The sequence below is a fragment of the Pseudophryne corroboree genome, chromosome 1 (genome assembly GCF_028390025.1).
Source record: "Pseudophryne corroboree isolate aPseCor3 chromosome 1, aPseCor3.hap2, whole genome shotgun sequence".
In the NCBI taxonomy this organism is placed as follows: Eukaryota; Metazoa; Chordata; class Amphibia; order Anura; family Myobatrachidae; genus Pseudophryne; species Pseudophryne corroboree.
In genome coordinates, this window is record NC_086444.1 from 815,065,853 (window position 1) to 815,137,941 (window position 72,089).

The following is a 72,089-nucleotide window of genomic DNA, read 5'->3' on the forward strand; positions in this document are numbered from 1 at the left end:
CTAATTATAAAATTAAAGATCTCCAGTTTAGCGACCATGTTCTAAATAATCATGCCATTAATGATTACTTTAATACTAACAGTCACTTCACTGAAACACTCTGTGCTGCAGTAAACAAAGATAGAATAAAAATATGCTTACCTAGTTGGCTGAAGTGTACGTTTTGTTACTGCTGTGTTAAGCTTTAGCTTCAAAAATCTGCTGGACTTTTTTAACATTATATTTCTGGCAGGGTTTTTAAACTAAAAAAAAATCTACTGCTTTTGGGGCCAGAGCCATATATATATATACATATAAAAATAAAATTAATTACTCTGTTTGTTTGTCTGTCCGGGTATGCATTCGGACACCCCTGCACCAATTGGGATGAAACCAACATGAGGTGGTCCAGTTAAACCCTGGCCAGGTTTTAGATGGATTAGGGTTTTGCATCAGGCAGAAATTTGACCCAGGGAGCTTGTTCTATGCCTTCCACTGGATGAATTTGAAAGAAAACTTCAAGTAGTAACATTAGATCCCCAAAGAAAACATTCTAGGGGGTTGGGGTCCCGTCAGATCTCCCATTGGTGTATGCTGGCTAGAACTTTGACCTGGGGAGCCTGTTCTGGACCTGCCACTGGATAGATTTGGATGAAAACTTCACAGAGTGGCAACATTGGATATTAGGGGGATGGGGTCCCGGTCAGACCTCCTGTTGGTGTACGCTGGGCAGAACTTTGACACAGGGAGACTGTTCTGGGCTTTGACCCAAATGTATGATATGCGAAGTCAGGTACGAGTTAGTTTCTCAGCGCGTTTCATCTTTAGATCAGACTTCCCCCTTGAAGAAGTCTGAACTAAAGACGAAACGCGTTTTATGAGTATTGTATGTTTACTACTTACTATATGCTTGCTGTTTTATATTAAAAAAATATAAATTTTTGCATTAAAAAAACTTTTTAAAAAGTGTAAGTACTTGTGCATTTTGGTATACTTGATATAGGGGGTAATTCAGACCCAATCGCTAGGGTGCATTTTTTGCATCCCTGTGATCAGGTAGTCACCGCCTACAGGGGGACGGGGAATTCGTTGTACAGGGGTGTGATCGCATGTGCATGATAGCTGTGCAAACAGAAGTTTGTGCAGTCTCTGCACAGCTCAGGACTTACTCAGCCTCTGCGATGATCAGGGCCAGAACTGATGTTACAAAGGGTCCCTCCTGCGTTTTTCCAGACACTCCCTGAAAATGGGCAGTTGCCACCCACAAACGCTCTCTTCCTGTCTACCTGTCAATCTTCTTGCGATCGCCTGTGTGATCAGTTTTGTTGCACCATCCCGTCGCTGCCCGGAATTCCCCGTCGCTGCGGTTCATCATGCCTGCGCATTGCGGTGCATACACATGTGCAGTTCAGACCTGGTCACCCGCTGTGCGAAAATGCACAGCAGCGATCAGGTCTGAATTAGCCCCATAGTGTCTCCCCATGCATTCTCACACAATTTGTATAAGTGGGGTTATAAAATCTGTGTATTGCAAGATACTGATTATAATAAATATGCACATTGGTATGTTATGTACTTTTTTTTATCTCCCTGATCTTACAACTTATTATGGGCCTAAAAATGGGGTGGTGTTCAGTTTGCCAGCTGTTGGGATCCTGGCGCACATTATCCGGGCGCCGGAATCCCGACACCCAGCATACCGACAACTTTTCTCCCTCTTGGGGGTCCACGACCCCTTGGAGGGAGAATAAATAGCGTAGCGCGCATAGCGCACCACCGTGCCCGCAGCGTAGCGAGTGCAATGTGGCGAGCGCAACGAGCCCGCAAGATGCTTAATTGCACTCACCCAGCTGTCGGTATGCCGGCGCCGGTATGCTGGCCGCCAGGAGCCCAGCCACCGGCATACCATACTACACACCTAAAAATGGTCTGAAGAAAAAGAGCAAAAGTTAAGCTATTTTCTCTTACGTCCTAGAGGATGCTGGGGTTCCATTTAGTACCATGGGGTATAGACGGGTCCTTTGTGAGTCACTGGCACTTTAAGACTTTAATAGTGTGGGCTGGCTCCTCCCTCTATGCCCCTCCTACCAGACTCAGTTTAGAAAATCTGCCCGGAGGAGCCGGTCACAGCTAGGGGAGCTCCTAGAAGTTCTCTTAGTTTTTTATTTCTAGAGTTTGTTATTTTACAGTAAGGCTGCTGGCAACAGTCTCCCTGCTTCATGGGACTTAGGGGGGGGAGTAGGAACCAACTTAATAAAGACAGGACACTGATGTCCTGAGGGAAGTGATCGCAAGCCCACGAGGCGACCGCCCACTCCCACAGCATGGCCACCACCCCCTAACAGAGCCAGAAGATAGAAGAGTGGTGAGTACAGCGCCGGTGTTCCGATTAGCGGGTCGCCGGCGGGTATGGCGGCAGAAGGGTTGGAGCGCAGTTCTGACAGGCTACACTCCTGGAAGGTTCAGCACCATACACCTGTCAACGCTTGAGGGGTGTCCTGAGCCAGTGCATTAACCCTGCACTGGTCACATTAGTTAACAGGGGCTAATCCCGCTGTTAACACATAAAATCCTCAGGCCAGCATAAAGAATAAGGGCGGGAAGCCGCGCGCCATTACAGGGGGAGGGGCTTCCTCTCAGAGCGGATCCAGCACTAACCAGCGCCATTTTCTCCCTGCAGATCATAAGACAGGACGCTGACAGGGAGCGCTGCCCTCCACAAAACTCCAGCAAAACCTCTGTGGTACCAGCGTGTTATAGACGGTGGGGGGGGGGGGGGGAGTGTGATAACAGTACTAGCTACCCTTTTAAGGTTAACTAGTTAGCGCTGGGCTTTTATCATAATAACAGCCTACAAGGGTGAGGGGTGGCTGGCTCCTTATACTCTGACTCTCTGAAGGTACTCTGGGGAAAACTGTGTCTGACATTTTCCTGTGTGTATGTAAGTGTGCATATCCCACTTTACCATGTGTAAGGACTATGTGTCCTGTGCTGCAGAATGTTTATCTTCTCCTGAGGAGTCTATTCCATATACTCAAGACTACAATATAGTTTCTCAGCCTTCTGAATCCGAACCCGCATGGGTGGATTCTTTAAGGTGGATGATATCCCAGATTTCAACAAGGATGTCACATACTGAAAAAGAAATGCAGTTTTTGAGAAAATCTGTGGAGGATATGAAGTATACAACCCCCACTACTTTGTCTAAAAACCCACCTACATACCCACAAAAATGTACACTTGCCCAGATAATGCAAGCTGATACTGGTACCAACTCTGATACAGGGAACGGTGATGGGGATATGCAGGGGGGATGCAACCCTTGCTATAGGGGTGCAACTAATGATTGAAGCCATTAGGAATGTTTTGCATATTACTGAGAAGGTACCTGAGCAGGCAGAGGAGTCTTATTTTACCTTAAATAAGAAATCCTCGCTGACCTTCCCTGCTTCTAAGGAGTTAAACTCCTTGTTTGAAAAGTCCTGGGAAAACCCAGAGAAACAATTCCAGATCCCTAAAAGAATTCTCACTGCTTTCCCTGAAGAGGAGAGAAAGAAGTGGGAAAACCCACCTATAGTGGACGCTTCTGTATCTAGATTGTCAAAAATGTTGTTTTACCTGTCCCTGGCTCAACCTCCTTAAAGGAGCCAGCTGACCGCAAGATTGAGACTACGCTCAAATCACTATACTCTGCTACAGGAGTGGCTCTGATACCCACTATTGCTTGTCCATGGATTTCTACGCACCTTACTTGAGGAATTAGATTCTATGGATAGGGGTGCTTGTTTTTATGTCACATACAGGATTCTGCAGGTTTCATAGTAGAGGCCATGAAGGATATTGGCCAGCTTAATGCAAGGGCTACATCCATGGCAGTCTCGGCACGCAGAGGACTCTGGCTACGCCAATGGTCTGTGGGTGCAGAATCCAAGAAAAGTGTGGAGAACCTACCCTTCACAGGTCAGGCCCTGTTTGGGGACGCACTGGATGCGTGGATATCCACAGCAACTGCGGGTAATTCAACTTTTCTTCCACCCTGCAGATGCACCGGCTAAGAAATCATATCCTACAACTACAATGAAGTCCTTTCGGACCGCAAATTTAAAAGGTCAAAAGGTTCCCCAACCTTCTTTAGAACAGGTCGGGGAAAATCCAGAAAACCTGCACCAACAGATTCCCAGGAACAGAAACCAGGTTCTGCTTCCTCAAAATCTTCAGCATGACGGTGGACCTCCCAGCCTGGAGATCGGGTAGGTGGGAGCGAGACTAAAAGATTTCAGTCACGTCTGGGCATCATACTGCCTAGACCCCTGGGTAAAAGATATTGTTGCCCAGGAGTACAGACTGGAGTTTCAAGGAACTCCCGCCTCACAGATTCTTCGGATCAGGCTTACCAGTTACCCTGACAGAAAGTACAATCCTGCAGGAAGCCATTCAAAAATTGGTACAAACAAATGTCATAGTTCCAGTTCCACCTCACCTAAAAAACAAGGGTTAGTACTCAAACCTGTTTGTGGTACCAAAACCGAATGGTTCGGTAAGACCAATACTGAACCTAAAGTCATTGAACCCCTACTTGAGGGAATTCAATTTCAAGATGGAGTCTCTGAGAGCGGTGATCTCAGATCTGGAGGAGGGGGAATTCCTAGTATCCCTGGATGTCAAGGATGCGTACCTTCACATTCCGATCTGGCCGCCTCACCAGGCCTATCTAAGGCCACTACAGGACTGTCACTACCAGTTCCAGACATTGCCATTTGGCCTCTACACAGCACCGAGGGTGTTCACCAAGGTCATGGCAGAGATGATGCTCCTCCGCAAGCAGGGAGTGAACATAATTCTATATCTGGACGATCTACTGATAAAGGCATCTTCCAGGGAGAGGCTGTTGCAGAGTATTGCTCTCTCAACTCAAATACTCTGGGATCATGGGTGGATCCTGAACCTTCCAAAGTCACATTTGGAGCCAACAAGGAGACTGCACTTCCTGGGAATGATACTCGACACGGAAGTGCAGAGGGTGTTTCTACCAGTGGAGAAAGCATTGGTGATCCAATCAATGGTCCGGGATATCTTGAAGCCAGCCCGGGTATGGGTTCATCAGTGCATTTGCCTTCTGGGAAAGATTGTAGCCTCCTACAAGGCTTTGCAGTATGGAAGATTCCATGCAAGATTCTTCCAGCTGGATCTCCTGGACAAGTGGTCAGGATCATATCTTCACATGCACCGGTGGATACGCCTGTCGCCGAAAGCCAGAATCTCCCTTCTCTGGTGGCTGCAAGCTTCTCACCTACTCGAGGGCACAGGTTCGGGATTCAGAATTGGATCCTTCTACCCACGGATGCAAGTCTCAGAGGTTGGGGAGCAGTCACTCAGGGGGAAAACTTCCAATGGCCATATACAACGGCCTTTTGCAAGCCTAAGATAGACATGATGGTCTCTCGCCTCAATAAGAAGCTTCGGAGGTACTATTCCAGGCCGAGAGACCCACAAGCAGTGCCGGTGGATGCCCTGGTAACTCCGTGGAGGTTCCAGTCGGTGTATGTGTTCCCTCCACTTCCGCTCATCCCAAGTATTCTCAAGCTCATAAAAAGAACAAGAGTTCAGGCGATCCTCATTGCTCCAGACTGGCCAAGAAGGGCTTGGTACGCGGATCTTCTGGAATTACTGCTGGAGGATCCGAGGGCTCTTCCTCTACATGAGGACCTTCTACATCAGGGGCCGTTCGCTTATCAAGACTTACCACGGCTAGGTTTGTTGGCATGGAGGTTGAACGCCAGATCTTAGCTTGGAAGGGCATTCCGAACGAAGTCATTCCTACTCTGATCCAAGCTAGAAAGGGAGTAACCTCTAAGCATTACCATCGGATTTGGAAAAAGTATGTGTCTTGGTGTGAATCCAAGAAGTTTCCTACGGTGGAGTTTCAACTAGGATGGTTTCTCCTCTTTAAACAGGCAGGTGTGGATGTGGGCCTACACTTAGACTCCATAAAGGTCCAGATTTCAGCCTTGTCCTTTTTCTTCCAGAAACAATTGACTGCTTTCCCTGAGGTTCAGACATTCTTGAAAGGTGTTCTGCACATCCAACCACCCTTTGGGACTCCTACGGCACCTTGGGATCTTAATGTGATGCTGCAGTTCCTGCAGTCAGATTGGTTTGAACCTTCACAGGAGGTGGAGGTCAAGTTTCTTACTTGGAAGGCTGTCACACTGCTGGCATTGGCATCTGCAAGACGTGTGTCAGAATTGGGGGCATTTTCGTACAAGAGCCCCTACTTGATTTTCCATGAGGATAGAGCTGAGCTCAGAATGCGTCAGCAATTTCTTCTCAAAGTTGTGTCGGATTTTCATATCAACCAATTTATTGTGGTGCCAGTGGCTACTGACACCTTGATTCCCTCAAAGTCCTTGGATGTTGTGCGGGCTTTGAAAATCTATTCCTCGTCACAGGAAGTCGGACGCTCTGTTTGTCCTTTATGATTCCAACAACAAGATTGGGTGTCCTGCTTCTAAGCAGACAATTTCTCACTGGATCAGGCTAACTATCCAGCATGCTTATTCTACAGCAGGATTGCCGGTTCCAAAATCTGCTCAGGCCCACTCTACCCGTAAAGTGGGTTCTTCCTGGGCGGCTGCCCGGGGTGTCTCGGCTATTCAGCTTTGCAGAGCAGCTACTTGGTCAGGGTCGAACACGTTTGCTAAGTTCTACAAGTTCGATACTTTGAGAACCTAAAGTTTGTTCAATCTGTTCTGCAGGAACCTCAGCACTCTCCCTCCCATACTGGGAGCTTTGGTACATCCCCATGGTAATAAATGTAACCCCAGCATCCTCTAGGACGTAAGATAAAATAGGATTTTATATACCTACCAGTAAATCCTTTTCTTTCTTTTTATTATCTTACTTAGTTACTAGTTCCAGATTTTTTATGCACATTCACTTTAAACACTTCAAGGTGCTGGTCACTTTAAATGTTTGATACACCACAATCCCACCGTGCATCAATTCTAAATCCCAAAGAGCATTTATATTTATATACTTATATCATTATATCTGTCTTTTTGGGCACTTGTGGAGTGGAGTGCTTTTATACACAGGGTGCTTTTTTTATTTGAGCTCTAGATTACTAATAGCTAGTACACTTTTCTCTGCACGTTAGCGCTAGTCACTTTATAATTTTATTGTAAGAAACAATGATATTCCTTTCTCTCTCTGCCTATGATCCATGCTGCCAAACGAGCACCGGGACATTAAGAGGTACATGCAGAGAAGAAGGATGAAAGACACTGCTATGAACTTGAATTATTTTTACTGTTGGTATGCATATATATATATATATATATGTATTTATTATCATTAAGGATTATTTGAATACTGAAGGTGCTAAGTTCTACTACTTTTGGATTTATACTGTGTATATATATATATATATATATATATATACACACAGTGGTCGAAGTGGAAATTTCTAAGTGGGAGTATGGAAAGTGAAGGCTGTAATTATGCGCGTGCATTTCAGAAAAGGGGGTGGGTGTGACCACTCAAGAGGGGGCGGGTCCTTAAGTGTAATGTACCACACCATATACCCCTTATAACACATTATGCAACACAATAGTAGGACCCCTTATACTATCTAGTACTGGTGCCCCTTACACATTATGCCACGCTTAATGAGCCAAAATTCTTATGGAATAAGACAAAATTCACATTACGCCACAAAGAATGAGCCAAAATTCACAATATGCCACACAGTATGATCCACAATTCACATTATGCAACACAGTGTGAGCCAAAATTCATATTATGCAACACAGTATGATCCAAAATTCTCATTATGCAACACACTATGAGCCAAAATTCACATTATGCCACACAGTCTGATCCAAAATTCACATTATGTAACACGGTATGATTCAAAATTCACATTATGCCACACAGTATGATCCAAAATTCACATTATGCAACACATTATGAGCCAAAATTCAGGGACAGGGAGAGTGACAGCAGGGACAGGAAAAGTGACAGCAGGAACAGTGACAGGGAGAGTGACAGCAGGGACAGTGACAGAGAGAGTGACAGCAGGGACAGAGAGAGCAACAGCAGGGACAGGGAGAGTGCAAGAGTGAGTGACAGCAGGGACAACAGTGACAGAGAGACCTAGGGAAGCAGGGTAACAGTACCTAATGAGCAGCAGAGGGGCCTGTGGTCTGCAGTGGTGCAGAGGCTGTGGTCGGTGGTGGTGAGGAGGAGAAGGTCATGGGCGGTGACGGTGACCAGGAGAAGGCCCTGAGCAGTGGTGATGACCAGGAGATGGCCCTGAGCAGTGGTGATGACCAGGAGAAGGCCCTGGGTGGCAGCGGTGAGGAGAAGGTCCTGGGCAGTGGTGGTGCAGAGGAGGACATGGACGGCAGTGGCGGTGCAAAGGAGGACGTGGGCGGCAGGGGTGTAAAGAAAGTCCAGGGCTGCGGTAGTGTGAAGATGGCCTTCAGGCCCTATGACCGCGGCACTACCATTTGAAATCTGCTGCGGATCAGCAGCCAATCAGGAGTGGCCGCGTAGCTGCACCTGATTGGCTGCCGGTTCCAGAGCTTGAGAGCGTGGAATTTGAAAGGTGGCGGGTGTCTTCAGTGCTCGAAGTGCCGGTAAGCCAAACCGGTGTATACCGGCCCAGTTCGAGCACTGTATATATATATATATATATATATATATATATATATATAATTTTATATAAGAATCAAATCTTACCTTAAATATAATACATGTGAAGGATCAGGTCCCTGCTGCCCTGCACTTCCGGAAATGGAGCGCGATGACATCACGCAGCGTCTGGCCGGCGGTGGGCGGAGCCAATCAACAAGGAGACAGAGTGCTTGAAAAGAGTCAGGTCCTCTTCCCCCTCCACTTCTGGACATGATGACGTCCTGCGACGTTCGGCCGGGAGTGCGCAGGGGGGAAGGGGAGTGGGGGTGGAGCCAGTCACCATAGGAACAAGTGTAAACACTGTAAAGCCAATACCACTTTTACCACACGAAAAAACATAACATAAACAACATAAACTAGGGACTTGTGTGTAGACCTGCAATAAGAATATCATAGAATACAGCATACCATATTCAATTACTAGAGCACCCAGCCTGACTGAATATTTCAGCCAAGCTGCGTTACCTGCTGGAAAACATAGCTAACAGTAACAGACAAACTATATCGCTGTTGTCTACCATCATGTCTCCTTATCTCCAGCATGCTAACCAAGTGAAAAAGGACTTACTAAAGAATCCCATCAAATACTATGCATTTCCTATAAAAAGGATAAAAATGACAAATTTTCATTAAGGCCAGCAGGTGACACCGTGTTCAGTTCAAAAATCCACCTTGCTTCCAACTGTAGCAATTTTCTATTGCGGTCACCTCCCCTAGCCATAGGGGGAATGTGGTCAATCAGCTTGTAGCGTAGAGTTGCCATCGAGTGGCCTACTTCTTTAAAGTGCCTTGCTACAGGCTGTTACACCAATTTACCTTCCAAGGCATGTCTGATGGCTGTTCTATGTTGCGCAGCCCTTTCCTGAAAAGTACATATTGTTTTGCCAACGTATGTGAGCCCACAAGGGCATTTGATGATGTACACTATATATTTTGAGGTGCATGTCAAAACATGTTTAATCGCCATCTTTTTTCCAGACTGAGGATGCAGAAATGAAGATCCTGTTTCCAGGTAACAACGAGTTGTGCACCCTGTGCACTTGTATGAACCTGGGGCTTTATTGAGGAAATGTGATCTTAATTCTCTATGTTGGGTGGTGTCAGACTGAACGAGCCAGTCCTTGAGATTGCAGCCTCTATGGTGGCATTTAAGCAACTTGCTGTTGGTGAGGGCTGGAATGGAGCTATCTGACCTCACAATTGGCCATAAATTTCTTGCAGTGTTTCTTATTACACTGCTGGCAGTCGTGTAAGTCGTGATGAATGGTACAATCTTTTGGCTGGATTTAGTTTTTTTTATTCAAACATTGCTCATGAGATACTGCAAGTGCTTTCGACTTGGCCTTTACGAGATCATCCTTGCGATATTCTCTCTCTAAGAATTTTTATTTCCATCAATCTCTTTTTCGTCTTCTCGGATATTACTTGTAATCCTTCTCGCCCGTAAAAACTGTGAGTAGGGCAGGCCTTTCTTCATGGCCTCTGGATGAAAGCTTTGTGCGTGCAATAAAGTGTTCATGTCTGTCGGTTTGTGGTAAACTGATGTCTCAAGGCACTTCCCTCTTTTGGTTATCAGGACGTCCAAATAATGGATGGTATCGGTGCTTGCTTCAAATGTAAATTTGATGTTGGCATCAATCATGTTAATTGCTTGCATATGTTCCACAAACTCATCTAAATTGCCAGACCAAATCACCAGAAGATCATTAATGTACCGTAGGAATAAAATTATTCCTTTAGCAAATTGCGCATTATCCAGGAATAAACTCCGTTCAATAGCTAGCATGTAGGCGTTCGTGAATGCCGGTGCAACATTGCTCCCCATTGCGCATCCCAGGCTTGCAGATAGTACAAGAAGAAATTCAGAGTCAACATCATCTCCAGCAACAACAGAAAGAATTCAATATCTGGCCCTTTATACTGCACATTACCCTCCAACAGGTGTCTCATCGCCTCAATCCCTTCTTTGTGAGGAATATTAGTATAAAGACTAACTACGTCAAGGCTCAAAAGAACACACTCCTCTGGGAGTTCCGTGCATGTTTGAAGGTTTTACAGTAGCTGTGTTGTGTCCAATAGGACTGTTGATTCCGCTCGTATTACCGGCTGGAGAGAAAAGTCAAGTTATTTTGCTATTACACTTTACAGTTAGCCACGTGCCGAATGGGAGGGCAACCAGGTAGCTGTTTTTTTTAAAAGGAGTGCCGGTCAAAACGTGCAGAGTACATACATATATATATATATATATATACATACATACATACATACATACATATAAAATATACATACATACATGCATACATACATACTGATAATGCTGATTTATATACAGGAATGAAAAGCTATTCCTTATACACACTTTACGTACTTTTTACGCTGTTAGCGTACAGAGTCCCGTACCGTGTACGGACTTTGTGCACAAACGCTGCGCTGACGTTACAAAGGCCCTCATTCCGAGTCGTTCGCTCGGTATTTTTCATCGCATCGCAGTGAAATTCCGCTTAGTGCGCATGCGCAATATTCGCACTGCGACTGCGCCAAGTATCTTTGCTATGAAGAAAGTATTTTTACTCACGGCTTTCTCATCGCTCCGGCGAACGTAATGTGATTGACAGGAAATGGGTGTTACTGGGCGGAAACACGGCGTTTTATGGGCGTGTGGCTGAAAACGCTACCGTTTCCGGAAAAAACGCAGGAGTGGCCGGAGAAACGGGGGAGTGGTTGGGCGAACGCTGGGTGTGTTTGTGACGTCAAACCAGGAACGACAAGCACTGAACTGATCGCACAGGCAGAGTAAGTCTGGAGCTACTCTAAAACTGCTAAGTAGTTTGTGATCGCAATATTGCGAATACATCGGTCGCAATTTTAAGATGATAAGATACACTCCCAGTAGGCGGCGGCTTAGCATGTGTAACTCTGCTAAATTCGCCTTGCGACCGATCAACTCGGAATGAGGGCCAAAGTACACACAGAGCGTACACACCCAATGAATACACTTTAAACCTTATGCAGCAATGCAGTGTGATGCTATTACACTTTAAACCTTAGCAGGAAAGAAAGACACGACACCAGGCTGTAGTTAAACCACTGGGTTCCGACACCACAGCGTATTATTGCTGAAAGGGGGTTACAATATAAACGATACAATACAACAGAATAATGGCTACATTCAATGTTACATACGTGAGTGGATTCGCCGCGCTAACCAGTCTGGTCCTCCGTCATCTGATAGATAACATTGTGAGTCTTGTGTCTGACCAGGCCTGCTGCAGGCTCTCTTTATACAATTCATCCAAAACATAACACAATGGATACTGTAATCTCTTTGTCCATTGGACACAGGGATGGTCATTTACAGTACAGGAGAAGTCATAGGTCGGTTTGAATAGGTGGGCGATGTCTGTTCCAACTGCTCTTGTGGGTGGTCTCCTCTGGATTCCCGCCGCATACATAATGTACAGTAAATACAGTTTATATCTATATTCTGCTCCTGCACATAACTATCCGCAGGAACATGCGATCTTCCTCAAACCAACACCGGAATGTTACCCTTAAAATACCCTTCAGCTGGATACCAAACACCACCTTATAACCTTGTTCTGTCCCCATCTATCCTGTAAAGGTGAATCCCTTTGTTCTGTTACCATTTAAACTGCTGTTACTTTCTGATGTGGTGCAGGGAGACTATGTGTACATTGTGTACTATTTGGATTAAATATGTAATGTGTTTTGATAGCATTCCATGCGTTCACAAACTCTACCGTAAATACTCATACCACGCGCTAATACGCAGGACCACGGCAGCGACCATATGCAAATTGCGAATATGCGCACGCACAGCAGAGCAAGTACGCGCACGGAGGCCATCTGTGTGTAGTTTGTACGTTATGTGTGTACTGCAATATTTTTCGACTTTGACAGTCCACCCTTTGGCAGTCACCAATATCTGCCACTATCTAATCACTAAACAGAAAAATATCTATACAATATCTACAGAAGCTTTGATGATCGGGGGAGAGTTGTAGGTGGGAAATGTATGACCTAGTGGGATAGTAGAAAGCATGTATGTATGAATCCATGTCTGAGGGGCATGTATCATCGTGCCATATATGTTCTAGATAAGCTTCGAGGTATTGCGAAGTATACAGTAAATCCTTCTTATCCCGTATTAAGGGTCTGTAAGTGGGCCAACAAACACTACCGAGCTCTTTTCGGCTTCTTGTTCCAACAAATGGGGTGCACATTTAGTTGATGATACATGGAGGGGGAAACATATGTGAGTGCTAGTATATGTGGATATCACCTGTCGACTATGTGTGCCATTAACTGAAGGTTGCAGAGATGAAGATAAGACATATAAATAAAATACATTCACATAAACATTTTGGGTAGGGCTGATGTCTTTTTCCGGATGGATGTATCTGGGCAGAGGGGGAGACAAAAGAAAAACGGGTGAACGAAACAGGCCATAAAATTCATTTGCAATCCTTATCATAACACTGTCTCTATGGATGGGTCATAAATTAAATCTGCTGCTATAACAGCGCCCTCGCTCCTTAGACTCATCAACTTTGTGCCGTGCTTGCGCCGCGTCAGAATTCGAACACACCTAAATATCAAACCAATAATTATGACGAATCCCAGGATACAAAGGAGAAACTTCCCTACACTCATAATAACATTTTGAGCCCACTCTCCTAAACCTGAGAACCAATTTCGTGGGTTCAACTATGAGACCCAGCCGGTCAGTTCATTACCCACAGTCGCAAAGGTAAGGTTGTGTTTCCTCCTGAACTCCCACTTCAACTGCAAGATATTGTCCATCTTTTGATCGATGATCTCCGTTGGGTCGTCAGTACTGTTCGTAATATACGTACAGCACTTCACCCCATATTGAGTTGCCAGAGTAACACAGTACCCACCTGTCATGGCTGTGATATAATTTAGGACCATCCTGTGCTGAATCAGTTCCTGTTTTTAAGCTTGTAACTCCCTTCCCGTATACCTGAAGGTGTCGTCATACATCTCAGTGATATTATCTATCAAGTTCGCTAGCGCATGGATATACCTATCATTTATAATTCCTCTGGCAGTACGGGTGATGTCTAATGCGAGAAGGAATTGAATCCCGGTGGATTCGTGGATCAAATCAGAGGCTGCGTGCTCTGTCCTATCTATGAGGTGTCTCTTGATGATGTGTTCATAGTGAGTATGAGTATAAGGAGCCTGAGCACTGCTGTGAACGTCTTTCATCTTATCATGGGTTATGGTCATGACCTCTGGCAGTACTCTCCCAATATAACACAATCCCTCTGAGCTTGGGGCAAGCCACTTGTACGCCTTCCTCCCACATATGAAATAGGCATCATTTAGGAGAACGTATGGGACAAAATATGACATCACCATATTACAAACTTTCCAAGTAAAGAAACCTATCCCTAGTTCTCCCATCTGCTCAGTACAAGTATCGGGCTGGATGATATGAGCACAATACCCTGGCAATACTTTTCCAACCCACATGGTCTTGCTTCCACGGGTATACCTATACCGAAAATACCTCCCACTGTTGGCTATTTGGCGTACAAGTTCAGAGTCTATGGGTATCCTATCAGCTCTGTGTGAAAAGGTCATTGTCTGGTTATTCCACGTCACTTCCCAATTTCCCGGTTTTTGGTAATTGGAAATATTGAAACATAATAAGGATCTGTCTACATGATACTGGTGGAGCTTCAAACTAGGGGGCCTAGAAATATTGAATTTCTTGTCCACCGGTCTCCCACCCCATAATTCGAGTACCTCATCTATTGCTAAAGGATATGGTACTAATCCTGACTTGCTCTGACCTTGAGGTACCTGTGAGCACACCCAGCATTCTGTCTGGTTTAAGACCTTACCCACTAGTGAGTGGTAATCACTCAATGGATGATGGTCCATGTCGATATTAAGGTTGGACTGACATCTCTGGATGCACCCATCCTCAACTATATTCTCACAATTCCTACAAATACAATATTCATCAGACAATAACCCCTCACAGTGCCTCCAAGCTCCGTGACTACCAGATGCGCTGATCCTGAGATCCTACAAATTTATACTTGCCATCAGAACCCATTCCAGATCCCCGCTCGACCTCTCTGGGACCCTCACCAAAACAAACTGTCCTTGATCAAAACCAGAATTACTAATAGAACCCTAAACGCAGTCTCTTGTGATCGATCCATTTCGTTTAGGGAAAGGAGGAAAATAAGACGGGGAAAAGACAGGAAAATGCAGGGGGAGGTGAGAAAAAAAAATGATACTACAACCGTTCTAGATATGTGTTCGGATGCCCTTCAACAGTCCTGCCTCTCAACCTTCCCGGAACAGACACTCCAGTGATACGAGGTTCTCTACACTCTGCTCTTTGTCACGAGTTCTCTCCGGGTCAGCGACATTTCTGTAGGGAACATAAATCTTGCATTTCAATGTGTTTAACTGTTGTATATTATCAGTTGTGTGAAGTAAACCATCTGTGGAAAGTGAAAAGAGAAAGGAAATAATAAAAAGAAAATTTTTCAGATTTGCGTTCACCATCAGGCTGTCACGCCATCATGCATATCGGTGTCTATATACAGTCTCCCTTCAACCGTATTCCCATTCTCCACCCTTTGTGCATGACCAGGCACACTGATACTGGTGTCCCTATGTTGGTGAGATATACTGGATTTGGGCAGAACTCTGAAAGACCGAGTAGGCCTGTGGCGTCTGAACTGTAACCCTGTCGGTGAACGTAAGAGATGAAGAGGAAACTTTGAAGACAAATCACATAGAGTTTAGTAACAGATAAATTGGTAGAGGCAAAGAAGATTTTACAAAGTTTGACATCTGGATTGGGCACTAAGGGGAATGATTCTCTACTTGGTCTGCTCCCCCCAAAAAAAATCTATGTGTGTTATATCTCTACTGGGACTATCCCAGCCATCAATCCAGTGTCCTGTCCATTCTAAGTTCATAGGGAACCCGGTATCTTTGAGATAATTTTCTCTACCTGTGATGGACATGCATCTAGAACAGCGAAATGTAACATTAGTAAGTTGCATTTATTCTGTTCTCCCCATTAGCCGAATCTGTGTTTTCTATATGGCTTATGATTCCTTACTATATGTCCCTTGGTCCCGTCTATGTGTTTAATAATGTGGCTTGTATTTTCTGTCCAGGGGATCTATATTGACTATGTGTCCTACTACTCCTACAATCTCTGGCAAAATGCCCTTCCTTCCTACAAGTGTAACATTTTATTGACCATTAGGGATCTGGGGTTTGGACTGATGGGTCTTTTCTGTATGTGCCAGTATACTTACCGTCCTCTACCTCTCCACCTGTTGTTCTCTGCGCATAACACTATTCTTATGGTGTTCAATCGCGCACTCTCTACGACAAGCTACTGTGGCCCCTCTCCAATCAGGCAAAAAATGTTTGTACCCTGTCCCTTACTGTCTGATTGAGTCCGTCCATTAATACAGAAACAGCTACCTCCCTGTAATTCGCATCGTTCCCTGTATCTGGCACCCCAATGTATCTATCCATTATTTGCAGGGCCCCATGGAAATATTCAGATGTCATTTCATTTTCCCTCTGTTTTATGGAGAAAATTCTTCTCTACTTAACAGTTGTGGGGAAATACAACTCTAGTTGCATGTTAATTTGCTCTAAGTTCTCCTGATTTTGTTTTGTCAGTCATAAGACTATCCGACTCTAATCTACAATCAGTGATACATTTTTAGGTGTCAATATTAGGAGGTAGGCACGCTTTCAAAAATATCCGCCAGTGTTTGTTTGTTGGTTCATACGCATTACCCAGATCTCTGAAAAATTTCTGACATCTGGCTAAATGCTTCCGAGGGTCGGGGAATTCTGAAATGATTGATCGCAGCTCATCTCTGGGCCACGGGCAATACATTGCATTATTCCTGGTGAGGATTATTCCCTGACTATCGGTTCCCCCATTGGGGGTTACTATTTCCAAGACAGGGTGTAATCCTACCATTCCGTTCCTAATTTGTTTACTGTGAGGTGTTGTTGTCTCTGTGCAATGAACTGTCTCACACTTACCGGTAGCTGTGACCTCACCAGTTCTTTCATTGGGGAGTATTGTTACTGCTCTACCTGGTTGGACAGGCCCCACCTGTGTTTCCTGCAGCAAGGTGACTGCTTGGAGGAGAGCTGCGATTTGGCTGGATATATTTGTTATTAAAAAAAAAGATATAGATTCAATATATATATTACAAAGTACAGTATACCTATAGTTACAACTCATACAGTAAGCAGTTAAAACATACAGTTACATACAATTACAGTTACAGGCCAGCGATACAATTACCATTTCCTCCAATGCATCTTATGTCTCTCTCTATCTGTAAATAAATACAGGAACTGATCTGCCAGCAAGTCCATCATCCTCTTGTGACCTATAACCTTGAAAAGACTTCAAAAACAGGATACATCTTGCAAAAAATAATTAGGGTTAATACATTGTTTTTACATACTACTATATTTTACGGATATACCATTGACTGTAGCCATCTTCTCCCCCGCAATTTACGATATTTATCAGACATATCCTTAACCTTAAGTTCTGGTATACCTCTGGTTCAAAGCTGCCCACCCTAGGGAATGGTACCCTATCATTGTTAGTCATACATACCCACTCATTGCATAAAACTTCTGTGTGTGAACCATATTTTTCACACATGATAAACCTTGCTGATCCTTTTGGCCACAATTCTGCCTGAACCCTGTCTAAACGTCTCTTACTTGAGCAACTGGCTCCCATATTTGTGGGTCTTTTCTAATAACTTAAAAAACTTCCCACAAACACCAAAATACTCAATATAAGTAGACGGTGGAAGTATCCCCGAGCGCCTTCCACTCGCTCTCGCCCACACTGGCCAGTACAATGATACACTGTTGGTAGCGGATCGCAATGTACCCAATTTAGGGCTCCTATCAGACCTTACAACACCGTAATTTCTTTCGGTGGAAGTTCTGTTTGGAATATTTTCCTGAGAGAGGCAGCGAAAAATTCCTTTTTGGTATCTTTCAACTGGAATTGTTTGTAGGGTGAAAAACAGAGAAATTAGATAACTATCCTTCACCCTTTCCAGTGAAGCCCACCAGGGAGATTTCCCAACGTCATCAAAGAAAAACCCCTTTGTCTATACAATCACGTCTGCGTATGCTCTTCCACAGCGCATATGACACAATGGTATCACGTTGTGCTGTGCAGAACAAACGGACATGCGATGCAATAGCACAGCCTATAGATACTAGTTATCTATATGCCCTACAATTGCTGTAGACCACTTTAGCCTAGACCACTCCAGACCACTTTAGACCACTTCAGTTGTATGGGATCACTTCAGACCACTTCAGTTCCTAATAACGCAGGGTAGTGAACCCTACGCCACCGGGCCTCTACTAACCCAGTGTTACCACTTCAGACCACTTCAGTTCTTGGGTTCAGTATCCACTCACTCCTGCGTTCGCTCACTCAAATACACTTTGTTTTTCTGTACAGAAAATTTGGATTCATTGAAGTTGGCAGCTTTACCCCCAGAGGCAATTTAAAAAAAAAATTATTTATACAAAATTTTGTTTTTATACTAATTTTTTTTCTTTTTTTAGAAACCGGGTAGTTTTGTGCTATTGTAGCGTGGCTACTGTCCCACCTTTAAACTACATGAACTATTGTGTAATTTGTACTTAGCGCCCGTACTCTTACGCAATTTGCGTAAACACGCGATCGTGCGTGTCTTACGCCGCGTGTGCAGTTCCGTACTGTGTCTGAGACACGTGTACAAAAACGTACGTCCGCAATAGCACAAATCATACAATTCTATAAATGTGAGCAATAAAACTACTATTGCCCACTAAACACAATCCACACTTGTTCCGTTTTAACCCTCTTACTACTGGGCCAGAACTGCGTTTTGTGATTTTACTCTTACTTCCTTAAATACTTATTTTATTTTTAACTATATAGCAACAAATGTCTCCGGTTTCACACAGGTCTAAATGAATCTAGCAATGATCAATAATTTAAATGATATGATTCAGATTGGATAGCCATCTTGCAGAACATACATTGATATAAACACACACATAATTATAATATTATATATATGTACCATTCACTGGTCTCCTATGAGACTCATTTACCCATTCAGTGCTTCTAATTTGCATATCAATGCTATGTGCTTTTGGCTGCCTGTAAAAGTGGTTTTTCACTGCTAAGAAAAAGCAGTTACACAGGTTAATTTGCATTTCAATGGCTATCTTATAACAAGCAGAGTTAACTAAATCCTAGAGGTAAAAGAAAAAGAAAACTTTGTTTATATCTGTGTGTAATTCTTACATCAAGTATTCATCTCACTATTAACTTTCACTAGGCCCCATTGAAACTATTTGTAATTGACTATGGCATGGGTTAAATAAATGCATTGGTAACTCATAAATCGTGTTTCATGTGACCAAGGAAAGCTGATTATTCTGAGCAGACTGAAAATCAGCCATTTAGAAAAATGACCTTCCCAAAATGGCCGCTGCTCCTCCCCCTTCCACATCCATGAGGGTTACACAAAATGGTGGACAGGTCATGTGGTTAGTCCAAAATGGAGGACAGACCATGCGGCTTCCTTTGTCACAAAGAAATCACACATCATACAAGCACCAGAAGTTATTTTAGGCCTGAGTTAAAAATAAAACTATATCAAGGCTATGCAGCAACTTTTAAATGTACTTTTAAACCTACTTAACAGATAAACAATCCAATCTGAATCAAACACAATATGACTTATTTGAACCTTGTTTTGCAACAATAGAAATACATTTTAGCATCTTAAATATTATGAGAAACGCATTGTCCCTTGAATTTCATATCAGAGGCTTACTGATACCACAACAATACATTAACGTGGATGTTATTTTCATCAGCTTCGCAATGCGTCCATTGGAGCCGGTCAATTACAGCCGCGTTTGTAATGTACAGTGCATCATTAAGAACGTGATATCCCGGACGAGCACCCAAAAGATAATGCTGATTTATATACAGGAATGAAAAGCTATACCTTATACACACTTTACGTACTTTTTACGCTGTTAGCGTACAGAGTCCCGTACCGTGTATGGACTTTGTGTACAAATGCCGCGCTGATGTTTCAAAGTACACACAGCGCGTACACACCCAATGAATACACTTTAAACCTTATGCAGCAATGCAGTGTGATGCTATTACACTTTAAACTTTAGCAGGGAAAGAAAGACACGACACCAGTCTGTAGTTAAACCACTGGGTTCCGACACCACAGCGTATTATTGCTGAAAGGGGGTTACAATATAAACAATACAATACAACAGAATAATGGCTACATTCATTGTTACATACGTGAGTGGATTCGCCGCGCTACCCAGTCTGGTCCTCTGTCTCTTTATACAATTCATCCAAAACATAACACAATGGATACTGTAATCTCTTTGTCCATTGGACACAGGGATGGTCATTTACAGTACAGCAGAGGTCATAGGTTGGTTTGAATAGGTGGGCGATGTCTGTTCCAACTGCTCTTGTGGGTGGTCTCCTCTGGATTCCCGCCGCACACAATGTACAGTAAATACAGTTTATATCTATATTCTGCTCCTGCACATAACTATCCGCAGGAACATGCGATCTTCCTCAAACCAACACCGGAATGTTACCCTTAAAATACCCTTCAGCTGGATACCAAACACCACCTTATAACCTTGTTCTGTCCCCTCCTATCCTCTAAAGGTGTATCCCTTTTTTCTGTTACCATTTAAACTGCTGTTACTTTCTGATGTGGTGCAGGGAGACTATTTGTACATTGTGCACCATTTGGATTAAATATGTAATGTGTTTTGATAGCCTTCCATGCGTTCACAAACTCTACCGTAAATACTCATACCACGCGCTGATACGCAGGACCGCGGGAGCGACCATATGCAAATTGCGAATATGCGCATGCACAGCAGAGCAAGTACGCGCACGGAGGCCATCTGTGTGTAGTTTGTACGTTATGTGTGTACTGCAATATTTTTCGACTTTGACAATACATACAAGAATTTACAGGAACTGGAGGATTTTTGCCAAGAAGAATGGGTAGCTTTACCATCTCAGAAAATAAAGAGCCTTATCCACAACTACCACAAAAGACTTCAAGCTGTCATTGATGTTAAAGGGGGCAATACACAGTATTAAGAACTGGGGTATGAAAACTTTTGATCAGGGTCAGTAGTTTCTGTTGTCATTATGATTTAAAAAGAGTAAACACAGTTGTTTGACAATAAATGGCTTCACCCAATCACTAACCATAAGTGATAGAAAAGTTTGTGAACTATCATTCATATTCTCTGACAAATGGCCAGAAAATCACAAATTCTGCTAGGGTATGTAAACTTATGAGCACAACTGTATATATATATATATATATATATATATATATGTATATATGTATATATATATATATATATATATATATACACACACAGTGCATCCGGAAAGTATTCACAGCGCTTCACTTTTTACACAATTTGTTATGTTACAGCCTTATTCCATAATGGAATAAATTATTTTTTTCCCCTCAAAATTCTGCACACAATACCCAATAATGGCAGCTTGAATTTTTTTTTTTTTAGATTCTTGCTAATTTATTACAAATAAAAAGCTAAGAAAACACATATACATAAGTATTCACAGCCTTTGCTCAATACTTTGTTGATGCACCTTTGGCAGCAATTACAGCCTCAAGTCTTTTTGTATATGATGCCATAAGCTTGGCACACCTATCTTTCGGCAGTTTCGTCCATTCCTCTATGCAGGATCTCTCAAGCTCTATCAGGTTGGATGGGAAGCGTCGGTGCACAGCCATTTTCAGATCTCTCCAGAGATGTTCAATCAGATTCAAGTCTGGGCTCTGGCTGGGCCACTCAAGGACATTCACAGAGTTGTCCTGAAGCCACTCTTTTGTTATATTGGCTGTGTGCTTAGGGTCATTGTCCTGCTGAAAGATGAACCGTCGTCCCAGTCTGTGGTCAAGAGCGCTCTGGAGGTTTTCATCCAGGATGTCTCTGTACATTGCTGCATTCATCTTTCCTTCAGTCCTGACTAGTCTCCCAGTTCCTGCTGCTGAAAAATATCCCCACAGCATGATGCCACCACCATGCTTCACTGTAGGGATGATATTGCCCAGGTGATGAGCGGTGCCTGGTTTTCTCCAGACATGACGCCTGGCATTCACACTAAAGAGTTCAATCTTTGTCTCATCAGACCAGAGAATTTTGTTTCTCATGGTCTGAGAGTCCTTCAGATGCATTTTGGCAAACTCCAGGCGGGCTGCCATGTGCTTTTTACTAAGGAGTGGCTTCCGTCTGGCCAGGGCCGAAACTAGGATTTTCGTCACCCGGGGCAAGGCGGTAATCTAACGCCCCCCAAGAAAAAAAAATGGAATCAAACAAACCCTGTCAGACTACAATAATTATATTATAGAAAATTCCCTAAGCGTCACATGCCCGCCCCCCAGCATCGTGTTCCACTACATGCCCCTCTGTGTGTTCCCATACATTGCACTATATCACTGCACTACATTCTCATATCCACTGCACTACATCACTATACTACATCCCCTACATGCTGAACTACATCACTACACAACAGCGTGTCCTCTCAATGGTCTGTAGGCAGCAGCTTGTTATAGATTGGTGCTGGGCAGGCAGCCAGGATCATAGCCTGCTTAAAAACACAGCACTAACAATTCGCTTCTATAGCTTGTATGGTGCACCGCACGCTAGTCGCAGCATGGCAAAGAAGAGAGTTTAAGACAGTAGCTGGCATAGGAGAGATCCCAGGTACTGGAGCTCACCCGCACAGTGTTGGAGCCAGCTGTGGGCAGACAGGTGGGTCAGAGACAATGCCCCGGGAGCCGTCTGCTGTCTCACTGGAGCAGTACAGCACTGCTGGTAAAACCCCCCACACAAAACAACCTGTTCCTCTGTAACTCCTCTGCGTCCCCTCAAATCCTGCACCCGGGGTGCATGCTCCCTTAGCCCCCCTAGTTGAGGCCCTGCATCTGGCCACTCAACCATATAGGCCTGATTGGTGGATTGCTGCAGAGGTGGTTGTACTTCTGAAAGGTTCTCCTCTCTCCATAGAGGAATGCTGTAGCTCTGACAGTTTAGACGGTCGGCCAGCTCTAGGAAGAGTCCTGGTGGTTCCGAACTTCTTTCATTTATGGATGATGGAGGCCACTGTGCTCATTGGGACCTTCAAAGCTGCAGATATTTTTCTGTACCATTCCCCAGATTTTTGCCTTCAGACGATCCTGTCTTGGAGGTCTACAGACAATTCCTTTGACTTCATGCTTGGTTTGTGCTCAGACATGCACTGTCAAGTGTGGGACCTTATATAGACAGGTGTGTGCCTTTCTAAATCATGTCCAATCAACTGAATTTACCACAGGTGGTCTCCAATTAAGCTGTAGGAACATCTCAAGGATGATCAGTGGAAACAGGATGCACCCGAGCTCAATTTTGAGCTTCAAGGCAATGGCTGTGAATACTTATGTACATGTGATTTCTTAGTTTTTTTATTTTTAATACATTTGCAAAAATCTCGAAAAAAATAAGATTTTACTCACCGGTAAATCTATTTCTCGTAGTCCGTAGTGGATGCTGGGGACTCCGTAAGGACCATGGGGAATAGCGGGCTCCGTAGGAGACTGGGCACTCTAAAGAAAGATTTAGTACTATCTGGTGTGCACTGGCTCCTCCCTCTGTGCCCCTCCTCCAGACCTCAGTTAAGGAAACTGTGCCCGGAAGAGCTGACATTACAAGGAAAGGATTTTGGAAGCCAGGGTAAGACTCATACCAGCCACACCAATCACACTGTACAACTTGTGATAAACTTACCCAGTTAACAGTATGAACAACAACTGAGCATCACTCAACCGATGCTACATAACCATAAACAGAGCATCAGATAAACCTGATGCAACCATAAAATAACCCTTAGTTAAGCAATAACTATATACAAGTATTGCAGAAGAAGTCCGCACTTGGGACGGGCGCCCAGCATCCACTACGGACTACGAGAAATAGATTTACCGGTGAGTAAAATCTTATTTTCTCTAACGTCCTAGTGGATGCTGGGGACTCCGTAAGGACCATGGGGATTATACCAAAGCTCCCAAACGGGCGGGAGAATGCGGATGACTCTGCAGCACCGAATGGGCAAACACAAGGTCCTCCTCAGCCAGGGTATCAAACTTCTAGAATTTTGCAAATGTGTTTGAACCCGACCAAGAAGCAGCTCGGCAAAGCTGTAATGCCGAGACCCCTCGGGCAGCCGCCCAAGAAGAGCCCACCTTCCTTGTGGAATGGACTTTCACTGATTTTGGATGCGGCAATCCAGCCGCAGAATGAGCCTGCTGAATCGTGTTACAGATCCAGCGAGCAATAGCTTGCTTTGAAGCAGAAGCACCCACTTTGTTGGATGCATACAGGATAAACAGCAAGTCAGTCTTCCTGACCCCAGCCGTTCTGGTTATATAATTCTTCAAAGCCCGGACTACGTCAAGCAACTTGGAATCTTCCAAGTCACAAGTAGCCGCAGGCACCACAATAGGTTGGTTCAAATAAGAAGATGACACCACCTTTTGCAGAAATTGCGGACGAGTCCGCAATTCTGCCCTGTACAGCTGGAAAACCAGATAAGGGCTTTTACATAACAAAGCCGCCAATTCTGACACACGCTTAGCCGAAGCTAAGGCCAACAGCATGACCACTTTCCACGTGAGATACTTTAGCTCAACAGTCTTAAGTGGCTCAAACCAGTGGGATTTCAGGAAACCCAACACCACATTAAGATCCCAAAGTGCCACTGGTGGCACAAAAGGGCGCTGAATATGCAGCACTCCCTTAACAAACGCCTGAACCTCAGGCAGTGAAGCCAGTTCTTTTTGAAAGAAAATGGATAGGGCCGAAATCTGGACCTGTATGGACCCTAATTTTAGGCCCATAGTCACTCCTGACTGTAGGAAGTGCAGGAATTGACCCAGCTGGAATTCTTCTGTAGGGCCTTCCTGGCCTCACACCAAGCACATATTTTCGCCATATACGGTGATAATGCTTTGCTGTCACGTCCTTCCTAGCCTTTATCAGCATAGGAATAACTTCATCCGGAATGCCTTTTTCCGCTAGGATCCGGCGTTCAACCGCCATGCCGTCAAACGCAGCCGCGGTAAGTCTTGGAACAGACAGGGCCCTTATTGCAACAGATCCTGTCTGAGAGGCAGAAGCCATGGGTCCTCTGTGAGCATTTCTTGCAGTTCCGGGTACCAAGTTCTTCATGGTCAATCCGGAACAATGAGTATTGTTCTTACTCCTCTTTTTCTTACAATTCTCAGCACCTTTGGTATGAGAGGAAGAGGAGGAAACACATAGACCGACTGGAACACCCACGGTGTTACTAGTGCATCCACAGCTATCGCCTGAGGGTCCCTTGACCTGGCGCAATACCATTTTAGCTTTTTGTCGAGGCGGGACGTCATCATGTCCACCTGTGGCAGTTCCCATCTATTTGCAATCTGCGTGAAAAAATCTTGGTGAAGTCCCCACTCTCCCGGGTGGAGGTCGTGCCTGCTGAGGAAGTCTGCTTCCCAGTTGTCCACTCCCGGAATGAACACTGCTGACAGTGTGCTTACGTGATTCTCCGCCCAGCGAAGAATTCTGGTGGCTTCTACCATCGCCACCCTGCTCCTTGTGCCGCCTTGGCGGTTTACATAAGCCACTGCGGTGATATTGTCTGACTGGATTAGAACCGGTTGGTCGCGAAGCAGGGTCTCCGCTTGACTTAGGGCGTTGTATATGGTCCTTAGTTCCAGGATATTGATGTGAAGGCAAGTCGCCTGCCTTGACCACAGCCCTTGGAAATTTCTTCCCTGTGTGACTGCCCCCCACCCTCGGAGGCTTGCATCCGTGGTCATCAGGACCCAGTCCTGAATGCCGAATCTGCGACCTTCGAGAAGGTGAGCACTGTGCAGTCACCACAGGAGAGACACCCTTGCTCTGGGGGATAGGGTGATTAACCGATGCATCCGAAGATGTGATCCGGACCACTTGTCCAGTAAGTCCCATTGGAAGGTATGGAACCTGCCGAAGGGAATGGCCTCGTATGATGCCACCCTCCTTCCCAGGACTCGAGTGCAGTGATGCACTGACACCTGTTTTAGTTTTAATAGATTCCTGACCAGTGTCACGAGCTCCTGAGCTCTCTCTATCGGGAGATAAACCTTTTTCTGGTCTGTGTCTAGGATCATGCCTAGAAGAGGCAGATGAGCTGTAAGAACCAACTGCGACTTTGGAATATATAGAATCCAGGCGTGTTGCCGTTTCACTTCCGGAGAAAGCGATACGCTGTTCAGCAACTGCTCTCTTGATCTCTCTTTTATGAGGAGATCGTCCAAGTACGTGATAATAGTGACACCTTGCTTCCGCAGGAGCACCATCATTCTGCCATTACCTTGGTGAATATTCTCAATGCCGTGGAAAGACCAACCGGCCACGTCAGAAATTGGTAATGACAATTCTGTACCGCAATTCTGAGGTACGCCTAATGAGGTGGATAAATGGGGACACGAAGGTATACATCCCTTTTGCCCCGAGACACCATAAAATCTCCCCCCTTTTTTAGGCTTGCAATGACCGCTCTTAACGATTTCATCTTGCCCTTGAACCTTTCCAGGTATATGTTCAGGGATTTTAAATTCAATATGGGTCTGACCGAACCTTCCGGTTTCGGGACTACAACCTGGTGGAATAATAACCCCCTCCTTGTCGAAGGAATGGAACCTTGACCACCACCTGTTGAAAATACAACTTGTGAATTGCAATTGACCCCGTTACCCTCTCGCAGGGGGAAGCCGGCAGGGCCGTCAGTGAGGAGGCATCTTCTCCAAATCCAGCTTGTATCCCGGAGACACAACATCTATTGCCCAGGGATCTAATAGGGAGTGAACCCACTTGTGGCTGAACTTACGAAAGCGTGCCCCCACCGGGCCTAGCTCCGCCTGTGGAGCTCCAGCGACATGCGGTGGATTTTTTGCAGAATTCGGGGAGGTCTTCCCTGGGAACTAGCTGTTCCATTGCTTATTCTACAGGACACGTCAAGCAGAAATCGACATAGCTTTGACTCTAGGACCCAGTATACTCATGTCTCTTTGGGCATGTTTTATATATATATATATATATATATATATACACCTATCTCTTAAGACAGCATCTTCAATATATATATATATATATATATATCTATATATACATATATATATATATATATATATATATATCTATATGCCTACTAGGGTCTCAATCTCTGCTGATAAGGTACCTGTCCACGCTGCCACCGCGCTATAAACCCATGCCGACACAATCGCCGGTCTGAGTAGCGTACTAGAATGTGCACGCTATCTGCAGGATACCTGAGAATAGCTAGTGCTACCTTCTGTGCAAACGTGACACCCTAGGGGAAGATTCCCATCACATCCTTTTTTTTTGTGGGAAGCTGCAGTCTCTTGTCTGGAGATTCCCGCTCTTTTTCCTCATGAGAGGAGGGAAATTTACCTCAGCTTTCTTTGCCTTAACATGTGTACCCTTGTGTCAGGGACAAATGAGTCATCAGTGATATGCAAATCATCTTTTATTACAATAATCATATATTGAATACCTTTCAGCCATTTTGGCTGTAACTTTGCATTATCGTAGTCGACACTGGAGTCAAACTCCGTGTCGATATCAGTGTTTATTATTTTGGATAGTGAGCATTGTGAGACTCTGAAAGTCTCTGTGACATAGGGACAGACCTGGGTAGATTTCCTGTCTGTTCTCTAATCTTTTGTGCAATAAATTCACCTTAGCACTTACACATATCCAAACAGGTGTCGGCGTTGTCGACGGAGACACCCTCTCACACACATATTTGCCCTATCTCCTCCTTAGGGGAGCCTTTTACCTCAGACATGTCGACACACACGTACCGACACACCACACACACAGGGGATGCTCTATTTGAAGACAGTTCCCCCACAAGGCCCTTTGGAGAGACAGAGAGAGAGTATGCCAGCACACACCCCAGCGCTATATGACCCAGGAATCACACAGTAACTTAGTGTTAACCTAGTAGCTGCTGTATATATTGTTTTTGCACCAAATTTATATGCCCCCCCTCTCTTTTTACCCTCTTCTATTGCAGAGGAGAGCCTGGGGAGCTTCTCTCAGCGGATCTGTGGAGAGAAAATGGCGCTGGTGAGTGCTGAGGAAGAAGGCCCCGCCCCCTCGGCGGCGGGCTTCTGTCCAGTTTCTGTGTAAAATAATGGCGGGGGCTCGTACATATATATAGTGCCTGACTGTATATATGTATAATTTTGCCAAAAGGTATCTTAATTGCTGCCCAGGGTGCCCCCCCCCCTGCGCCCTGCACCCTACAGTGACCGGAGTGTGCGGTGTGCTGTGGGAGCAATGGCGCACAGCTGCAGTGCTGTGCGCTACCTTAAGTGAAGACAGGAGTCTTCAGCCGCCGATTTCGATGTCTTCATGCTTCTGCTGCTTCTGTTCTTCTGGCTCTGCGAGGGGGACGGCGGCGCGGCTCCGGGAACGGACGATCAAGGTTAGGTACCTGTGTTCGATCCCTCTGGAGCTAATGGTGTCCAGTAGCCTAAGAAGCGCAACTTAGCTGCAGTGAGTAGGTTTGCTTCTCTCCCCTCAGTCCCTCGTAGCAGAGAGTCTGTTGCCAGCAGAAGCTCTCTGAAAATAAAAAACCTGACAAAATACTTTCTTTTCTAGCAAGCTCAGGAGAGCCCACTAGGAGCACCCAGCTCTGGCCGGGCACAGATTCTAACTGAGGTCTGGAGGAGGGGCACAGAGGGAGGAGCCAGTGCACACCAGATAGTACTAAATCTTTCTTTAGAGTGCCCAGTCTCCTGCGGAGCCCGCTATTCCCCATGGTCCTTACGGAGTCCCCAGCATCCACTAGGACGTTAGAGAAACTTTATTCACGTTGTCATTATGGGGTATTGTGTGTAGAATTTTGAGGGGAAAAAATTATTTATTCCATTTTGGAATAAGGCTGTAACATAACAAAATGTGGAAAAAGTAAAGCGCTGTGAATACTTTCCAGATGCACTGTATATACATTTATATGTGTGTATATATGAGTATATATATTACATATATATGGGTGTATATCTATATATATATAAAATCGGATGTATGTAAATATGTTACAGCATAACTCTAGAATACCTTGGTACACATATGACTTACATCTGGAAAGAAATACTGTGGGGGTGAGACACCCCTAGTACCACAAGGTGTGGGGGTAGGTAGGGGGTGATGTAAAAATCCATAGTTTTCGCACATAACTCTGGAATGCCTGGAGCAATTACACCAAACTTGGTACACATATGACTTACAATCTGGAAAGAAATACTGTGAGGGTAAGACACCCCTAGTACCCCAAGGTGTGGGGCTGGGGAGGGAGTGACATGTAAAAATCCATAGTTTTCGGCATAACTCTGGAATGGCTTGAACAATTTACACAGAGGCACACATGGGTAGGGGCAGAGACACCTACATATAAGGGCAAAGGCACCTATGGGTGGGGGCAGAGGCACACACGGGTAAGGACAGAGGCACCCACATGTAAGGGCAGAGGCACCCACGGGTAGGGGCATAGGCACACATGGGTAGGGACAGAGGCACCCACAGGTAAGGATAGAGGCACACACAGGTAGGGGCAGAAGCTCCCACGGGTAGGGGCAGAGGCACACACGGGTAGGGACAGAGAGTAAAGGCAGAAGCACCCACAGGTAAGGATAGAGGCACACATGGGTAGGGGCAGAGGCACCCATGGGTAGGGGCAGAGGCACACACAGGTAGGGGCAGAGGCACCCACAGGTAAGGATAGAGGCATACACGGGTAGGGGCAGAGGCACAAACGGGTAGGGGCAGAGGCATAAGGGTAAGAGCAGAGGCACCTACGGGTAAGCGCAGATGCACACAATCGTAGGGGAAGAGGCACATAAGGGTGGGGGCAGAGGCATACGTTAGTTTCGAAGCTAAGCAAAGAGACCTAGGGCACTTGACATAAAGTCAGCCTGCAAACCTAACACACGGGTAGGCGCATAGGCATACGTGTAGGAGCAGAGGTACTTACGAGTAAGGGCAGATGTACACACAGGTAGGGGCAGAGGCACACATGGGTGGGGGCTGAGGCATACTTTAGTTTCGAAGCTAAGCAAGGAGACCTAGGGCCCTCGACATAAAGTCAGCCTGCAAACCTAACATATTTAACAAACAGTGGGCGGAGTTTGGCCTGCCGTCCCAGCATTTACAGCACTGAGCAGGGCAGCATCAGAGGCGGGACGGGGCAGAGGAGGCGGATTGTTCTCTTCAGCCAGTAGAGGAACTGTGGGAGGCAGTGGAGTCGGCTGTACCTCAAGGGGGTACATCTCCTCGATTGTCTCCCGCTGCTGCTTTTTTTTGTAATCATTCTTGCAGACAGTGGAGCTGTGTCAGTGACACGGAAGCTGCCTCCTGTATATACAGAGAGCTGGCACTGGTTGCAGCTAGGGGGAGCTCCAGAGCGCAGCTCCGCCCAGGCCCTTCCAGTTAAGCAAGCCAGCCGAGTGTTCCTCAGTCAGGCTGATGATAGCCATTGTAGGCACTGGCAGCACTTGCCTCAAGTGTGTGTGTGTGTGTGTGTGTGTGTGTGTGTGTGTGTGTTTTTAAGGAAAGTTGTGTGTTCAAGTAAAAGAGGCATTTGTGTGAAAGGCATGTGTGTGTGTAAGTGAGAGGCATGTGTGTGAGAAGCATGTGTGAGAGGCATGTGTGTGAGGCATGTGTGTGTGTAAGTGAGAGACATGTGTGTGTGGTGTGTGTGTGTGTGTGTACGTGTACGTGTGTGTGTAAGTGAGAGGCATGTGTGTGAGAGGCATGTGTGTGAGAGGTGTGTGTGTAAGTGAGAGGCATGTGTGTGTGTGAGAGGAATGTGTGTGAGAGGTGTGTGCGTGTAAGTGAGAGGCGTGTGTGCAAGTGAGAAGCATGTATGTGAGAGGCGTGTGTGTGTGGAAGTAAGAAGCATGTGTGTGTGTGTGAGAGGCATGTATGTGTGTGTAAGGGAGAGGCATGTGTGTGTAAGTGAGAGGCATGTGTTTGTGTAAGGGAGAGGCATGTGTGTGTTTAAGTGAGAGGCATGTGTGTGAGAGGCATGTGTGTGTGTGTGTGTGTAAGTGAGAGGCATGTGTGTGTGTGTGTGTGTGTGTGTGTAAGTAAATGAGAGAGAGGCATGTGTGTGAGAGGTGTGTGTGTGTGTAAGTGAGAGGCATGTGTGTGAGAGGCGTGTGTGTGTGTGTAAGTGAGAGGCATGTGTGTGTGAAAGGCATGTGTGTGAGCGGCAATGATTAAAGGAGGCATTTGAGCATTTCTACAGGACTATGTACAGAGCACACACCTGGTCTGGGTACACGCTACCTTACAAATATATGGAGGGGTGTCCGCTTCTGAATGTGTGTGTGTGTGTGTGTGTAAGAGAGAGGTGTGTGTGTAAGTGAGAGGCGTGTGTGTAAGTGAGAGGCATGTGTGTGTTTAAGTGAAAGCGGTGTGTGTGTGTGTGTGTGTGTTTAAGTGAAGGAGGTGTGTGTGTGTGTGTGTAAGTGAAAGAGGCATGTGTAAGTAAGAGGCATGTGTGTGTTTTTAAGTGAAAGAGGCATTATTATTATTATACTTTATTTATATGGCGCCACAAGGGGCCCAATTACAGAGTACATAAACAAATAATCAAACAGGAAAACAGCAACTTACAGTTGATGACAGTATAAAACAGGTACAGGGTAAATAGACATAGTTACATCAGCAGATGACACTGGAATAAGTATCAGGTGGCAGAAGACTGCTGGATTTGGTGCAGTTGAAGATTATTAAAGTAAGAAAGGATAAGCACATGAGGGAAGAGGGCCCTGTCCTTGAGAGCTTACATTCTAAAGTCATGTGTGTGTTTAAGTGAAAGGCATTTGTGTGTTAAAGTGAAAGGGGCGTGTGTATGTTTAAGTAAAAGGGGCGTGTGTATGTTTAAGTGAAAGAGGCGTGTGTGTTTAAGTGAAAGAGGCGTGTGTGTGTTTTTAAGTGACTGAGGTGTTTATGTGTTTTTATATATATATCGGCATACCGTCTTGGAGTGCGTCCACTTTGTATGCGTATCTATTCTATATTACTATTGGGAAAGGTACTTGAGCACGCTACTACTGTTCACCCTGAGTGCAGGATAGTTACATATGGTATGTGTGTGTATATGTAGGGGGGCACCAACATTTATTATGCCTCCGGGCGACTGGGACGAACTTACGCCACTGTCCTCAGCACCAGCATTTTGAGAGCATCAATCCGGGGAAGCCCAGAGGTGCGGCCTGACAAAGATTGGCATTATACTTTAAATTCCGTAGCGAAGCACAGGTATTCAGCTGGTGTATATATATATATATATATATATATATATATATATATGTGGGTGTGTTTACAATTGATAGTAAATTGATATTAATATTATTGTTGTTATGATTATTATGATTATTATTATTATTATTATTATGAATGAACCCTAACAATGTTAAATAAACTTAATTAATATGTCTTTATTAGCACAGTTCCACAGCTGTTTCTTTTTACGAGGTTTCATTTAAATTAATTTACCTTAGCCTCCTGGCAATCTTTCAGATGTACAAAACAAACAAAAAGTATGTATGTAGATGCATCGCAATGTCGCTATGTAGCATCTGCAGCGCTGTCAGTGGAGAGGAGCCAGAGAGAAGAGGAGGAGCTGATAGGTGCCTAAACCAACACAGTGGTGGACAAACTATACATCATCACTGTGGTATGCTCTGCTAACATAATGCATGTCTAACAATGATGAACTGTCCACCACAATAAGTTATCCTCCACATCACTGTAGCCATGGATAGCAAGTGGTTGAGATCAGAGCTGGCGGGGGATGTTCCCCAACTTGTAGACCACAAAGAAGGTGGGTGTCTATCCGTCTGTTGGCATTTTATCACATAATATAACTGTTACTGATTCCTAAGAACATAGCAAAGTGGATGAAATCAAGAGGCCTAGCTTCATAGGTGAAATTTAGTGGGTCCCAACCAGTGGCGTCTCCAGAAGTGAGGCTGCAGCACAATCCAAAAATCAAAAAGAGGAGCCACACTAACTGCCACCCCAAATGCTGCTAAACATCGCCAGGACTCACTGGCAGTTGGTGTGGCTCTCCTATTTGAATTTTGCACTAAGCTGCAGCCCTACCTCTGGAGCTTCTTACTGCACATGCACATCAAATAGCTTATGCTTCCTTCTGGACACTATTTATGGAGGGACGCATACTACAAATTGACCATTAATTTACTTCTTTGTTTAAATACATTCATACAACATTCATCATCATCATCATCAAGTTGCATCTTAAACATGCCGATGTGAAGACACAATGGGGTAAATTTACTAAGGTGGGAGATTTTTAGAACTGGTGATGTTGCCCATGGCAACCAATCAGATTCTACTTACCATTTATCTAGCTGCTTCTAGCAGATAATAGATATAATCTGATTGGTCGCTACGGGCAACATTACCAGTTCTAAAAATCTCCCACCTTAGTAAATTTACCCCCTTGTGTTTTAAATGTATCTCATGCAGATGTATTTTTAATTGCACATATTGAAAGATATACTGTAAAAAACGTAACTGATTCCTAATGCATCCAACATTAAATGGCTACCACTTTATTTATATGAAACCATGTTTCTAAAAGTGAATTTCTTGTTTTGCATATTTCTCTGTGCTAGTTTATGTCTAGTGTATGTAATTGTACCCGTTTTCATTATTATACTTAAAATAGTAAAACAAAATTCTAATTTGCTATCCATTCATATATTTTGTCTATGACATAGTCCAAATGCATATCCTATATGTACAGTACTTACTGCATTTTATTTTGGCTTAAAAATGCTATTTATTTGAACATTGCAATCTGTGGCATTCTTTAATTAGCTCTTGGAGCTAACAGGAAAATTTGGCAACCTTAGTAAAAATTCCCCACAATCAGTGGAGCAAGGGATTCCTTTGAATTCAATTGTCCATATAATGAGTGAGCTTGGTAGAATTCTGTTTGGAGGGGAATGTGGGGGCATAAGTTCTTGACAAAATTAACTATTTCTGAGTTGCTTATTTTCGTATTTTTAGGTTGCTGTTATTTAACTCAGATTACAAGCAACTGTACTGCAGTGTGTGTTTTTTTCTATACAGTACATTCTAAGCAGAACATCCTGTGAATATACAGTCAGTACTTATTTCCAGTCCGCATAGTCTTAAAATTGTGCCTTGTCACCTAACCCTTAGGCTAGGTCTTCTATTTTTTTTCATTAAACTAAAAATAATATGATATCCTCTGTAAATGCTACTCCAGGTTTCCGTATATATTGCTAAATGCATTAAATACTATTCTAGTAATCAATACTCACTAATCCTATTTCTCCAGGCATATCATGAACCATAATCCTCAGAAAATAAGTGTCATAAGGTAAACATTTCCATTACTTTCTCTGGAAAACAAGACACATGGGACTTTAAAAAAAACATTTTGTTTCTTTTATTTGTAGATATACTGTATTGTATGCTGTAAAATAAACCTTTTCAGTTATGAATAAAGTCGGTGCACATTTTTTTTAATCAAATACGTGAATTAAGAATATTTTTAAAAATGGCAAAACATTAAAGCATTATAAAATACTTTTAATGTATAAAACAATAAACTGTATTTTATTTCCGAGTTTTTCTAATAAAAAATGCTATTAAGAATGATACAAATTATATTATTTTGTAATTAAACATTTTTCAAATTACAGTTATAGTCTGCAAAATACAGCAAAGAATGTGTCAGTCTGAGAATAAAAAAAAAAAAAAGTTTTATGTAGAGATGTATTTGACACAACAATGCAGGGTCGGAATGGCCCACATGAACTCAGGTGAAACCCACGGTGGGCCCCACTGTCTGTGGGCACACATCATACTCTAGGTAACAGATTCCAGACTGTGCACTTGATTTATACACTATGCATATGTTACATTATACTGCATTAGGCTATGGACACTCCTGTTATTAAATTGGCACATTATTATGCATGCACTATCAGTATTTAATATATATATATATATATATATATATAGCAAAACGTGAAGCCGGCACTCCCCTCTGTACCAAAGCAGGTAACTTGCATCCGGTGCCTTCCAGGTGTATTAGGCCATAAACGGTCGATCACCAAACATACCAAGCAGAGGCGGCACTCAGGACGACTTGTAAAAATCACACGGACCCCATCCTGACGAAAATCTGTGAATAAGATTGAAACTTTGATCTTGATGCTGGGGTCCGTGTGATTTTTACAAGTCGTCCTGAGTGCCGCCTCTGCTTGGTATATATATATATATATATATATAAAATTTCAAACCAGACCATGCACTGTCTAATGGTTAGACAAACCTCTGTGGTGACTGGCCACATCCCTTAACATGGGTTTGTACAATTGCATTCCCCTGGTGGCCCTTCATGCCCCAGTCCGATACTGCAACAATGTTCTAGCATTATTTATTGACATATCCTTTTCTTTCCACATGTAAACTCTCAAGAGGTCATTTACCAAGTGCAAAATGCGCAAGGTACAGCTCAAAATCAGATTTTGTGCTAGTGGCACAATGAAAAATTTTCCACATACTGTAGAGTCTAATAATACCACTACTCAATTCAGTGGGGAAAAGTACAGTGACGGTTGCTTAGTAGGAGCTGCAGCTCAGCCCAAAAATATTAAAGGGTGGGTGGGGGGTAGAGGCTGGTTAATACATAACCGTAGCTATACCTTTAAAGTTGTTTCTAGGATCTGCAAGTATCTGCCTGGAATGAAAGCTTCCCGGGGATCAGCGCAGTGCATCACAGCCTCTGCAGCCGGAACACAGCAATCAACACCTCCCTCCTGTATCTGGCCGCCCTAAGACTCTATTTGGCTAGTTTACACAGGAATCTGGGGGGGTAGGCAGATAGATCAGAGAGGTGGTGATTGCTGTATCCTGGTGACTGCTGTGTCCCGCTGTGAGACTCTGCTTCCCACAGCAAGTGACAAAGGACACACAGCAAGGTGACAAAGGACACATCTATATAGTGTGTTCACAAACTGTTCCATCTAGTCAGGCCCGGTGCTACCAGCTCAGCAAGTTCTGCAAAGTATGGAGGTGCCATGCTGAAAAGGCGCACTCCCCTCTCTGCTAATTTGCTGAAGTGCAATGCTGCTGCCAGCCACCGCAGCCTGTGCCTGTCAAACTCTATGACAGGCAGCGGCGTCCGCAGTGTGTTGTGCATGCAGAAGTGCCCAGCAGCCACAATACTGATGTCATTCTCTGATCGTGATTGACAGCCCAGCCGTCAGCACAGGACCCGAAGGAAGTGGGCACTCAGATTCAGCATCCGTCCATCACATATATCCCTGGTTGGATGCTGTTACAACTAGCAACTTGCCCCCAAGTTTGCATGTCGTGAATGCTTATCCCTTATAGCCATTACTACCTCCATGCTCCCTACATATTCACCACTACCTCTCTGCACTACTTCCCTGACACCTGCATACTCACCAGTGCCCCTCTGTGCTACCTCCCTCACCCCTGCATACTCACCACTACCTCTCTGCGCTACCTCCATGACCGCTGCATACTCACCAGTGGCCCTCTGCACTACCTCCCTGACCCCTGCATACTCACCACTACCCCTCTGCGCCATCCCCCTGAGCCCTGCATACTCACCAGTACCCCTCTGCAATACCTACCTGACCCCTGCATACTCACAAATACCCCTCTACTCTATCTACCTAACACCTTCATACTCACCACTATCTCTCCCCATCACCTCTAACTCCTGTCACTCTCTTCCTCTCCCCATGATCGTTTACATCACCCATGGTCTCTCCCTGGCATCACACACTTCTCCCACATCACCCATTCCCTGTCATCACAAACTGCCTCCCCCTATCACCAATTCTCTGGTATCACCCACTGCCTCTCCTTGTGAACTATTCCCTGGCATCACCCACTGCCTCCCCCTGTCACCCCATTCCCTGGCATCACCCACTGCCTCCACCTATCATCCATTCCCTGGTGTGACCCACTACCTCTCACCCTCTGCCTCCCTGTCACTAACTGCCTCTCCATCTCCCACTATCTCTCCCCGTCACCCACTGCGTCTTCCCTGTGTCACTATCTTCCCATCACCTTCTTTCTCCTATCACCCTCTGCCTCTTAAAGGCATCAACCTCTCACCGTAACCCTCTCTCCTGTCACCCTTGGCCTCTCCAAGGCATAACCCTCTTCTCATCATAAGAATATGGCATTCCCTTTGAGGCCATGACCCTTGTTGCAAGGAAATGTCCACTTTTCCTTGCCATAGTGCTCTCCCCAATCATTTTGTTCTGGATCCACCCTTGGCTGCTGATGATTGTGTCCTCAGTGCTGGCACATCAGATGCTACTTCCCTTTCCAGAGGCTGTACAGGAGAGGCAAACTGTGGCTATTATACTTGGCACAGCACAGGTTGCACCGAGAACAGAGTGACACAGAGTTAACATACAGCGCTGTGCATGGGCGGCATGGTCACTCAGTGGACGGTGTGGTTTTTTTTATGCTATGGATATTTGTAAATTCAACCAATTTACAAACCCAGCCAGTACTATCATACTATGGACACATGCACAGTCTCTCTCTCCTTCCATGTCTCTCTCTGTCTCTCTCTCCATGTTTCTCTCTCTCTCCATGCCTTTCTCCCCATGCCTCTCTCTCCCCCCATGTCTCTCTCTCTTTCCCCATGTCCCTCTTTCTCCCCATGTCTCTTTCTCCCCATGCCTCTCTCTCAGACATCACATCTGTGCATTGTTTTGTCCAGGGGCCTATACTGCTGTTAAAGCATTTTATACTTGGGACACTACTGTGAGCGCTGTGTATAAGGGGCACTGCTGTGCGGCGTAATGTGTATAAGGTGGACTACTGTGGGCATTGTGTATAAGGGTCACTACTCTGTGGTGTAATGTGAATGAGGAGCGCTACTGTGGGCATTGTGTATAAAGATCACTACTGTATGGTGTAACATGTATAAGGGGTACTAATGTGTGGTGTAATATGAATCGGGGACTACATGTAGTGTAATGTGAATAAGATTGTGCTGTGTGGTGTAATTGAATTAGAGGTACTATTGTGTGGCCACACCCCATCCTTGTGAGACCACACCTCTGTTTTGCGGCATAGGTTATAGGAGGGGGGCGCAAAATTATAGTTTGCATGGAGGTGCCAAAACCCTAGCACTGGCCCAACATCTAGTACTCACTAGCACTCATTTGCACTAGGTTGTTAATTATTGCTACCACATTCAGGTAGCATAATGTTTAACCTAGATTTACTCTTTCTCCTTCAAATCCAACATGGTTAACTTTATGAGAAGTATCATTCAGTCACCATGCTTAATTTATTCTAGACATAGCTCTGTGACCCCAGCTCTAGGTACAGTACAAACTCAGAATATGATAGTTTGTACTGGACAAATGGACCCAGCTGTATCTCTTACAGACACCTCATGCTGCTTTTGAATTTTAATTATATGTAATTGCACAGCTGCTTCTTTGTGGCTGTAGCCCCTTAATACAAAGTCTGGCAAATAGGCTAGAGAAATTTAATTGACTCAAGGCAGAATTAACGGTGGTTCTGCCAATACATTGCACCAGGCCCTGCTGTAGTGGAGGGGGCCACAGCTGCTGGCATTACAATGAGTCACATTAAATCATATGCTGCCACCAGCACTGTGTTGCCCACCACCAGTGCCCCAAAGTTTGTACAGTAACACAGCCACTGCCTGTAAGGTAAATATTATGCCCGCTCTCCCCTCCATTCCCCTCTCCTCTCAGCTCCTCCCCCAGAATCAGTAATGCTGCATGTGCCTAGCCTAGCTTCCTATTGTTTGTGTCTCCTCCTCTATTGCTGACATAGACATCCAGGTCATAGGGGAGGAGGGGCCACTCTCTCATCTCCTTCCCTTTTCTGCATATATTCCATCAACCCTCCACCCACCATGACTGTCCCTGCTGCCAAATGTCTATGAGAGGGAAGGAGGGGCAGCAGATGCACTGGAAGCCATTTCCCTGTGCTGCAGCAGCAGCAGCCCCTGATTGCTCGCACCACTGATGCCAGATCAGGTAGGAATCAAAACAACACTAGTATTACAAGTGACAAGTGCTGCTCTCTTCTCACCTCTCTCCCTCCATCTCCCCCTTTCCCATACTTTGCCTCTTACTCTCCCATTTAATATTTCTCTCTCCTCCCCTCCCCTCTCTTCCCTCCCTCTATTTCCCCCTTTCTCTCTCCATCTATCCATCTTCCGCCCCTCTCTCCTTTTCTCCCTGCCTCTTTCTCCCCTCCTCCTCTCTCTCCCTCCCTTAGCCCCTCTCTTCCTCTGTTTCTCTCCCTCCTTCCTCTCCCTCTGTTTCTCCCTCCCTCCCCTTTTTCTCTAACTATTCCTCTGCCCCTTCCTCTCTTTCCCTCTGTCTACCACCTCAATCTCATTCTCTCTCTCTCTACCTTACACCTCTCTACGTTTCTCTCTCCCACCCTCCATCTCCCACTCTCTCCCTCCCTCTTTGCCTCTCTCTCTTCCTTTCTCTCTCCCTCCACCCACTCTCTCTCCATCCTCTCCACCTCTCTCCCGCCCTCTCTTCCTTACTCTCTCTCCCCCACTCTTCCTGCTCTTCCTTGACATGATTCCTCTTCTATCCCTTTATTACATTCTTCCACTAGCACGGTCTCTGCACAGCTCTCAAGTTAAAGCTGCTTGTTTTCTTCTGCATGTCTCTCACACTGATACTTTTCCTTCATGTCCCAGTGAACCCTTTCAACCCAATTTACCCCTTTTACATCTATCCATCCCCAATGCCTCTCCTTGTCACCCATTGCTTCTCCCTCTCACCCTCTTTCCATCACCCTTTTCCTGTCACCCATTGCCTCTATGTTTCACCTACTCTCTGTCACCCTCTGCCTCTCTCTATTACCCTCTGCCTTTCCTTGTCAATCTCTCCCCATCACCCTCTGCCTCATCCCTGTCACCCACTGCCTTATCCTCATCACTTTGTACATCTCTCTGTCACCCATTGCTGTGTGGCATATTGTGAACTTGGGGCAGGTGGAGGAAGGGACTCAAAGCATAGTTTTGCACCTGGACCCACAACTCACAAGTTCCGCCACTGTCAAGGACAAGTGATGCTGATCCTGCACAAGTTTCTCCGTATGGAGTCCATTCAGCAAACACTTGATTGTTCTAGTACAGTGTCACAAACACCTCAATTAACATCTAGCTCTTCAGCACCTTAATTGAGACTGCCTACATCAGAAAAATGTTATAGCAAAACAAAGTTATGCAGAAGATTCCTTAATCAATGTAGGTGTTATGAGCCACAGCAGTGGCTCATTCCTGTTTTGCATTTTGGTTATGTATTTTATGTTATACTTCTGTTTCTGTTCCCCTTGGCTTTTATGTGGTGTCCGGAGTCCACCCTTAAGGAGGGGGTAAAGTTATGAACCACAAGCAGTGGTTCATTCCTGTTTTGCTTTTTCATGAATTTTATGTTATATTTCTGTTTGCAGGTTAGGATTTCTCTTGTACTTATTTAGAAGACTCTTGTTGGCCGCCGGTGGTGAGTCTGTGTAACTGCAGCCTGTTTTCTATGTGTTAAGCCTCACCTGTCAGATATTTGGTCATTATGTGGTGAGTCTGTGTACTGTAGTCTGGCTCTTGTCTGTGTAGCCTCACCTGCCAGTATTTTGGCCATTACCTTCCAGCCATCCTGGTTGGGGCGTGCTTTCCTTATTACCCAGCTAGCCCTGCAGTCCAGCGTCGGTGATAGAAGTTTGTTATGATACCTGTATGTTCCAGTTCATGCACTTGGGTCTCAAAAATCCTAAAGCTAAATACAGTATTAATGGCACTATACTGGAAACTACTGAGGAGGAAAGGGATCTAGGAGTCACTATTTCAGATGACTTAAAGGCAGGTAAGCAATGTAACAAGGCAATGAGGAAGGCTAGTCAGATGCTTGGCTGCATTGGGAGAGGAATCAGCAGCAGAAAGAAAGAAGTAATAATGCCACTGTATAGGTCATTGGTACGGCCTCATCTAGAATACTGTATTCAGTTCTGGAGGCCATATCATCAAAAGGATATTAATACATTAGAAACTGTACAAAGGAGGGCAACTAAAATGGTGCATGGCCTACATCACAAAACATACCCAGAAAGACTAAGAAATCTCAATATGTATAGTTTGGAGCAGAGAAGGGAAAGGGGGGACATGATAGAAACTTTCAAATATATCAAGGGTTTTAACAAAGTCCAGGAGGGAAACATTCTCCAAATGAAGAGAAGCAAAAGGACAAGAGGACATGCACTGAGACTGGAGGGGGGGGGGTTCAGGGGAAATTTGCGGAAAAATTATTTCACAGAAAGGGTAGTGGACAAGTGGAATAGCCTCCCATCAGAGGTGGTAGAGGCTAAGACAGTAGAGCAATTTAAACATGCATGGGATAGACATAAGGATATCCTTACAAAGAAATAAGGATCAAATAAGGTTAGAGATAAAAAAAAAAAAAAAAAAAAAAAAGGGGCAGACTAGATGGGCCAAGTGGTTCTTATCTGCCGACAAATTCTATGTTTCTATGTTGGTTAGCTTCCTGCAAGCTTGTTCCTGGTCCCTGTCAGCAGCTTCCAGTGGAGCCTGTCTTTCTGCCTCTGGTGTGTTCCTGCATCCAGCTTGTGCACTCCAGTGTTCTGTGTCCAGTTTCCAGATTATGGTCTGAGGGATCATTTCCTGCTGTCCTCCGAGTTTGTCTTCCAGTGGAGGGGTCTGGTGTCTGAAGCCTCGGGGTTCCAGTCGTTTCGTGCGCGCATCTTCCGTGGTATCATGAGTAGCGGCTCTGCCGCACCTTACGGCTGAAGCCGTATTATTCTAATCATCTTGCCGTTGTGTTTTCTGCGGAGGTTCCGCCACTGTTGTCCTTGCCGAACTACGACGGATTCGTATTTGGCATTTGGGCAGCGTTACTTTGGTTACGGTTTTTCTTGGCAGCCGTGCCGCACATAAAATAAGAATTTACTCACCGGTAATTCTATTTATCGTAGTCCGTAGTGGATGCTGGGAACTCCGTAAGGACCATGGGGAATAGCGGGCTCCGAAGGAGGCTGGGCACTCTAGAAAGATTTAGGACTACCTGGTGTGCACTGGCTCCTCCCACTATGACCCTCCTCCAAGCCTCAGTTAGGACACCGTGCCCGGACGAGCAGACATAATAAGGAAGGATTTAGAATCCCGGGTAAGACTCTTACCAGCCACACCAATCACACCGTACAACTCGTGATACTATATCCAGTTTGACAGTATGAAAAACAACTGAGCCTCTCAACAGATGGCTCAACAATAACCCTTTAGTTAACAATAACTATTTACAAGTATTGCAGACAATCCGCACTTGGGATGGGCGCCCAGCATCCACTACGGACTACAAGAAATAGAATTACCGGTGAGTAAATTCTTATTTTCTCTAACGTCCTAGTGGATGCTGGGAACTCCGTAAGGACCATGGGGATTATACCAAAGCTCCCAAACGGGCGGGAGAGTGCGGATGACTCTGTAGCACCGAATGAGAGAACTCCAGGTCCTCCTCAGCCAGGGTATCAAATTTGTAGAATTTTGCAAATGTGTTTGCCCCTGACCAAGTAGCTGCTCGGCAAAGTTGTAAAGCCGAGACGCCTCGGGCAGCCGCCCAAGATGAGCCCACCTTCCTTGTGGAATGGGCATTTACAGATTTTGGCTGTGGCATGCCTGCCACAGAATGTGCAAGCTGAATTGTACTACAAATCCAGCGAGCAATAGACTGCTTAGAAGCAGGAGCACCCAGCTTGTTGGGTGCATACAGGATAAACAGCGAGTCAGATTTTCTGATTCCAGCCGTCCTGGAAACATATTTTCAGGGCCCTGACAACGTCTAGCAACTTGGAGTCCTCCAAATCCTTAGTAGCCGCAGGCACCACAATAGGCTGGTTCAGGTGAAACGCTGACACCACCTTAGGGAGAAACTGGGGACGAGTCCTCAATTCTGCCCTATCCATATGGAAAATCAGATAAGGGCTTTTACATGATAAAGCCGCCAATTCTGACACTCGCCTGGCTGAAGCCAAGGCCAATAACATGACCACTTTCCACGTGAGATATTTCAGATCCACGGTTTTTAGTGGCTCAAACCAATGTGATTTTAAGAAACTCAACATCACGTTGAGATCCCAAGGTGCCACAGGAGGCACAAATGGGGGCTGAATATGCAGCACTCCTTTCACAAATGTCTGAACTTCAGGTACTGAAGCTAGTTCTTTTTGAAAGAAAATCGACAGAGCCGAGATCTGTACTTTAATGGAGCCTAGTTTTAGGCCCATATTCACTCCTGCTTGCAGGAAATGCAGAAATCGACCTAGTTGAAATTCCTCTGTTGGGGCCTTTTTGGTCTCGCACCATGCAACATATTTCCGCCATATGCAGTGATAATGCTTTGCCGTAACATCTTTCCTGGCCTTAATAAGCGTAGGAATGACTTCTTCCGGAATACCCTTTTCCTTTAGGATCCGGTGTTCAACCGCCATGCCGTCAAACGCAGCCGCGGTAAGTCTTGGAACAGACAGGGCCCCTGTTGTAGCAGGTCCTGTCTGAGCGGTAGAGGCCACGGGTCCTCTGAGAGCATCTCTTGAAGTTCCGGGTACCACGCTCGTCTTGGCCAATCCGGAACCACGAGAATGGTGTTTACTCCTCGCTTTCTTATTATTCTCAATACCTTTGGTATGAGAGGCAGAGGAGGGAACAGATAAATCGACTGGTACACCCACGGTGTCACTAGAGCGTCCACAGCTAGCGCCTGAGGGTCCCTTGACCTGGCGCAATATCTTTTTAACTTTTTGTTGAGGCGGGACGCCATCATGTCCACCTGTGGCCTTTCCCAACGGTTTACCAGCATCTGGAAGACTTCTGGATGAAGTCCCCACTCTCCCGGGTGGAGGTCGTGTCTGCTGAGGAAGTCTGCTTCCCAGTTGTCCACTCCCGGAATGAACACTGCTGACAGTGCTAGTACATGATTCTCCGCCCATCGGAGAATTCTTGTGGCTTCCGCCATCGCCATCCTGCTTCTTGTGCCGCCCTGTCGATTTACATGGGCGACTGCCGTGATGTTGTCTGACTGGATCAGCACCGGCTGGTGTAGGAGCAGGGATTTTGCTTGACTTAGGGCATTGTAGATGGCCCTTAGTTCCAGAATATTTATGTGAAGGGAAGTCTCCTGACTCGACCATAGTCCTTGGAAGTTTCTTCCCTGTGTGACTGCCCCCCAGCCTCGAAGGCTGGCATCCGTGGTCACCAGGACCCAGTCCTGTATGCCGAACCTGCGGCCCTCTAGAAGATGGGCACTCTGCAGCCACCACAGTAGCGACACCCTGGTTCTTAGAGACAGGGTTATCAAGCGATGCATCTGAAGATGCGATCCGGACCACTGGTCCAACAGGTCCCATTGAAAGATTCTGGCATGGAACCTGCCGAAGGGAATTGCTTCGTAAGAAGCCACCATCTTTCCCAGGACCCGCGTGCAGCGATGCACTGATACCTGTTTTGGTTTCAGGAGGTCTCTGACTAGAGATGACAACTCCCTGGCTTTCTCCTCCGGGAGAAACACTTTTTTCTGGACTGTATCCAGAATCATACCCAGGAACAGTAGTCGTGTCGTCGGAACCAGCTGTGACTTTGGGATATTCAGAATCCAGCCGTGCTGGTGCAGCACCTCCTGAGATAGTGCTACTCCCACCAACAACTGTTCCTTGGACCTCGCTTTTATTAGGAGATCGTCCAAGTACGGGGTAATTAAAACTCCCTTTTTTCGAAGGAGTATCATCATTTCCGCCATCACCTTGGTAAATACCCTCGGTGCCGTGGACAGTCCAAACGGCAGCGTCTGGAATTGGTAATGGCAATCCTGTACCACAAATCTGAGGTACTCCTGGTGAGGATGGTAAATGGGGACATGCAAGTAAGCATCCTTGATGTCCAGGGATACCATGTAATCCCCCTCGTCCAGGCTCGCAATAACCGCCCTGAGCGATTCCATCTTGAACTTGAATTTTTTTATGTATGTGTTCAAGGATTTCAAATTTAAAATGGGTCTCACCGAACCGTCCGGTTTCGGTACCACAAATAGTGTGGAATAGTAACCCCGGCCTTGTTGAAGTAGGGGTACCTTGATTATCACCTGCTGGGAATACAGCTTGTGAATTGCCGCTAGCACCGCCTCCCTGTCTGAGGGAGCAATCGGCAAGGCAGATTTTAGGAACCGGTGGGGTGGAGACGCCTCGAATTCCAGTTTGTACCCCTGAGATACTATTTGAAGGATCCAGGGATCCACCTGTGAGCGAGCCCACTGATCGCTGAAATTCTTGAGGCGGCCCCCCACCGTACCTGGCTCCGCCTGTGGAGCCCCACCGTCATGCGGCGGACTTGGAAGAAGAAGCGGGGGAGGACTTTTGCTCCTGGGAACCTGCTGTTTGTTGCAGTCTTTTTCCCCTACCTCTGCCTCTGGACAGAAAGGACCCGCCTTTTCCACGCCTGTTTTTCTGGGTCCGAAAGGACTGAACCTGATAAAACGGCGCCTTCTTAGGCTGTGAGGGGACATGGGGTAAAAATGCTGACTTCCCAGACGTTGCTGTGGAAACTAGGTCCGAGAGACCATCCCCAAATAATTCCTCACCCTTATATGGTAACACTCCTAGCAGAAATGGACAATGCACTTACTTTAGATGCCAATCGGCAGATTTCCCTTTGTGCATCTCTCATATATAAGACTGAGTCTTTTATATGGTCTATGGTTAACAGGATTGTGTCTCTGTCTAATGTGTCAATATTTTCTGACAGTTTATCTGACCACGCAGCGGCAGCACTGCACATCCAAGCTGACGCAATAGCTGGCCTAAGTATAATGCCTGTGTGTGTATATACAGACTTCAGGATCGCCTCCTGCTTTCTATCAGCAGGTTCCTTGAGGGCGGCCGTATCCGGAGACGGTAGTGCCACCTTTTTAGACAAACGTGTGAGCGCTTTATCCACTCTAGGGGGTGTTTCCCAACGTGACCTATCCTCTGGCGGGAAAGGGAACGCCATTAGTACCTTCTTAGGAATTACCAATTTTTTATCAGGGAAAGCCCACGCTTCTTCACACACTTCATTTCATTCATCTGATGGGGGAAAAACTACGGGTAGTTTTTTCTCTCCAAACATAATACCCTTTTTAGTGGTACCAGTAGTTATATCAGAAATGTTTAACACCTCTTTCATTGCCTCAATCATACAGTGAATGGCCTTAGTGGGCATCAGGTTTGACTCATCGTCGTCGACACTGGTGTCAGTATCCGTGTCGACATCTGGGTCTGCTTGAGGTAGCGGGCGTTTTAGAGCCCCTGACGACCCATGCGACGCCTGGGCAGGCACGAGCTGAGAAGTCGGCTGTCCCACATTTGGCATGTCGTCGATTTTCTTATATAAGGAGTCTATACGTGCACTCATTACTTTCCATAAGCCCATCCACTCAGGTGTCTGCCCCGCAAGGGGTGACATCCCTTCTAAAGGCATCTGCTCCGCCTCAACATCATTAACCTCATCAAACATGTCGACACAGCCGTACCGACACACCGCACACACACAAGGAATGCTCCGAATGAGGACAGGACCCACAAAAGCCCTTTGGGGGGACAGAGTGAGAGTATGCCAGCACACACCAGAGCGCTATATAATGCAGGGACTAACTAAGTTATGTCCCCTATAGCTGCTTTTTATATTATATATATATTGCGCCCAAATTTAGTGCCCCCCCTCTCTGTTTTTACCCTGTTCTGAAGTGTAGACTGCAGGGGAGAGCCAGGGAGCTTCCTTCCAGCGGATCTTGAAGGAGAAATGGCGCCAGTGTGTATGAGGGAGATAGCTCCGCCCCTTTTCCGCGGCCTATTCTCCCGCTTTTTTCTGGATTCTGGCAGGGGAATTTACCACATATATAGCCTCTAGGGCTATATATTGTGGTATTTTTGCCAGCCAAGGTGTTTTTATTGCAGCTCAGGGCGCCCCCCCCCAGCGCCCTGCACTCTCAGTGACCGGAGTGTGAAGTGTGCATGAGGAGCAATGGCGCACAGCTGCAGTGCTGTGCGCTACCTTGGTGAAGACTGATGTCTTCTGCCGCCGATTTTCCGGACCTCTTCTTGCTTCTGGCTCTGTAAGGGGGACGGCGGCGCGGCTCCGGGACCGAACACCAAGGACTGGGCCTGCGGTCGATCCCTCTGGAGCTAATGGTAGCCTAAGAAGCCCAATCCGGCTGCAAGCAGGCGAGTTCGCTTCTTCTCCCCTTAGTCCCTCGCTGCAGTGAGCCTGTTGCCAGCAGGTCTCACTGAAAATAACAAATTCTAAGACTATAACTTTCTAAGAGCTCAGGAGAGCCCCTAGTGTGCATCCAACCTCGGCCGGGCACGAAATCTAACTGAGGCTTGGAGGAGGGTCATAGTGGGAGGAGCCAGTGCACACCAGGTAGTCCTAAATCTTTCTAGAGTGCCCAGCCTCCTTCGGAGCCCGCTATTCCCCATGGTCCTTACGGAGTTCCCAGCATCCACTAGGACGTTAGAGAAATTAGTTTATTATTTTCTGTGGTTTCCCCTTTCGCTTTTGTGTCTGTCTTAGTTAGTTTTCCCCTTGTTCTCTCTCTGTCTCGGTTAACATCTTGTCACCAACTAAGACCAGGGGGGCATCGGAGTTCGGGCAGACCTAATCTGCCCGTTCAACCGCAGCTGCCGTGGGCTGAAGAAACCATAGTCTCGCAGGCATTAACCGACCACTAGGGAAGGATAACGGAGTCAGGGTTTTCCGTTAGGTATTGCTGCGTACCCCAGTCCTGACGCAGCTTTGCGCATCTGTACTTGGAACTCTTCTGCTGTCACCCTGTCTCCTGGGTTCCAAGTACAGAGAACATAACAGTAGGATTCATTTAGAACTGCAGTCTTACAACTTCCTGTCAGCTCTAACTAAGCATGCGTATATAATATCTTACAAAGGGAAGGGGGCCCTAATTTGCACACCATAATTAGGTAATGAGGTGCTACTTTGCTTGAGACTTAATACAGTGTACAGAGGGAAAAAGTAGCAGGTGCACTATCTCACACTAGCTCAACCTGTAATAACCAGAGGCGTTTAGCATATTCCTGGCCAGGGCTATGAGCTTAACCCCTGTAGTTAGTGTTAGGGACTTACCCAATGAGAGGCTACCTTGGTGCGGTGGGTAAGCTCATAGCCCTTGCCAGGAATATGCTAAACGCCTCTGGTTATTACAGGTTGAGCTAGTGTGAGATAGTGCACCTGCTACTTTTTCCCTCTGTATATAATATATTTACTCTCTGGGTCACCTTTACAGTGGGCATCTAGACTTTGTCATTGCTCTGATCCTATCTTCTCTGATTATGAAATGTTTGATGAACCTAGAAGAGTGGCATCTACCATATCTTCCATACATTAGCTTCTGAAGTTAAGTGGAATAATGAAGCCCTGGTTGCTACATTTTGTCAGGAGATGAACTAGCCACTAGAGATCTTCCTACCAAATTGGAGGCATTCATTTCTTTATGTAATAAAGCTGATCTTCACTTCAGAGAGTGCATACTGGAGATAGGCAGAGTAGATGAGTCTGTGCAAATTAACAGCTTTAAACTTTCATCTGAGGAATGTCAAAGGTTTGTTAATAATAAATTATGGGGGTCATTCCGAGCTGATCGCTTGCTAGCTGTTTTTTAGCAGCCGTGCAAATGCATAGTCGCCGCCCACAGGGGAGTGTATTTTCGCTTTGCAAGTATGCGAACGCCTGTGTAGCCGAGCTCTGCAAAAACAGTTTGTGCAGTTTCTGAGAAGGTCTGAACTTACTCAGCACTTGCGATCACTTCAGCCTGTCTGGTCCCGGAATTGATGTCAGACACCCGCCCTGCAAACGCTTGGACATGCCTGCGTTTTCCCAACCACTCCCAGAAAACGGTCAGTTGCCACCCACAAACGCCTTCTTCCTGTCAATCTCCTTGCGATCGACTGTGCGAACGGATTCTTCGTTAAATCCATCGCTCAGCAATGATCCGCTAGTTTGTACCCGTACGACGCGCCTGTGCATTGCAGTGCATACGCATGCGCAGAAGTTACCTGATCGCTGCACTGCGAAAAACAGCAGCGTGCGATCAGATCAGAATGACCCCCGATATTCAATCCTGTTCAAAGAAACTGGGAAACTCTCACATCTCGCAGCACCTGGAAAAGGTCATCTAGGTGTGACAGTATACTCTCCGATTCATCCTGATTGTGTTTTCCCTGTCTCTCTGGAGGTGAATCAGGGTATTCAGATTTTTACTGCTCTTATTGATTCTGGAGCAGCAGATAATATTGTTACCTTTAACACTGTACAAGATTTAAAGATTCCATCTGTTACTTTGTCAACACCTCTGTATCTTACAGCTGTGATTGGAAGTCACATTGCAGGAGAACTTATCACTCATCAAACAGCAGCTATTAATTTGAAAGTGGGAATAACGTTTTTGATCATTCCTCAGTCAAAATATTCTGTTGTGCTGGGTTACCCATGGCTCCAAAACAGGGGTGTATCTACCCATTGGCCAGGATGGCACTCGCCAGGGGCGCCAGCCGAGCAGGGGGTGCCGCCTGACGGTGCCACCCTCGGCCAATGGGTGGAATCCCTTAAGCCTTAGTGTCTGGCAATACCTACTGTGATGAGCTTCCTGTGCATTGCCTGGGATGGAGAGTGGAGGATCGCTCAGCAGGCAGGAGCTGGTGCCGATGTCCGGCACTGCAATGCACTACAGGGAAGAAACTGAAAATAAACTACAACTCCCAGCAACCCTTGCTGTTGGGAGCTCCCGGCGGCAAGGGCTGCTGGGAGCTGTAGTTTTTTTTTCAGTTTCTTCACATAGTTTGGTGCAGTTCAGGACATCGGCGCCAGCTCCTGCCTGCAGAGCGATCCTCCGCCCTCCATCCCAGGCAGCTCAGCACAGCAGGTATTGCCAGACACTATGGCTATCTGCTGGAATGTTGTGGGGTAGGGACTAGGGCTATGTGCTGTGTGGGAGGCTATGTATGTGCTGGAAGTGGGGGAGACTACAACAATGTGCTAATGGTGGACTACAGCTATGTGCTGGGAGGGGGATGGGGACTATGGCTATGTGCTTGGGGATGTGTGGGGCTATGTGCAGGGAGGGGGACTATGGCTATCTATGCTGGCAGGGAACTACTGTTATGTGATGGGAGGGGGTGGGGACTACTGTATGCCTGTGTTGGGAGAGGTGGAGAACACGGCTATGTGCTGGGAGGACTACGGCTATTGCTTGTGGAGGTGGTGGCTATGGCTATTTACTGGGAGGGGACTATGGCTATGTGCTGGGAGGAGAATGGGGACTATGACTATATGACTGTGGGGTCATATCTGGCACTGTGGGGGCTTATCTGGCAATGTGGGGGCATATGTGCATCTGGCACTGTGGGGGAATATCTAGCACTGTGGGGGCACATCTGGCACTGTGGGGGCATATATGGCACCGTGGGGGAATATGTGCATCTGGCACTGTGAGGACATATCTAGCACTGTGGGGGCATATCTGGCACTGTGGAGGCATATCTAGCACCATGGGGGCATATCTGGCACTGTGAGGGCATATGTGTATCTGACACTGTGGGGGCATGTGTATCTGGCACTTTTGGGGGAATATGTGTATCTGACACTGCAGTATTGGGGTCATATGTGTATCACACCCCCATTTTCATTGGCCATGCCCCATGTGGCATGGGGCCACACCCATTTTTGGTGCGCACACACAGTACCACTAACATTTTTTTTCTACTTGCACCACTGGGTACTGCTGCTGCACTGCACTTCTTTGCACTACTATTTGATTATACTACCCGGCCTTGGGTGGCATTGTGTCCTCAGCAGGCCAGGCACTGCTGATGTCATCTCAGTGTTATAAGAATTACTCTGTGGGCATAATGTGTAAAGGGAACTGCTACTGTGTGGGCATGATGTGTATGAGGGTTACTACTGTGTAGCGTAATTTGAATTGGGGGAACTATGATCATGACCCTTTCACACAAGATCATGTCCCTTTTTTGCACATGCACCTTCTCTATTTCAAATATGGGGGTGCTAGTCCCTTACTTTGCCAGGGGTGCTCGGACCCCTAGATACACCGCTGCTCCAAATGCATAACCCTCATATAGACTGGTTATCTCCTCAGGTCTTGTCTTGGGGTAAAGTGTGTAAAGATACTTGTCTCCAACATACAGTACAGTATACTACCCACTCATACTACTCAGATCTCTAAAAAGCCTGTACTCCCACCTGCCTATGCAGCCTTTCAGATATATTTAGCAAACAAGTATCAGAGACTTTACCACCACATAGAGACTGGGACAGTCCCATTGGTCTTCTTCAAGGGAGTTTATCCATTATCTCTGCCAGAGACACAAACCATGTCTGACTATAAAAAGAGAACATAAAAAGAGGGTTTATCCATCCATCTACCTTTCCAGCTGGTGCTGGACTCTTTTTTTGTAAACAATAAAATAAAACGGTGACTTGCATCTTGGCATAGACTAGAGGGGGTTAAATGAGATTATCATAAAAAATCATTATTCTCTTCAATTAATATCTGGATTGTTTGACAATGTGAATGGATGTACTAGATTTTCCAAGTTGGATCTCCAAAGTACCTATAATGTTATGCGGTTAATATGCAGCCTGTCGGGATCCTCGCGTTCAGGATACCGAAGCCGGAATCCCAACAGCAGGGGAAATACCGGCTGTCGGAATCCCAACTGCAGCCTGGTATTAGCCAAAGCGTGGTGAGCGCAGCGAGCCCGAGTTTACCAGAGGTGCGGGATGCAGGACGCTCTTGGGCTTTATTTCAAAGAGGCAATCATTTACAAGGCAAAACAATGCCTTGAAATGACTATTGCTTTACTAAAACAAGATCGTCCAGCATCCTGCACCTCTGGCAAATTCAGACCCTATTACATATGCCCCCTAATACTCTTCACAGTCACTATGAATACCTTTTGATGCCTTTTGGCCTTTACAACAGGAAACGGTCATGTGACCGACTCTCGGGATCCTGGCGGTCACTATGCCGATGCCGGGATACCAAGCAATTACTGACTGTCACATACCAACTAACATGGACTATTCCCACGACACCCATAGAGTGGGTATAGAACCTGTGGGGCCACCGAGCCTGCTGTGAGGGACAAGGGGCTCTGTTGCACTTGCCCCCACTGGCATTCTGAGGTCGGGATGCCGGGGTCGGTATGCTGACCTCTGGGATCCCCACCGCCGATCTCACAGCCCCAACCCTTAACAACGCCCCTACTGTTTTTCAGAACTATATCTATGAGATATTATGATGCTTACTATATGTCTGTGCAGTAGTTTATGGATGATATCCATATCTTTTCCCCAGATCTTCAACATCATTATTTACATATTACAGAGGTGCTCCAAAGTCTCAGATAAAATTAATTTTATTGAAAAATGTAGTTTTGAGGGCAAAACTGTTACTTTCCTGGGCTACATCATTTTGGGTACAGGTTTGGAGATGGGTCCTTCCAATCACCAAGTGTTCTCAATTGGCCACAACCTACAACCCAAAAGGGAGTCCAGTTGTTTTTATGATTTGCCAATTATTAAAGAAAATTCAAATGCAGAAAACACAAGTTTGGCAGTTTCTATATCCATATTAACTCACAAAGGAGCAGATCTTTTACATTAGTCAGAAGATACCCAGTAAGCCAGCTATACACCCAAACAAGCATTCATATCTGTTCGCAATACTTAACCAACCAGATACTTCTAAAAAGTTTTTATTAGAAGTAGAGATGAGCAGGTTCGGTTCTCAGAGAACCGAACCCCCCCAAACTTCACGATCCGAGCCAGGAACCGAGTCCGGCTTGGAACTTCCCGCCAGACTCGGATCCCAGAATGAGGCAAAACACCATCATCCCGCTGTCAGATTCTCGTAAGTTTTGGATTCCATATAAAAAGCTGCACATCGCCGCCATTTTCACTCAAGACTTGGAAAGTGAGGGAGGGGGTGGGGTCAGTGTGTGCTCTCTAGGGTTGCTGTCCTGTCACTGTGGTGTCCCTGTGATGTTAGGGGTGCTGTCCTGGCTGTCACTGGTGTTTCATGTGCTGTTAGGGGTGCTGCAGCTGTACATGGGTGTTGCTGTCCTGGCTGTCACTGTGTTGCACATGGGGCAGGGGTACTGTCCTCCTATATGCTGTGAAAATAAATGTACACTGGCCCTGTCTTGTATGCTGTCAAAATTCAGAGGTGCTGTTATTAAAATAAATGTACACTGGCCCTGTCTTGTATGCTGTAAAAATTCTGGGGTGCAGTGAAAATAAATGTACAATGGCCCTGTCCTGTATGCTGTAAAAATACAGGAGTGCTGTTGTTAAAATAAATGTACACTGGCCATGTCTTGTATGCTGTAAAAATTCAGGGGGTGCTGTATTAAAATAAATGTACACTGGCCCTGTCTTGTATGCTGTAAAAACTCAGGGGAGCAGTGAAAATAAATGTATACTGGCCCTGTCTTGTATGCTGTAAAAATACAGGGGTGTTGTTAAAATAAAAGTTCACTGGCCCTGTCCTGTATGCTGTAAAAATACAGGGGTGCTGTGAATATAAAGGGGTGCTTGCCCTATCTTCTATGCTGTAAAATTACAGGGGTATTGTGAAAATACAGGGGTGCTGGCACTGTTCTGTATGCTGTAAAAATACAGGGGTGCTGTGAAAATAAATGTACACTGGCCCTGTCCTTTATGCTCTAAAAATAAAGGGGTGCTGTGAATATAAAGGGGTGCTGACCCTATCTTGTATGCTGTAAAATCACAGGGGTGTTGTGAAAATACAGGGGTGTTGGCAGTGTCCTGTATGCTGAAAAAATACAGGGGTGCTGTGAATATAAAGGGGTGCTGGCCCTGGCTGGTATGCTGAAAAATTACAGGGGTGTTGTGAAAATACAGGGGTGCTGTAAAAATAAATATACACTGGCCCTGTCTTGTATACTGTAAAACTTTAGAGGTGCTGTGAATATAAAGGGACACTGTTCTGTGTGCTGTAATAAAGGGGAGCTGTCCTATGAATTGGAGAACAAAAATTTGGAGGAAAAAATAGTGAAAGATCAGGAACCACTTCCAGCTCCTAATACTTGTGCTGAAGCTGCTGCTGCCACCAGTCATGACATTGACGATGCAATTCCATTAACATTGTCTGCTAATGCCAATGCCCAATGTCATAGAGGGCATGTAAAATCCAAGAAGCAAAAATTAAGAACACAAAAAAATAAGTAAATTATCTGATAAGAAATGTAAAATTGACAATATGCCATTCACGACACGAAGTGGCAAGGAAAGGCTAAGGTCTTGGCCTATGTTCATGACTGGTGGTTTAGCTTCTCATGAAGATGGAAGCCCTCCTCCCTCTCAAAAAATTAAAAAAATAAAGCTTGTTAAAGCACGGGAAAAAACAACTGTGCGTTCAGAGCTATCGCAAATCCCCAAGGAGAGTCAGAGTGTGTTCGTGGCTGCGATGTCTAGGCCTGACCTTCACAACACTGCATGGGAAGAGGAGGCTCCTACCATCATTTGCATGCCCCCTGCAAGTGCTGGGAGGAGCACCGCCAGTCCAGGTAGTGATGTTGAGATTGAGGATGTCACTGTAGAAGTACACGAGGATTAGGAGGATATTGGTGCAGCTGGCGCTGAGGAGGAAGTTGACGATGAGGATTCTGATGGTGATGTGGTTTGTTTGAGTAAAGCACCAGTGGAGACAGTTGTTGTCCATGGGATGAAATAGCCCATTGTCATGCCTGGGAAAAATACAAAAAAGCCACCTCTTCGGTGGTGAATCATTTCTCCCCAAATCTGGACAACAGGTGTCAAGCCATGTGTTGCCTTTGTCAATCCATAATAAGTAGGGGTAATGATGTTAACCACCTAGTAACATCCTCCCTTATACGTCATCTGCAGTGCATTCATCATAAGTCATTGTCAAGTTCAGAAACTTTCGGTAATAGTGTTGTTAGGGTCTCCTGCTCTGTGCTGCCACGTCGTCATGGCAACCGGGAGACGAGTGCTAGCGGAGTAACCTGAGCGTAGCTGATACTCCGGTTCGGGTCTTTTGCTGTGCAGTGGTTACAGGCTCTGTGCACGGCAGGGGATCCGGTGCTGGTTTTTGTGCTCACAGTCTGTGAGGTCTGAGTGGGGCGTGGACAGCACCTGCTATATAAACCCTCTTCTCAGATTAGGCAGATGCTGCTGAATCTTTGTTGGTTAGTCAGTTCCTGAAAGCTAGCTAGTACTGTGTAAACTTTGTATTTGTTTGTTGCTTACTGCAAATAGGCTTTGGGGTTTGGTATTACACTCTGCCAATCCAGACCTAGCAGTAAGACTGGAGTCAGTCGTTTAACCTGCTGGGGTTCTTTTGCTACTCTGTGAACCTAGCAAGTTTGCGGCTGTATTCTCAGACTTGCCTGCCAAAATCCTTTCTCACTGTGCAAGGTGTTCAGGTGTCAGTTTAGTGGCAGTAAGCTGAACCAGTGCACTGCAAGTGAGGACTAGGATTGTGGAGACTCTCCTTGTGTCTATTATTCCATCTCTGACCAAGGAGTTTACTGCCACACCCGTTGGTAACCCTTTAGGGTTTTGCTGTTGCCCTTAGCAACAGCATTTCGGGTTCTCTACGTATTAAATCACTACATCTTGCTTCTTTCCATCTGAGCATTCCTAATATTAGGGAGACACCCAGTTTCTTAGCCTTTGGGCTTCTCTGTTCACTTTGTGTTTATTTTGTTACCCTATCACCTTCTGTGTATGTAATGTCATATTCCCCAGTCTGTCTGTGAGTTCATTTGTTTTGTATCCCTCTCCGTTCAGACACCAGTACATTCCTGCCTGCACTGGTGTGCATAACATATTCAGCAGCCTAATACTCCTGTTGAAATTTTGTGGGAATATGGAGCATACCCCTCAAAATACTTTGCAACAGGTGGTCGATCAGGTGCAGGTCCTGACTCGACAATTTAATGATTTGTCCATTAAAATGCACACCTCGCAGGCCGCTGGTGGAGCTCCCGCAGCAGCAGTACCTTCAGGGGTTAAGGAGCAGAAAGTAAATCTCCCGGATCGTTTTTCTGGAGATCGCTCGCAGTTCTTTTGTTTCAAGGAGAGCTGCAAGCTATATTTCCAGCTTAGGCCTCAGTCTTCTGGGTCGGAGATTCAGCGGGTGGGCATAGTGATTTCCCTGCTACAAGGAGACCCACAGGTCTGGGCATATGGGTTGCAGCCTGACTGTCCGTCGCTTAAAAGTGTTGATGTTTTTTTTACGGCACTGGGCATGTTGTATGATGACCCTGACAAGACGGCCTTAGCCGAGGCTCAGATTTTGATCCTTAAGCAAGGGCGAAGGCCAGTTGAGGTTTATTGTACGGAGTTTCGGAGGTTGGCCCATGACACCCAGTGGAATGACCCAGCCCTGAGACACCAGTACCGAAGAGGTCTTTCTAACCAGTTAAAAGACCAACTGGTACAATATCCCTTGCCTGATAGCTTGGATCAGCTCATGCAGTTATCCATTCGGGTGGATAGACGGCTGAGAGAGCGCAGGCTTGAAAGGGAGACCGAGGTTTCCTTCTTTCCCAAGGGAACCTCAGACTCTGAGGAATTTTCCGAGGAGCCTATGCAGATTGGGGCTACCCGCCTCTCCTCGCGTGAGAAGACGCGGAGGAGACAGCAGGGGTTATGTTTGTACTGTGGGAATAAAGGTCATGTGGTAGCATCATGCCCAGAAAAGCCGAAAAACTTCAGGGCCTGAGGGTGATGGGAAATATCCTGTCAGGCCAGAAGTCAGAATTTCCCAAGAAGACTTATCATTCCGGTGACCTTGAAGATCCTCGGTCAAACTGTCAAGACTGAGGCCTTTGTGGACAGTGGGGCCGACGGGGTTTTTATGGACCGCCAATTCGCCCTGAAACACTCTGTTCCCTTAGTACCCTTGGCATCGGAAATTGAGATTTGTGGGTTAAACGGGGAACCATTATCCCAGGGTAAAATTACCTCTTGCACTAGCCAGATTTCTTTGTCTATTGGAGCCACACACTCTAAAAAATTGTCCTTTTATGTGACTGTCAGTACTTTTGCCCCATTGGTGTTGGGGTTACCCTGGTTAAGGGCCCACAATCCTCAATTTGACTGGGTCTCTGGGGAGATTCTTAGTTGGGGTACTGATTGTTTCAGGAGTTGCTTGAGCCTTCCAGTCAGGCTTTCGCAGCTAAGTTTGCCAGGATTGCCAGGATGTTATGCAGATTTTGCGGACGTGTTCTCCAAAAGAGTTGCAGAGGTACTACCTCCCCATCGCCCCTATGACTGTGCCCTTGATTTGTTGCCGAATGCTAAGCTTCCCAAGAGCAGGTTGTACTCCCTGTCACGTCCTGAGACTCAGGCTATGGCAGAGTACATTCAGGAGAACTTGGCTAAGGGATTTACCAGACCTTCACAGTCTCCAGTTGGGTCGGGGTTCTTCTTCGTGGGTAAAAAGGACGGTTCGTTGCGACCCTGCATCGACTTCAGGGAATTGAACCGTATCACGATTAAAAACTCATACCCACTGCCTCTCATTTCGGTCTTGTTTGACCAGCTTCGTACTGCCACCATTTTTTCTAAGATTGACCTACGCGGTGCGTACAATCTAATCCGAATAAGAGAGGGGGATGAATGGAAGACTGCCTTTAATACCCACTCGGGGCATTATGAATATCTGGTGATGCCTTTTGGGCTCTGTAATGCCCCGGCAGTCTTCCAGGACTTCATGAACGATGTGCTCAGGGAATATTTGGATAGATTCTTAGTTGTATACTTAGATGACATCCTAATCTTCTCCCATTCCCTGGAGGAACATCGGAAGCATGTACGCTTAGTCCTCCAGAAACTCAGAGACCACCGGCTTGGGGCGAAGCTGGAGAAGTGCGAATTTGAAGTTCAGCAAATCGCATTTCTAGGATATATTATCTCCCCAGAAGGTTTCCAAATGGAGGGTTCCAAGGTACAGGCAGTCCTGGATTAGGTGCAGCCCACTAGTTTGAAGGCGCTTCAGCGTTTTCTGGGCTTTGCAAATTTTTATAGACGATTTATCGCTGGATTTTCGTCTATAGTGGCGCCCTTGGTGGCACTCACTAAGAAAGGGGCGGATGTTGCTCATTGGTCTTGTGAGGCCAAAGCGGCTTTTGCCCGTCTCAAAAGGGCATTTGTCTCGGCCAAGGTGCTGCGACACCCAGATCCAGAGCGTCCTTTTGTGGTGGAGGTGGATGCCTCTGAGATGGGTATTGAGGCAGTGCTCTCTCAGATGGGGGTGTCTGATAATCTCCTTCATCCCTGTGCTTACTTTTCCCGTAAATTTTCACCTGCCGAGATGAATTATGACGTGGGTAACCGGGAATAGTTGGCTATTAAGGATGCACTCGAGGAGTGGAGACACTGGCTTGAGGGGGCTAAGTTTGTGGTCTCAATTCTCACCGACCATAAGAATTTGGCATATTTAGAGTCAGCGAAGCGCCTCAATGCCAGGCAGGCACGATGGGCTTTGTTTTTTGCTCGCTTTAATTTTTTGATAACATATCGCCCTGTGTCAAAAAACATCAAGGCTGATGCGCTCTCGCTGAGTTTTGCTCCATGCCAGGAGACCACCGAGGAGCCATTGCCCATTGTGTCCCCATCATGTATTAAAGTGGGCATTACCCAGGACCTCTTGTCATTAGTCCTTAGAGCACAGGAGCAGGCTCCTCCAGACCTTCCGGTAGGTCTTTTGTTTGTGCCTCCTAGGTTAAGACAGCGAGTGTTCCTGGAATTCCATGCCAAGAAGTCGGCAGGTCACCCGGGTATTGCCAGAACTCGGGAGTTGCTATCTAGGGCGGTGTGGTGGCCCTCGGTGGCTAGGGATGTGGATCAGTGGGTTCGGGCATGTGACATCTGTGCCCGAAATAAGACTCCTAGAGGGGTTCCTGTTGGCCCATTACATCCACTCTCTATTCCATCTAAGCCATGGACCCACATTTCAATGGATTTTGTGGTGGACTTTCCCAAATCCTCGGGGATGACAGCCATCTGGGTTGTCGTTGACAGGTTTTCGAAGATGGCGCACTTCGTTCCATTGGTTGGGCTGCAATCGGCCAGACGCCTGTCTGAATTATTTATGCTGCATGTTGTGCGCCTCCACGGGTTGCCACTTGATGTGGTCTCTGACCGCGGATCCCAGTTTGTGGCAAAATTCTGGAGGGCATTTTGTTCCGATCTCCAGATTTCTGTCAGCTTGTCGTCAGGCTACCATCCGCAGTCTAATGGGCAGACTGAAAGGGTGAACCAGTCCTTGGAGCAGTTCCTCAGGTGTTATGTCTCCAAGTGTCAGACTGACTGGGTTGCTCATCTGTCCATGGCGGAGTTTGCCTATAACAACGCGGCTCACTCTGCTACAGGGATCTCTCCCTTCCTTTGTGTGTATGGGCATCATCCTAAGGCCAATTCTTTTGACCCCCTGGACTCCACGCCTGGTGGTTCCTCTGTGGTTTCGGTCCTTAGAGGTATTTGGAGGAAAGTGAAGAAAGCCCTTGTGTCTGTGTCATTAGTGACCAAAAGGGTTTTTGATAAGCGGAAAAGACCCTGCAGCTTCAAATTAGGGGACTTCGTCTGGTTGTCTACCAAGAATTTGAAGTTGAGACAGCCATCTCATAAGTTAGGCCCCCGGTTCATCGGTCCTTATAAGATCACTAGGGTTATCAATCCGGTGGCATTTCAGTTAGATCTACCCCGTTCTTTGGGTATCAATAAAACATTTAATTGTTCCCTTTTAAAACGGGCGATTAGTAATCCTTCTTCCAGTGGAAGACCTTCCCCTCTTCTGATACGTGGCCAGAGGGAGTTTGTTGTTGAAAGGATTCTTGACTCCAAAATGGTTCGGGGTCGGCTGTCATTTTTGGTGCACTGGAAGGGGTATGGCCCGGAGGAGCGGTCGTGGGTGCGCAGTTGTGATCTTCATGCCCCCAGACTGTTACGCTCTTTCTTCTCGCAGTTCCCCGATAAACCCGGTGGTAGGGGTTCTTTGACCCCTTGTCAGAGGGGGGGTACTGTTAGGGTCTCCTGCTCTGTGCTGCCACGTCGTCATGGCAACCGGGAGACAAGTGCTAGCGGAGTAACCTGAGCGTAGCTGATACTCCGGTTCGGGTCTTTTGCTGTGCAGTGGTTACAGGCTCTGTGCACGGCAGGGGATCCGGTGCTGGTTTTTGTGCTCACAGTCTGTGAGGTCTGAGTGGGGCATGGACAGCACCTGCTATATAAACCCTCTTCTCAGGTTAGGCAGATGCTGCTGAATCTTTGTTGGTTAGTCAGTTCCTGAAAGCTAGCTAGTACTGTGTAAACTTTGTATTTGTTTGTTGCTTACTGCAAATAGGCCTTGGGATTTGGTATTACACTCTGCCAATCCAGACCTAGCAGTAAGACTGGAGTCAGTCGTTTAACCTGCTGGGGTTCTTTTGCTACTCTGTGAAACTAGCAAGTTTGCGGCTGTATTCTCAGACTTGCCTGCCAAAATCCTTTCTCACTGTGCAAGGTGTTCAGGTGTCAGTTTAGTGGCAGTAAGCTGAACCAGTGCACTGCAAGTGAGGACAAGGATTGTGGAGACTCTCCTTGTGTCTATTATTCCATCTCTGACCAAGGAGTTTACTGCCACACCCGTTGGTAACCCTTTAGGGTTTTGCTGTTGCCCTTAGCAACAGCATTTCGGGTTCTCTATGTATTAAATCACTACATCTTGCTCCTTTCCATCTGAGCATTCCTAATATTAGGGAGACACCCAGTTTCTTAGCCTTTGGGCTTCTCTGTTCACTTTGTGTTTATTTTGTTACCCTATCACCTTCTGTGTATGTAAAGTCATATTCCCCAGTCTGTCTGTGAGTTCATTTGTTTTGCATCCCTCACCGTTCAGACACCAGTACATTCCTGCTGGCACTGGTGTGCATAACAAGTGTAAGCAGTCCACTGATACCTAAATGATGTGGTTTGTTTAAATATGAATCCTTTGTGAGGATGAGGATGTAAACACTGAAGGGGGGGATCTGAGAATGAGGATGACATCTTGCCTCTGTAGAGCCAGTTTGTGCAAGGAGAGATTAATTGCTTCTTCTTTGGTGGGGGCCCAAACAAAGCAATCATTTCAGCCACAGTCGTGTGGCAGACCCTGTCGCTGAAATGATTGGTTTGTTAAAGTGTGCATGTCCTGTTTATACAACATAAGGGTGGGTGGGAAGGCCCAAGGCCAATTCCACCGTGCAAGTCTTTTCTTTGCCACATCATTCAAGGGGTGCTGCCCTATATGGGGTGCCCCTATGCCCTATCAGTCCAGGAGTGCTGCCCCACTGCCTTTAAGTCCAGGGTTGCTGTTGCCTGTCTGCTGTGCTGTGTAATTCTCCAGGGGTGCTGCCTATGCTGTATAATTCCAGGGGTGCTGCTGTACTTGATCATCGGTTTAAATTAAAAAGTCAAGAGCAGAATATGAAACAAGCTTCAACATCACAATCAGATTTGTGAAAACATCGCCACAAAAGTGGAAATGGAAATTACAATTTTGACGAAGTGTTTTCCAATGAGACCACATTTGACCAAACTCAGAAGACCACACTCAGAAGAGACAGAATCATAATCCAGCACAACTGCCGAAGAGGTAAAAGAGAGATTTTCTCCTGGAGCATTAGAGTGAGGTTCTTCTCAATTATTTCATGTTAGGGACTCACTCAAATGATTGGCTCAAATTAGTCAACCTTAATTTTGATTTATTATTAATGTTCCACTTTTTGGGATTATTTATTAACAAGATGCGTGTTGTACAGGGTTCTTTTCCTAAGGGCTGCGTAGGGTTATCGTAAGACCTTGCTGTGTTAGAAGAACAGAGTTTCAGTGATCTTGCATTACATCAGCTTTCCATTGCACTGCAGCACTAGATAGGCCTGGAGCTCCTGTGAGGCACAAACAGTTACTGAATAAGGCCCAGAGTCTCATGGTGGCTTACAGCCAGGAAGATGTCTGGCTTGCCAGGCTGGGGCATGCTGTGGGCACAGAGGTTAGCATTGCTTCCTCCCACAGTCCTACTTATAGTATGAAATGATTTTCGACTGTAGAGTGGTAAACTCCACTAGGGCAGGGGCTCAATAACAAAAATTCACTGCACAGTCCTGCTTAGTACTGTACCAAACCCACCCTAACCCAACTTGCCCATCCGGGGCTGCTGTGGGGGCTCAGGAGGGACTGCTAAAACATCTAAAGAGCTGCTTTATTTAAAAATAAAATATGAATAAATAAACAAAACACACATGTATGCTCACATGCGTGTAACTGGGAGCTGTGAAAAATGAAAATAAGGCATCTACCACAAAATCTGTAAATAAAAATGCAAGAAAAAACCCCACAAGATTTTCACAAAATCAGTCTCCAGACTCCGTGGAGGGGAAAATATCCAATTTTGATCCTGTGATATACACCAGTTTATTTGCATCCCAGCAATAAATCCGAGATTATCGTAATCCCTGAAAATGGAGAAGGGGGTACAAATTTAGACAAATTTTGGCCCCTAGTTTTTCAGTTTGTCCAGTAATGTGGTAATTGTATATTTGCTTGGTTGAAGATCTTTCCGTTCCACACTAAGGGGGTAATTCTGAGTTGATCGCAGCAGGAACTTTGTTAGCAGTTGGGCAAAACCATGTGCACTGCAGGAGGAGCAGATATAACATGTGCAGAGAGAGATAGATTTGGGTGTGGTGAGTTCAATCTGCAATCTAAATTGCAGTGTAAAAATAAAGCAGCCAGTATTTACCCTGCACAGAAACAAAATAACCCACCCAAATCTATCTCTCTCTGCAAATGTTATATCTGCCTCCCTGCAGTGCACATGGGCCCTCATTCCGAGTTGATCGGTCGCAAGGCGAATTTAGCAGAGTTACACACGCTAAGCCGCCGCCTACTGGGAGTGAATCTTAGCTTCTTAACCGATGTATTCGCAATAATGCGATTACTAACTACTTAGCAGTTTCAGAGTAGCTCCAGACTTACTCTGCCTGTGCGATCATTTCAGTGCTTGTCGTTCCTGGTTGACGTCACAAACACACCCAGCGTTCGCCCAGGCACTCCCACCGTTTCCCCGGCCACTCCTGCGTTTTTTCCGGAAACGGTAGCGTTTTCAGCCACACGCCCCTGAAACGCCGTGTTTCCGCCCAGTAACACCCATTTCCTGTCAATCACATTACGATCGCCGGAGCGAAGAAAAAGCCGTGAGTAAAAATACTTTCTTCATAGTAAATTTACTTGGCGCAGTCGCAGTGCGAACATTGCGCATGCGTACTAAGCGGATTTTCACTGCGATGCGATGAAAAATACCGAGCGAACAACTCGGAATGAGGGCCATGGTTTTGCCCAACTGCTAAAAAATTTCCTGCTGCGATCGACTTGGAATTACCCCCAAATATAGGAGTGGAGGTGAAAGCCTGTGTGTTGTTCCTGATTGCGTGTGCCTCTCTAATTCTTAATCACCTTCTTGACACAGTCCTCTTCCTCTTGCCTCTTCTCATAATGTGAAAAGTCATCGAAGATAAAGGTGGTATGTTTGTAGTTAGCTGTGATTTGGAGAACTTGGCAAGCCTTTTCCAGGGGGTACCACCTGTCGCTGAAATTATGGTTTTATTAAACTGTACATGTTCTGTTTAAACAATATAAGGGTGGGTGGGAGATCCCAAAGACAATTCCATCTTGCACCTCTTTTTTTTCTTTGCATTATATGCACTTTAGGGCCTAGTTTTTTAAACTGCCATCCTGTCTGCCACTGCAGTGCCACTCCTAGATGGGCCAGGTGTTTGTGACGCCCACTTGTGTCGCTTAGCTTAGTTATCCAGCTACCTTGGTGCAACCTTTTGGCCTAAAAACAATATTGCGAGGTGTGAGGTGTTCAGAATAGACTGGAAATGAATTAATGTTATTGAAGTTAATAATACCGTAGGATTAAAATTACCCCCAAATTCTGTGATTTTAGCTATTTTTGTGGGTGGGGGGCCCAAAAAAATCCAGATCCAAAACCAAAAACCTGAAAGGGTGGTTTTGGCAAAACCAATCCATATCCAAAACACGAACGGAGATCAAGATTCAAAACCAAAACACAAAACCTGAAAAGTGTCCGCCGCACATCTCTTATTATAGGTTGACGCTTCCACAGTTGGGGTTAGTGCTTTATTATCTTTGTATGGTAAATATTCACAGTTATACCATAGTGTATTGTTCTCCGGGAAATTTCTTCCAGCAGAGGCAGAGATGAATTACACATTGGAATTGTTGGCGATTAAACTGGGACTTCAACAGTGGAGAAATTTGTTAAGGGGACAGATTTCCTATAACTATTTTTACTGACCATAAAAATCTTTTATATCTAAAAACTGCACCAGGCTCGTTGGTCTCTATTTTTTCTCTAGGTTTTAATTTGACATCACGTTCCACCCAGCTACCAGCAATAAAGGGCAGATGCTTTGTCCTGTTCTATTTGAGAAGGGTTTCCTATAGTTCAGGAAGATCATCCAATTATTAATACAACCTTCATTGCATTGACTTCTGTAAACAATACGCAAAAAATTGCTCATATGGCCTTAAGCCTTTCATTTTCAGGACATACTGGAGTACAAAAATTACAAGAACTGCTCTACTGTATTTACTGGTGGCCTATTTTACTCAGTGATGTGAAGAATATGTGGGTGCATGTCCTGTATGTGTACAACAGAAAACTTCAAACTGGCTCCAGCAGTACTTGTTTTGATGCTGTCACAAGTTCCCAGAAGTCTCTGGACACAAATATTGATGGATTTCATCACTGATCTGAGTAGATCTTAATCATTGCAGCACCATCTGGGTAGTTGTGGATTGCTTTTCTTAAATGGTTATTTTCATTCCACCAAAAGAGGTACCTTGATCTGCAGTTCATTAAAGAGATTTTCTGGTTACATGGCTGTCCTGAAGAAATAATTTCTGACCATGGAGTTCAATTTGTCACAAAGTTTTGGTGAGCCCTATATATGCTGCTTTGCAAATTAAATCAAACAAATGGTCAACTGAAAAAGTCTAGCAGAACTTAGGGACTTTTTTCCATTGTACACATAAATCCAAGATGATTAAACAGACCTATTGAATTGGGCAGAATTTGCTCATTACAATAACTATCATATCCCTTCCTAGACTTCCCCTTTCCATACGGTATATGGCCTTCATCCTGGTCTTCCAGTCTTCTCACTATTTCCAGCAAATTCCTATTCAGCAGTAGAAGCCACACTCCACTCTTTTAGTGCCATGTAGAAAATAGTCTGTATTGCTCTACTTCAAGCTTCAGAATGACATAAGATAGGAACGGATAAGAAATGCAGAGCTTTCCCTATGCTCAAACCTGGAGATAGGGTATAACTAACCACTCAAAATTTGTGGTTAACTATCTATGAAATTTGCTTCTCTTTATTGGGGCATTTTAAATTTTACAGGTTGTCAATCCATTGGTTTGCCTGCAAATCTGCAAATTCCCAACACCTGCCATATTTCTTTACCCAAACCTTTGGTGATTAATTGCATTCACTCTGGTATTTCTAAAGCACCTTAAGTCCAGACTCAGCTAGGTGTAGAATATAAAGTGTGGAAAATTATGCACTTTCTTAATCAAGGTCAGCTTCAATACCTGATTGACTGGAAAAATCATGGGCCAGAAGAATGCTCTCGGATAAATGCATCTGATATGCCAGCTCCTGTGCTTGTTCTTAAATTTTCTACTTATAGACTTCCTGGCAAACCTAATAGGAGTCCAGAGGTCGCCGGTAAAAAAGGTGTGTGCGCGTGAGGGGCGGGGGGGGGGGGGGTGGGGGGGATGTAATATCACAAGGTGAGTACTTACGTTTTCTTAACCCTAACTGGTGCTGCCGATTCACGGGCTTGCACATGTCAGCTATGGTTCAGCACAGCAAGTGTTCTACCTTCTTGCCAAAGGTTAGTTGAGTAATTCCAACCATACTCAGCATCCCTACACTGCATGACTCATATATCCTATTCATTGCTAGAACTCCCTATTCAAACTGCTCCTTGCCACTTGTAAGTTGCCAGTACAATAAGTCTTCTAGGACTTTCGGTCCCCTGTGGTAGAAACTGTTCCCAGTCTGTTCCCAAGCTCCAGCCTCTGAAACAGTCAAGGTGTGTACACACGGTGAGATTTTTTCTTACGATTATAGTCAAAATTGCAAGAAAAGTTAGTGCAGATCGTAAGGTGAAAGTTACCCTGCGATGCCAATGCGCGATCCTGCGCTGTCGGCATCGCAAGCCTAGATAGACTGTGCAGGCAAGTCAATTTTGACTATCTCGTAGAAAAGTTAGCCAAAATCGCACATAGTCAGTATTGCAAGTACAGTCATTATGTGCTTGCGATGTCGACCTAGCCCCTGTTGCATAGTGAGAATCGGGGTTAGCCCGAATCTCACCATGTGTATGCACCTTTACCTGCATTATTTACCTGAGTGCTCCTATTCTGTAAGTTCAGCATGTATCAGCACTCCCTATATTTCAGCTGGAAGTTGCCATCTAGTTCTGCTGTAATCAGCACTACCATCAACACCAGTGTGCTATCTGCACTCTGCAGGTATACTTATACTTGTTTCAGTCTGCTTGCAAACCTGCTGCATGCAACCTCCTAACTACTATCACCTGCGTCCTGAGCTGCTGCTGACTGTTCAAGTTTTCAAGCTGCCACTACAGATACACATGCTATAGTGTGTTCACAAACTGATCCATCTAGTATTCACAAGCACTCATTTGCACTTGTTAATTATTGCTACCACAGTCAGGTATCATACTGTTGCACCTAAATTAGTTTTTTCGCGTTCAAATCCATTTTGATAACTTTATGAGAAGTATCAGTAAGCCACCTTGCCAGACCTGTCCTGTAGGTGCCTAGGGGTGCCACTTTCTGGGGGCGTCATAGCAGTCTGTCCCCCCCCCCTACACTCTAGTCTGTCCCCCCCCCTACACTCTGGCCACCCGCTGCCGTATCCAAACAGCTGGCTAGTCGGAGAAGAGAGGGAAAGTGATCTGTGTGCAGGAGGCGGAGCTACACGACCAAGCAGGGCAGCTGGAACGGAGAGTCTCTCTGCCAGCAGCCTGGCTGGGTCCATGTAGCTCCGCCCCCCTGCACACAAATCAGAGCTTCTGCAGATCCCTGGCCAGCCAGAGTGAAAGAACTATATACCTCCCAACTGTCCCGATTTTCGTGGGACAGTCCCGTTTTTTTGGGACTGTCCCACCAACGGGCAGCAGTGTCCCGCGGTGGGGGGAGCAGTAGGGAGACTCTGTCACTCGCTCCTCTGCTTAGCAGAGCAGTGGTGAATAGACGCTGAACCTGGATTGCCTGATCCTTCAGGAGATGAGAAGCCTGCAGAAGAGCATTGTAAACTGCCCTGAGTTCCAGGATGTTTATTGGTAGGGCAGATTCCTGTCGTGACCAAATCCCCTGGAACTGGGCCCCGTGGGTCACAGCCTCCCAACTACGGAGGCTGGCATCCATTGTCAGGAAAATCCACGGGTGCATATTGAAACTCCTGCCCTCCATCAGGTGAGGAACCTATATCCACCTTAAGAGAGAAATCCGGGCTTGCAGGGACAATGTCACTTCCTGATGCATGTGAAGGTGAGACCCTGACCATTTGTCCAGCAGATACAGCTGAAATGGCCAGGCATGAAATCTGCCATATTGGATTGCCACGTAAGCAGCCACCATCTTGTCCAGTATTCGGATGCAAAGATGTATGGATACCTTGCAAGAAATGAGCATCAAGAGAACCATAGCCTGGATAGTCAAGGCTTTGTCCCTCGGGAGAAACACCTTTTGAGACACAGCATCCATTATCATTCCCAGGAACTGAAGACGTTGGATCGGTTCCAGGTGAGACTTCTGAAAATTTAGGATCCACCCATGATCCGTCAGTAGTCGAGTCGTCAGTTCGATACTGTACAGCAGACGCTCCCTGGACACATCCTTTATTAGGAGATCATCCAAGTAGGGGACTATCTTCACTCCCATCATGCGCAGCTGAAGCATCACCTCCACCATGACCTTGGTGAAAACCTTCGGAGCTGTGGATAATCCAAAGGGTAAGGCCTGAAACTGGAAATAGTCATTCAATATGGCAAACCTGAGGTAAGCCTGATGAGGGGGCCACATGGGAATGTGTAGGTAAGCATCCTTGACATCCAGAGATACCATGAACTACCCCTCCTCCAGTGCGGACACCACTGCCCACAGGGATTCCATCTTGAATTTGAATACCCGCAGATATGGGTTTAGATACTTCAAGTTCAAGATGGGGCGCACCGAACCACCTGGTTTGGGTACGACAAAAAGACTGGAGTAAAAACCACGGTTGCATAACTGAGGAGGTACAGGCACCACCACCCCTGTCTGCAAAAGCTTTTGAATAGCTTCTTGAAAGATAACTCTTGCTGCGGGTAAAGCTGGTAAGCCCGACTGGAAAAACCTGTGAGGAGGGAATGTCTGAAATTCCAGCTGGTATCCTTGGGAAATAAGGTCCCTCACCCAAGGATCCCGGCAGGACTCCGCCCACACGTGGGCGAAGTGTTAGAAGTGAGCACCTACCTGAAAGGTGCCTCTCTGCTGGGGCCAACCATCACGCGGAATTCTTAGCGGCAGGATATCCGGTGGTCTGGTCCAGAGAGACAGCAGGTGCAGGTTTACAGGACTTACCATGAGATCCTCTGGAGGTAGTGGAGGCCCCTCGTCCCCTGCCTCTGAACCGTGCGACACGAAAGGACTGCAAGGAGGGTCCGGTGTAAGAATGTCTAGTAGGCGGCGCAGCCGACGGCAGATAGGTAGACTTACCCGCCATAGCCTGGGAGATCCATTTATTTAATTCATCTCCAAACAAGGCATCACCTGTAAAGGGAAGATTTTCTACACCTTTTTTGGAGGCAGCGTAAGCTGTCCACTGACGTAACCACAGAGCCCTGCGCGACGAAACAGCCATAGCAGTAGTGCGGCCATTTATCTTACACAACTCCTTAATAGCTTCGCTCATAAAATTTGCAGCATCCTGTATATGTTGCAGCAGAGTAATGACCTCATCCTGGAGTAGAGAGTCTAAACCTTCAATAACAATGTCAGACCACCTGACTACCGCCCGAGAAATCCACCCACAAACTATTGTGGGGCTCTGTGCCACGCCTGCTGCTGTATAGATTGCCTTGAGCGTGGTCTGAATCTTACAGTCAGCCGACTCTTTCAGGGATACAGCCCCTGGTACCGGTAGTGCTAATTTTATAGACAGTCTGGATACAGACCTATCGACTGACGGGGGCTTTTCCCTTATCTTCCTGTCCTTAGCAGGGATGGGAAAAATCTATGAGGAATCTTACATTTTTTTTTATCAGGGTTTAACCAAGCCTCCCTGTCCAGGGAGTTTAATTCCTTAGACACAGGAAAAGTTGCTGAGGTCTTTGGTCTAACATTAAAATATAATTCCTCATCTGGTTCTGCCTCTTGATCTGGAATATAGAGGGGACAGAGAGCTGTCCTCATCCATATCATCAACATTCACATCCTGCTGATCAGAGTAATAATCAGACTGGAATACCTGAGGCAGTGAGCGTTTATGTGATACCACTAGAGGGGGCTGATAAGCCTTCTTGGCATCTGCAGCCTTAGCCACACAATCAACAGATTGTTTTAGCACCTGTCTCTCTCTTTTAGCATCCACCAATTCTGAATTTACATTTTGAATCATGCTTTTGAAGTTATCTAGCCTGTCAGGTGCCTGTGAACTGTGTCCCTGTGGTGACAAATAACATTGTTCACACATGAGTGACCCCGCTGAAGAGGGGTTTGAGTTACAAGCAGTACACATAACCATGTCCACAGACATTTTAGACAACCGTAATACAGCTTAGCCCACTGACTAACACCTCTACACAGACCCTAGAGAGCCCCTGGAGTGACACTGAAGAGCGGACACCAGCACACAAACACAGCAGCACAAAGTGTGAAAGTATGCGTATGACCGGATAGGAGTGCAGCGGTGCTACCACTGGCGTGCTCCCCCCTTCTATGACCACCTGGTACCAGTTTACAGTCTGTAGTAGCGTGGGTCCCTGGAGGAGCAGCATTTATGCAGCCTGATGATCCGCAGCAGCAGGAAATGGCACCTTCCCGTCTCTGTTCCCGCTCCAAGAAGCCCCGCCCCTTGTAATGGCATGCGGTCCCTGACAGTGATTTTATAGTGGCAATGTTACAAATAACATTATACATCCATATACAGTCCACCGAAAGTCATAAGACAGTGAGCACTGCAGGGCTTGTAGCCCAGAGCCAATTTGTCCGCAGCGGGCACCGCAGCTCCGGGCCTGTGACTTGCCACCAACACTGCACCAGGGACCCGCTAACCAGGAACCCGGTGTAACACTCACTGCACCTGGATCTTCGGCATCTGTTGGAGGGTGGCGGCTAGCTGCCGGCATGGGCACACACACTAAAGGAGTGTAATCAGCACCTCAGGAGTTCAGTGTCCTGTCAGCTGGGATTACGAACCATTAACCCTCAGGAGGTTGGTTCAGTATCCCCCATGTCCCACGAAGCAGGTAGTCTGGTTGCCAACCAGATCTACCTGAAAATTATAAACTTAAAAGAAAAATCTCTGGAGCTCCAGAGAAGTGTACCCGGCTCCTCGGGCACATTTTTCTAAACCGAGTCTGAGGGGCATGGAGCGAAGGAGCCAGCACACACATGCACACACTCAGGCCTGATTGACACGCAGAGGCGGTCGCTGGGTGGGAGGGGGCGGGCCGGTGGCATTTGGCCGCCGTTTAGGGGGCACGGTCCAGGCAACGCAGGTGTGCCCGGACCATTGGGGGGATGGGCCGCAGCGGCTGCGTGATGTCACACGCAGCCAATGCGACCCAGGCAGCGACGAGTAGCTCCCTTCCAGCGCGCAGGAGCTACTCATCCAGTACAAAAGCATTGCTGCTGTGCGATGCTTTTGTACTTGTGCGATGGGGTAGGGCCAGACATGTGGGGCGGACTAGCCCTGTGCTGGGCGTCCCCCCGCATGTCAGGGAAGCTGATCGTAGATGTGCTAAATTTAGCACATCTACAATCAGGTCTGAATCACCCCCTATGTTGTAATGTATAACCATACTATTTTATTCACAAAGTACAATTTCAACTTTTTAGTATTTAGGAAATATGGGGCTTTTCGGGTCAATCAGGCAGAGGCGATTGCAGGGCTAAGACAGCCGATGGTTGTCTGCCATGCGCTGGCGCACTGCAGCGCCAGTGCATGTTCACTTCAGACCTGATCGCTGCTAGTTTGTTCAAATATCAGTTTTAATCCTTTCTATTTGCACAAGCCCCTTGGTGTCTGCAGCATAAAGAATTTGCCAAGTAACCACACAGATCATAAAAAGATGTCTAGTAATTGGACCTACTCTGTACTCTGAAGCACAGCAGCATGGTACTTAAAGAATGTCTGCTACTGTTTGTAAGGGTTATTGCTTGAAGTAGTGTTTGCTAGCGAGCACTTCCCTATACCTTTCCAAGGCAAAGGCTACCTAACAAATGTGATCAAAATGGACAACATAACAGTAGAGCTAAATTATTTATTGCTGTGACTGAGGTTATTTTTCCTGTCGTGGGCCAATGTGTTAACTTTTTTTATTCGGAGTCTAATGTGTATTTTTTTTTTTTTTTTTTACCTGTGGGGGTTAATGTGTTTAATTTTTTTATTGTGTGTGTGTCAATGTTTTTTTTGTTCCTATGAGGGCAAATGTGTATTTTTTTTTTCTATCGAAACTATTGTGGTTTTCTTTTTCCCCTGTCTGAGGCCAATGTGTTTTATTTTTTGTTTTCCTGTGGGGGCCCAATGTGTTTGTTTTTGTTTGTGGGGGCCAGTGTGTTTTTTCCTGTGGGGGCCAATGTGTTTTTTTT